A 72,089-nucleotide genomic window follows, 5' to 3' on the forward strand; every position below is an offset into this window, starting at 1 on the left:
GATTTATCACTAGATTCATCACCTCTATCTGATCTTATACTATGCATCTTTTTTTCTAGTTGATTTCTACTTTTGCTTTATATTTCAAAAGCATAGGACCTGCAAAAACATACTACCTACTTTATTTTTGATTTTGAATTTGTGTATTTTGAATTTCTTACCTTGAAAGATAAAACAAAAACACATAAATCTAACATTCTATCCACATGTCTTTAGAACATATCCCTTTAACAATGGTTTCTTCTACATATAATCAACTTCAGCCATATTCAATCGTTAAAAGCCAACTTTAGTGACTTGTGATGGCGACCACTCCACTAACTTGAACAAACAATATTTAGAATTATTGCTACTACAAATTTGAGCTTTGTTGATGTACGAATTTTTTGTTTTGTTGATGTTCGTGATATAAAATCGTAAAAAAAACCCCCTTAATTTAGAGTTTTAAAATAACTATTAATTTGAAAATACATATTTTGATTCTTATAAAATGTCAATAAATGTTTATATTATAGTTGACGCACAAAAACATCAATAAAAACACATATGTAGACATAAAAGTACACAAGTTTTGTTAAAACAGTGAGTTCTAGGTTTATTGATTAGTTCAAATTATTTTATAGTTCTTTTTTTAAAGGTAATTTGACATTAATAATAACAGTTTTAGCATATAACAAATCACATTAACTTGTATATAAAAACACTTTTGAGAAATAGTTGTCAAATACATGAGTGTTTTTATTTTAAACACATTTTTTTATTTTATTAGAACTGTTTAAATGAAAATGACTTTTTGAAAAATATTTTTTTCCAAATTAATCCAAATATATGCTTGTAACATGACAATAGGATAAGTATGAATTGGAGAGTGGGAGGCAGACGTAAGTTGTTGAATATATCCATCAGATAATGAATTTTTGGATGGGTGTTTATGTATTTTTTTGTAAGTGGACTTGGCCAATTGTTATTATATATATATATTTATTGTATCATATAACTGGGTTGGAGAATGTGATCTTTGTTACATATTTTTCAACCATGTAAAGCATGACCATTAATATAAATCCAAATTTGTTTTTTCCTAATGAATCCAATATAATTATGTCCAAGTGAACTAGAAACGTCACACACACAAATTTGTGAAATGATTGTTTAAATTAAAAAATATTGAAATTTATGATCCAAAAGTAAACCCTAAACCCTAGAAACTCTTAATAATACATGTGTACTTAAAAAAAATAAAAAACAATAAAACCAAGTGCAATATATATTTTTTGTGCCAACCATGTAACATGATAGTAATAGGGTCATTATCGCATAATTACATTTTAGGGATATATATTGGTTGTTCTGAATGTCTTCCAGCAAATTTCAACGTTGAAAAACGACTGAGGACCAGGAAAATAGCAAATGTGGACGATCGAGTACTATTATGAAAATTAGCTAGGGTTTTGATACGAGTGCATCATGTTTTGGCAATGTGGGTGCATTGTCAACAAAATCTGCAAAATAGTTAAAAAAAAAAAAATCCTTGTAAAAGTTCGTAAAAATCAACTTAAACTAGTACAAAAATACTTTAGATAGCTAACTAATCTTTGATTACTTTATCAATTTAGGACCACATATTGGGGTATATAACATGAAATTCACTATTTTCAATTAGGGAAAGTATCAAAATAAAGACAAAAAACATGCATTTCATGACATGTATCAAAGTTACAATTATTGAATGAAAAAGCTCTATATAAAAATAATCACTATAAAAACAAATTATTTATGTAAAGAAAACTGCTCTGATATATGAACTAAACTCAGTACCCTAAACACTCTAAACACAAACATTATAAAAACAGTTTGTTTCCTTCCCTCTCCCATTTTCGTTTCCCAATTAAATTTTATTTCCCACCATCCTGAATTATCAATTTTTTTCTTCCATTCAATTTAATTTTTGGTTTGGACTTTAATTTATCCATAATGTTTGGATGCTAGATTTGAGAGATTTGAAGTTTTAGATACTGTCTAGCAGTGCTAAGGTTTGTCCTAGTTATTTCGGTAAGTTTTTGTGGGATTTTCTTGTAGTTGTTGAAAATCTATTGAGAGTTTGGTAAAAGTTTTGAATTAACCATAATGCGTTGATGCTAGATTTGAATTTTGCAGACTTTTAAAATATCGTACAATAGGATTAAAGGTCTTTTGGTGAATTTTTGGGGAGTATTAAGGCTCCAAAACCATTTTTGGATCATTGTATTCACTTGTAGTCTTGAAGATTTGGGATTGCTAACTTTAGTTGTGGTTTTTGTGCTAGGTTGGGATCTTCGCGTGAGGATTGGAATCGATTTTGGGGCAAAACACTTATTAGGTAAGTAGTTTTTCTCTGTTTTTAACTTGTGCCCTTTCGGAGCTTCTTCAATTGTCAATTTCTCATTGAGTATCATTTTGTTAAACTAAATACAAAGTTTCAGAACACGTTTTTTCTTAGTTCCATTCCAAGTATGAACTGGGATTGTATAACAATGCTAATTTCTTCAACCTCTTCAACACTTTGAATTAGCTTGCCTATTCCATATGGCTCATTAGCTTAACCTATTATTATCCGAAGTTAATTTGAATTTAAATTGATTGATTTCTTACATTGTTTTTCTATAAGCACTACATATATTACTTTATATTCACACTTTGTGATTGTGTCTTGGACTGGATGGGTTTTAGTTCTTTATGGGGCGTATAAGTTCTTCACTGAAGGCAAGAAGGAAGAAGTATGGCTTTTTTAGAACTTTATTGAACAGAAATATGGTTAATATGATTAGTTTTAATGTGAAGTTTTTGTAGGGCTTTTTTCTATACTACTAGTGTGTTAATGCTCTCTCCAAAGTTTGCCTTCGATTGCTTCAGCTTTGCCTTCTCTTATTTGGTAAAGGTGAGAAAATTGTATATTGGTTGTTTTGTGTTACCATTAACATGTTGCTCTCAAAATCCTCACTTCTTGTGTGTTTCGGGTTTGGTGTTTTGGGTTTGGTCAATCAAACAACCGTTAAAATTCAACACGGAGGCAAAGATCAATCCATTTTGCTTACAACAACTAAGAGCAAGAAATAGAACAAACCTTCTTCTTTGCTTCAATCTTAGATGAAGAAAGAGTTTTGTAGGATGAAAAAAGTTGCAACAAACCAGGTATTTTAAGGTTCAGCCGTTATGTATGTATTTTTTTCTCATTGAAACAACACAGTGTTATGATCTTATCCCTAGGCGTGATGACATAACATCAAGATTACTCATTGTTATTCCATATCATTATATGTTGCCCCAGATAAGTATGATACTCTCGTTTGCAGTCACAAACTACTCAAAATTAATGGTTAAGTACACTTCAAGACTCAGGGAAGGTTGTATGCTTCAAGCTTCAAAACTCTTCAATCGTTTACCTGAAGGTAGCTCAATCTTGTAGACGAAGCTCCAAAGAACTAGATGATAGTTCAATTATGTAAACGATAGTAAGAATCACTAGACGATTGTGTAGACGATAGTTGTGAAGAACTAAACGGTCATATAGACGATATTTGTGAAGAATTAAACGATCGTATAGACGACAGCTGAGGAACTAGATGATCGTATAGACGATGTGATGCAGAGCTCAACGATTGTGTACACGATACTTAAGTAAATGCTAGATGTTTGTAGAGAAAGAAAGAAAAAACACAAGTATTTAAGTGGTTCGACTAAAGGCCTATGTTCACTGTGCAAATCGGGAGGGTCTATTTTATTACTTCTTCTTCAAAGTTATTATAGAATGAATGCCTTGCTCTCTCTATCGTTATTATCACATTCGTTTTCTTTTTATACAGACGCTCAATGTCAACGAAAAAGCTCAGGTGGTTACAACAAACATAACAGAAAGAAAACGACAACATTCAACTACCTGCAACTCCATTTATTGTCTTCAGTTCTTTCTGTAACAATCTCCACCTTTGTAAGCATTCAGAGTACCTTTCCCTCTTTGCTTGTTGAGCTGAATTGAGCTAACCTTTTTCAGGTAACTTGAACCCGAGGAGGTCCAAGCATCGACCAAGCTTGCTTAGTGGAACTATTTTGGTCAGTATATCAGCAACATTATCTGAGGTATGTATCTTTACTACCTCAATATCCCCTTTCTCAATCTCCTGTTTGATAAAATGGTACTTGATGTCAATGTACTTGGTTCTACTGTGAAACTGTTGGTTTTTAGATAGGTAGATTGTGCTCTGGTTGCCACAATATATTCTCACATTTGTTTGTGTAATGCCGAAATCGTTTAATAAACTTTGCAGCCACAAACCTTCTTTCACAACCTTAAACAGTGCTATAAACTCAACCTCTATTGTAAAAAGAGCCACAATAGACTGCAAACTAGCCTTCCAACTTATCAGATTGTTTCCCCATAGGAAAAATAATCAGATAGTGAGTGCCTCCTTTCCAAATCCCCTGCATAATCAGCATCCACATAGCCATACATTTCATCATTGGAAGGCTCATTCTATCTATAAAAGATCTTTGCTTCCTTTGATGAATAGAGATACCTCAGTATCCATTTGTCTGCTTCCCAATGTCGTTTACCAAGATTTGCCATGTACCTACTGACCAAACTTGTAGCATAGGACAGATCTAGTCTGGTTGAAGTCATTAGGTACATAAAAGATCCCACTACTTGGGAATAGGAACAACCTTCATATGGTTTATGTGATCTTCATTTGTGCTTTTAGGACTGTTTGCATTTGAGAGCTTAAAATGAGGAGCAAGTGGAATGCCAACTGATTTAACATCTTCCATTTTGAACCTCTACAGTATTTTTCCACAATATTCTGAATGATTCACATACAATCTGTCATGTCGTCTATCTCTTTCAATCTCAATGCCTAGAATCCTTCTAGATTCCTTTAGGTCTTTTATGTCAAACTCTTTCTTTAGGAGCATCTTGACTTGCCCTAACTCTTCTTTGGAACTTCTGGTCAGCAGCATATCATCTACATAATGGAGTAGATAAATTGGTTCCTTGAAGCTTTTAGAGTTTGTATAGACACACCAATCATAGGAACTTCTCTTGATCCCATTTTGGAGATTACTTCATCAAATCTCTCATACCAACACCTAGGTGACTGTTTGAGCCCATAGATAGACTTGTTTAGTAAACATACCAAGTCTTCTCCTTTCTTCACATATCCTTGAGGTTGCTTTATGTAAATAGTCTCATTCAATAATCTATGTTAAAAGGCTGTCTTCACATCCAATTGGTCTAACTCCAAGTCCTTTTGAACAACTAAGGAGAGGAGTAGCTTAATGGATGTATGTTTCACCATTGGACAGAAGACCTCAGTGTAATCAATCCCTTCCTTTTGTGTGAACCTTTAGCAACTAGTCTTGCCTTGAATCTAGACTTTTGAACCCTTGGAATTTCCTCTTTGAACTTGTAAATCCACTTACATGAAATAGGTTTGTACTCTTTAGGCAAAGGTACTAGTTTTCAGGTATCATTTTGGTTGAGGAACTTCATTTCATCATTCATTAGCTCAATCCACTGTCTAGCATCAGGGCTGTTAGTTGCTTCCTCAAAACTGGTGGGTTCATTGTTGCTTAATGAAATGGCAACACTTAAAGCAACACTAGCAAAATCAGATTCTTGATATCTTGAAGGAGGTACAATGGTTCTTCTAGTTCTATCTCTTGCTAAGGAATAATTCTATAAATCTCCATGTGTCTCTACTTGTTCACTTGACATAAGTTCATTAGTCTCAGTAGTGTCATCACCTTCAACATCTAGATTTTGAGAACTCCTCGATCATTTTGAGGCTCCACCTCAAACCTTGTGCTACTAGTCTTTAACATAGATGTTGATGGTTGCTCGGACATCATAAACATTTCATTTTCTTTGAACACAACAACTCTACTATTAACACATCTCTTCTCAACAGGATGTCATAGTCTATAACCCTTCACTCCCGGTGTAAAGCCTAAAAACATTCATTTGACAGCCCTAGGTTTCAACTTACCTTGGCTTTGATGCACATAGCCTATACATCCAAACACCTTCAAGTGTTTCAGCTTGGAAGGCTGTCCTGTCCACCTTTCTTTTGGAGTTTTCAGCTCAATTGACTAATGTGGGCACCTATTTAGAGTGTAAATCGTGTAAGAAACAACTTCGGCCCAATATTTCTTAGGCAAAAGAGCATTGGATAGAAAGTAAACACAACTCTTCCTTGAGTAATCATCAATAAAGGAAAGAAAGTACCTTGCTCCACTTAGATATGAAGAGTGAGCTGGCCCCCATAAGTCAGAATGCACATATTCAAGTATCTCCTTGGAGGTGTGTTGTCCTTTAGGGAAGCCTTGCCTTGTTACCTTGCCATGTATGCAATGTTCACAAAATTTCAAGCTGTCTCCAACACTTTTAGAAAGAATTCCCTATTTTGAGAGAACTTGCAACCCTCTGGTGACGTAAATTTGTGAATGCAATTATGCGATGCATATCTTAGGTTATACATTGGTTCTCATGTGTCGGTGGTCATGTGTTGGGATGGAATGTATGCGTTGATCTCTTATGCAACGACCATGCGATCCTGTCACAAGTTTTCTTGCGCTCTCGCCAAGTATAACGAGAACACAAGTTTCTCGGGTGATCCAAGGTCGAACTTAGGGACTTGTAGCTAAATGTATGCGGTGATATGTTTGCAGCGAATAAATAAAAGAATGATGAGGGTGATAAGCTATGAACTACTCCTACTCCTAACTAACAGATTAAGCGGTGAAGTATGATTGAGAGGTAGAGGTACGAGAACTGTTAACGTGTAGTAAATGCATGGAAAAATAGATGAAAAGGTAAGGATGTCTTCACTGCAACACTAAGCTTGACCGCAAGGGCAACCCTAACCAACACAAGCTATGCGATCATTCTATACACACTTGACGTAGATGCATGCGATGTATATGCGATAGGGTCGAGAAGCCTATTTCTAAGCCTCTATATGACCGCATACCACCATATCCTACTTAAAGGGTGCATACGCTGTGTAGTAGCAAATGAAGTTTATTCCTAAGTTCCCCATTCTTGCTTATGCGATCTAATCCGCTCTTTCGAGTCTTAGATTTGGTTTTTAGACTACTCTCCCAAGTCTGCCTAAATGATGAATGATGCGCTCATAAGACAAGGTAATCGCATAAACCTGGCTGACGTAAGATTATTCCTATCTCTAGTGAACACTTGCTTACATTGCTTAATGCGACCAACTACTGTCTCTTATACACATCTAGATGTGTATAAGAGACAGTACTTACATTGCTTAATGCAACCAACCACTTACCCTCCCGGGCAGTTAGTTGCTACTGATTATACTCATAGACTAGCATTGCGTCCATTTATAGACAAGCGTTGCTACAACTTCACACTAAGCAAATAAGTTTTTCCCACAACACTCGCACAACACACACCTCCCGATGGTTTGCTACATACTTCATATCTCTATGCCGCATGATTACGTATGCAATACTCTAGCAATCTTACTCAGTGATGCAATAAAAAAAAAGGATACTAAGCAAATGAAGATGGAGATGGAATAGAAGAAAATATAGAAATGCATTGATCACAAAATGTATTAATTCCTTAAGCCAAAATGTAACACGGTACAAAGAAAGAAGAGAAATGGAGGGCCAACTGGGAGCAATGTCTTGTTTCCAGCAGATGTATGTCAAGGCTACCAGTGGTGCCATGGATGAGCGGTGGAGTAGACTCTTCGAGCTCTATCTTCGGCAAAGGCTTCGGTCGTCACTCGGAATGATTGAAGGGGATGAAGAACTCTCAAGCTATCTTCTCACGCTTTGGTTTGGATCATAAAGATCCGCCCTGAGGTAGGGAGCCTCAGGCAAAAAACCTTAGATGACTTGAAATTCTTCTCAACGCCTTCTATTTATAGAGCTTGATCGCCGACAACAGTTATGGACCTGCTCTAAATCTGACACTCGCGGCGCGATGGTCCTTTTCTGAATCTCTGCTGCTAACGGCGTAGTAGGTGAAATGTCAACATCATCTTTTGATACTCCCGAGGTATGCGTTCATGTTGCATTCTATCAACCTTGTGGTCATCCTTCTATTATGGTTATTATTCTGTAGCCGCAATCTCTCTGCGATGACCGCATTCACTTGACGGCCGAAACTTCTATGCAATGGACGCATGCGGTTAATGGCCGCAACATCCATGCATCGAACGTATGCGTTCTCCTTTGCGATGGAGAGATTCCCACATGCGGTCGTCTTTGCGATAGCCTGGCTTCCGCGCATGTGATCCTTTATGCGGTTTCTACAAAAATAAACAATTGAACGCATAATAACGCATAAAAGTAGGTTAACCGAGATTCTTAATGCCGATTGACGCAAACTCATTTTCTCATGAATTCCTAACATAATCGCCACATATTCTACTTAACAACCTTCATAATTCTAAATAAAAGACCGCCCGTCATCACACCCCCAAATTTAGAATCATGCTTGTCCTCAAGCATGCCTTATACTCAAGAAATTAACAATTCACCCCCAGGCTTTCCTTTGCGATGACCAGCCTCCCAAAATATAATTTACTCCTACCTCTAACCATAGTAGCAACGCTCTCCTCTACTTTGGCTGCTTCTTCAAAAAGATTTTTTCTAAGCTTAAATTTAGCAAGCCTCTGCTAAAAAACTTTTTATTCATTCCCCGCAATTTTTCATTTAGCTTTTAAGAATGCATTCGTTGAGACAATTCAAAGCTTTGCGATTTCTTATTCAAATGCGGCGTTTAACCTAGTTACGCCCTTCGTTTTAGCTTGCTCCTACGTGTGTCATGCAGACAGCCAACTTCGGTTACGTGCCATATTCAACTCAACTCTTGTCTTGCTTGATTTGGCTTGCGCCAGACAGAGGAGTTGCACTTATGCATTGATCCTGTAGACTTACTTTCGTTTTGGCTTGCCCCCATGTGTGTCATGCGGACATGTAACTATGGGTAAGTGCCTTTCATAACTTAACTCTTATCAGCATGGGTTTCCTCATTGCGCTGGAAGTCGAGTTGTTATGCCCAATTTTTTTTTTATTAAATAGCATCAAAATGTAGTGAACGCAATTCTTCGGGATCGCTGCCACCCCCAAACTTAGAGGTTGGCAGTGCTCTCACCGCAAAGCTAAAGAAAAACTCAACAGGAATGCGGTAACAAATGTTTGAACAGATGTTTACACATAATAAAAATTAGACTGTCAAATTTTGAAGAAGCTATTAAAAGTAAGGAGAGCCTTATGATACTTAGTTGGCAGATGTAGAGAATTATACGTACCATCATAGAGACATCACAAAGGAAAGAAATCAGACAAAGAGAATTTCAAAAGGATAATGCATAAAAGATAACAAGAAAAAAACCTTAAGTAGAACACACTTGCGACCATGCTTTGAAATTCATGCGGTCGAAGCCATGCATTGAATGATGGGGAGGATTCTTCCGTTGTACTGCGCACTAAGGAGAATTATTGTTACATCTACAAGGAGCAAATGCACCACAACTAAGGAAGCAGCCGCATATCCAAAATAACAATAAAAATAAAATAACTAGGAAAGCAAGGTAAAGATAGAGTAGAAGACGTCCCTAGAGAAATTGGAGTGATGTCACTACAAGGAGTCTTCCATGCAGGAGATTTCTCTCAACTACTTAGGTCAAGAGGCTCACCCTGACCATTAGAACTTCTGACAATTGTTGGGCGCATATTAGTCGTCATGCACTTATAACTACCTTATGCTCATGAGACTGATTGCCCTTCTATCTTGGGGTCAATACTGGCTTTCGGCGCATTGCCTACACTTCAATACTGTTTGCAACTTGGTCGCACAAGCTACAATACTCCCAAGGTAAAAAGGTTGCCTGCAAAAACATAAAACTCAACAAACTATTAGCTGCCAAGTCCCCAGCAACGACACCAAAAACTTGGTGGCATAAATTTGTGAACGTAATTATGCAATGCATATCTTAGGTTATGCGTTGGTTCTCATGCGTCGGTGGTCATGTGTTAGGATGAAATGTATGCATTGATCTCTTATGCAATGACCATGCAATCCTGTCACAAGTTTTCTTGCACTCTCGCCAAGTATAACGAGAACGCAAGTTTCTCGGGTGATCCGAGGTCGAACTCAGGGACTTGTAGTTAAATGTATGCGGTGATGTGTTTGCGGCGAATAAATAAAAGAATGATGAGGGTGATAAGCTATGAACTACTCCTACTTCTAACTAACAGATTAAGCGGTGAAGTATGATTGAGAGGTAGAGACACGACAACTATTAACGCGTAGTAAATGCATGGAAAAATAGATGAAAAGGTGAGGATATCTTCATTACAACACTAAGCTTGACCGCAAGGGCAACCTCAACAAACGCAAGCTATGTGATCATGCTATACACACTTGACGTAGATGCATGTGATGTATATGCGATAGTGTCGAGAAGCTTATTTCTAAGCCTCTATATGACCGCATACCACCATATCCTATTTAAAGGGTGCATACGCTGTGTAGTAGAAAACGGAGCTTATTCCTAAGTTTCCCATTCTTGCTTATGCGATCTAATCCGCTCTCTCGAGTCTTAGATTTGGTTTTTAGACTACTCTCCCAAGTCTGCCTAAATGATGAATGATGCGCTCATAAGACAAGGTAATCGCATAAACCTGGCTGACGTAAGATTATTCCTATCTCTAGTAAACACTTGCTTACATTGCTTAATGCAACCAACCATTTACCTCCCCGAGCAAGTTAGTTGCTACTGATTATACTCATAGACTAGCATTGCGTCCGTTTATAGACAAGCGTTGCTACAACTTCACACTAAGCAAATAAGTTTCCCACAACACTCGCACACACACACACTCCCGATGGTTTGCTACATCTTCATATCTCTAATGCCACATGATTAAGTATACGATACTCTACAATCTCTCCAGTGATGCAATGAAAGTAAAGGATACTAAGTAAATGAAGATGGAGATGGAATCGAAGGAAATATAGAAATGCATTGATCACAAAATGTATTAATTCATTAAGCCAAAATGTAACACAATACAAAGAAAGAAAAGAAATGGAGGGCCAGTTAGGAGTAATGTCTTGCTTCCAGCAGATGTGTGTCAAGGCTGCGGTAGTGCCATGGATGAGTGGTGGAGTAGACTCTCTCGAGCTCTATCTCCGGCAAAGGCTTCGGTCGTCACTCGGAATGATTGAAGGGGATGAAGAACTCTCAAGCTATTTTCTCACGCTTTGGTTTGGATCAAAAGGATCCGCCCTGAGGTAGGGAGCCTCAGGCGAAAAACCTTAGATGATTTGAAATTCTTCTCAACGGCTTCTATTTATAGAGCTTGATCGCCGACAATAGTTATGGACCTGCTCTAAATCTGACACTCGCGGCGCGATGGTCCTTTTCTGAATCTCTGCTGCTAACGGCGTGGTAGGTGAAATGTCAACATCATCTTTTAATACTCCTAAGGTATGTGTTCATGTTGCATTCCACCAACCTTGCGGTCATCCTTCTATTATGATTATTATTCTTTAGCCGCAATTTCTCTGTGATGACCGCATTCGCTTGACTTCCGCAACTTCTATGCGATGGACGCACGTGGTTAATGGTTGCAACATCCATGCGTCGTACGTATGCGTTCGTCTCTTCGATGGGGAGATCCCCTCATGCGGTCGTCTTTGCGATAGCCTGGCTTCCACGCATGCGATCGCTTTCTACGGTTGCTATAAAAATAAACAATTGAACGCATAATAACGCATAAAAGTAGGTTAACCGAGATTCTTAATGTCGATTGATGCAAACTCATTTTCTCATGAATTCCTAACATAATCGCCATATATTCTACTTAACAACCTTCATAATTGTAAATAAAAGGCCTATAATGACGTGCATTCCTGCCCTTCATCACCCTCTCACACTAATATGAGATAGCCTCTTGTGCCATAGCTCATCTTCTGTATGTTCTTCATCATTTGCCATCAAGGCTGAATGTTCCATTTGCACATCTTTAATGACATACAAGCCATTAACTTTTGTTGCCACCAATACTACTTTTGAGTCTATAATTATTTCAAAAGTACCTCCAACTCCTCTGTTTTCATAGCCAATGGAGTCAAACATCCCTAATGATAGGAGATTCCTCTTCAATATAGGAACATGCCTCATATTCTTAATCAACTTTACTGAACCATCTTGCATCTTCAAGGAAACAGACCCTATTCCAACAGCCATGCAAGTATTATTATTTTCCATGTAGATCAGCCCTCCATCCCACTTCTTGTAGGTACAAAACTACCTTTTAGATGGTGTCATATGGACTGAACAACCAGAATTTATCACCCAGTCTTGAGTCTCCATAGAATTCTGCTCTCCACTATCTTCAGTTGCAACCAAGACATCTGAATACACAAGGGAATTTCCCCCCACAATAGCCTCAGTCTATTTTCCTCCCTTGTTTTGTTGGTTCAACTTCCTCTTCAAGGCATAACAGTCTTTCTTCATGTGTCCAAGCTTATGGCAAAAATGAAACTTGATCTTAGACTTGTCACCACCATTCTGCTTGCCCTTCCTATTATTATTTGTTTTCCCCTTTGAAAACAAGCCTTCTCTTCCTTGCTGATCTTTCTTGCTCATTTGTAACTCTATTTCTTTGATTCTTATTGCTGAAATGATTGTTTCTGTAGTTATTCTTTCTCTACCGTACTTCATGGCTATCTTGACATCTTTAAATAATTCTGGTAGAGAGTTAAGTGATATAAAAGCCTCATTTTCTTCCCCAATATTATCTCCTATTTATCTAAATTCTGTTGACAATCTCTTGAACTTGTTCAAATTATCAGTGAGGGACTTTGCAACATCCATCTTGTATGTGAAAAATCTTTCCCTCAAGAAAGCTTTATTAGGCAAGTCTTTGTTGAGATGAATCACGTTCAATTTGTTCCAAAGGGCATAAACAATAGGCTGGTCAACAATCGGCCTTAAAACATTATATGTGACATTTTGAGACAATGGTTCCATAAGCATTCACCTCTATTGTCTCTTTCTCTGCATCGATGACTATTTCAGGGTATTTTGCAGGGTCTATAATGGCCAAAAGTGCCTTCTGCTGTCCCAGAACTGCCTTGATCTTCGCTTTCCATAATTCAAAGTTTGTCTTTCCATCAAACTTCTCGATTTCATACCTGGTTGTAGCCATTTTTGAACTTCAAGATTGACTTATCTGATTCGAAGTATGCAAAAATTTGTATCTTGGATCTGTCTTGAATTGTTCTCTGATCTCTGATACCACTTGTTGTCTTAGATAAGTATGATACTCTTGTTTGCAGTCACAAACTACTCAGAATTAACAGTTAAGTACACTTCAAGACTCAGGGAAGGCTATATGCTTCGAGCTTCAAAACTCTTCAATCATTTACTTGAAGGCAGCTCAATCGTATAGACAAAGCTCCAAAGAACTAGACGATAGTTCAATTATGTAAGCGATAGTAAGAATCACTAGACAATCGTGTAGACGATAGTTGTGAAGAACTAAATGATCGTATAGACAACAACTATGGTACTAGACGATCGTATAGACGATGTGATGCGGAGCTAAACGATCGTGTACACGATACTTAAGTAAATGCTAGACGATCGTAGAGAAAGAAAGAAAGAACACAAGTATTTAAGTGGTTCGGCCAAAGGCCTACGTTTGTGCAAATTGAAAGGGTTTCTTTTATTACTTCTTCTTCAAATTTATTACAGAATAAATGCCTTGCTCTCTCTATCGTTCTTCTCACATTCGTTTTCTTTTTATACAGACACTCAATGTCAACGAAGAAGCTCTAGTAGTTATAACAAACATAACAGAAAGAAGACGACAACATTCAACTGCCTGCAACTTTATTTCTTGTCTTCGGTTCTTTCTGTAACACTATACTTCTATTTTTATATGTTAATTGTCATTTTTTGTTTATTGTATTTTTCTCTTGCTTATTGTCAGGTGTACTGTCAGTTTAACATCCAAGTATTAATTGGTAAGCAACAATGTGAGATGGGTTCGTTCTTTTTAGTACTATGTGTGTTGTTTCACAGGGGTAATATAATCCTTTTGATCTTTGTTGTATGATGTATTTATTCATTTAATTATTCATATAGTGCAAGACAGATTGTATTGGAATATTGAGTTCATTCAACACAAAGGAACTACGTATCTTTCTTTTTTGACCACTAACTTTGGTAACATGAGAAACAAGATCCTGTGTGTGGACATTTTATGAACCTCTTGCTCAAGTATGTAAGAAAATATTACTACTTACTACTTAAAACTATCAACATAATTTGATTTTTTCTATGTGCAAGAATCTCTTGAGTCATTTACTAATCAATTATTTCACTTAATTCGATTTCCTTGTACATAGTTCATTAGTCTTCCATAAGTTAATTTACTAACTAACCTTTCATGAGTTTGTTTCTCAATGAGTTTATGTTCATGAGTTTTGTTACTTTATTCTCATGTACTTAGTTTACGTATAGTTTTAAGTAAAATGTCTCCAATATTAACCGGACTTTTAACTCTTCCTTATTCAACTGTTAAAAACACTCCCCAATATAGCAAAGTTTCTTAAAAGTAAGTTTTTGTTCTTTTTTAATAGACCAATAAAAATTGTTTGTACCCCTATAATGGTTTGGGAATGGAAATCGTAGGTCTAACCTTAAATTGTTTTGTTTGTTTGTTGCATGTGTAATTGTACTTAAAGTTTTGTAAGTTTGGGATTGGTATATAGATAAAAGCACAATTATGTTTAAATTTTATATTAATGTTACCATTGGTATAGGAGCAAATGCATAATTATGTTTAATTTTGAGTTAAATTTTAATGTTAATATTTGTATAGGAGTAAAAGCAAAATTGAAGTGATGTTTACTTTTTAATTGTGGTTTTTGATATATTAAGAAAATGTATATTCTTTTTATAGGGAAAACCTCCAGAATTGGTAAAATTTTATTGGTATAAACTCAATTCGGCGTATCAAAGCAGTCCCTCATTCACACAATAAGGTCTTCATGAGTAGAAGTTGTACAAAAATAGTAAAATGGTGGTTCAAAATAAAAATATAGACCATGTTGGAACAATATAATGTGATTACTAACACAAACACTATAGACAATACATTAGCAAAACAAAAGTACATGGTACCTTCTTTGATTAACAAACAATCTTCGTCATATAATAATCTAGTCCATAAATTTCATTAAGCAATGAATTAAGTATGTACTTTCAAACTTATAACAATTTAGTCATGGGTGTATGTAACATTAATATAATTCCTATAATTTTAAACGAAAAAATATTTTTGACGTCAAAATTGGTAGATTGTATCACTTTTAACCCTAACTTTTAAATTTTATCACTTTAAAACTTCAAATGTAAACAAATGTAACAATTTACACTATCGGTAAAATTTCTGTTTCAATCACCACTATAAACAATTTCGACACCTAAAAGACACATGTTGCTCAATATTATAGGTATTTTTTGTTATTTTATTGAAAAAATATTAAAAATAAGTAAATCATTTTTTTTATTGCGCGACCACCATCGGGAAAACCACGAACTCGGCTCCTGAAAATTCCCAAACAAAAACAAACTCTTTTGTTTCCTCTTGCCTTCGATGTCGTTACCAATGATGACAAGTGTATGGAAGTTCTAGGCGACGACTTCGTTGAAGGTGGTGGTGGCAACTATGGTTTAAAATTTTGATGAAAATCTCGAAATTTCGAGATTTCAATTTGAAGGCCTCAAAATTTTGTCAGGGAGGATTTTGTTTTCCCCCATTTCGAGAAAATTTCGACAAACTTCGAAATTTCAAGAAAAATTCAATTTTTTTTAGTAATTAGCTACATTAGCTTAGTTAAGTTTTTTTCGATTTTATGGTCCAATTACATATCAATTGTATAGTTTCACACACCATTGTTATTTCCAATGAATGATGAAAATATCGCGACATTTCGCTGAAATATCCATAAAATCGAGTAAACGACTGAGATATTGGGGGTAACATCATTTTTCTCAAAAATCCACAATGATATGAGAGAAATATTTTTAATTTCTATCAGAATTATCAAGATTTTGGATTAGACGCCCCAAGGTCATTTTTTTATATTAGACATGTAAATTTTATAATAAACAATTTATAATTATTTTAGAAGCAAATATTTTGTCTCCTTTAATTTTGTAACTAATTACCAATATTTGATATTGTTTTGTGATTATTTTTCTTTTTTTTTTTTTCTAAATTTCCGCTCTCGTATAAACATTTACACATACATTTACAAAATACATCTAAAAGTCATCTTACTTTATAAAAATAATAATTAAAAATGGTCAATTAATAGTCTAATTAAGTCACAATAATTAAATTTTCATTAACTAATTATAAGGACTATTTTCAAATATAGGAAAATGAATCAAAATATTTACAAATATAACAAAATATCACAGTTTATCTGCGATAGACCGCGATAGATAACGATGTTGGAGTTTATGTCCTAAATATCATGTATCTTGTGGTTTGTAAAGACAAATTATATATCTAATAAAATGAGAGGTATTTTATTGACGTTTAAACTGTATTAATTAAATCCAATAAACTAAGATCTAAGGTTATTCTGATGTTACTTAAACATGCATGTGGAGACATACAAGTGGATCATGTTTAAATGATAACCTAAATGGTATAAAATATATGGATAAGACTGGGTACCTTATCTTAGTGACACTACGAATATGACCCGCTTTCTAGATGTTACAATTATTGTAAAGTGCTACAAATGATCTGATCGTGATTATTCTCTACATGCAAACGGAGGTATTCCATACAAAAAGTTTATATAAGACCTGACCACGAAATGAATAGACTCTCTATATAACACTGTTGATAGAAGAGACTTACATTTCACTAGGATGACCGTAGGTGACTTGACCATCTTGAGTGAGTTGTGAACTCCTGTTTATGAGGGCGATCCTTTGATTTGTATGGGTGAAAGTGGCCAGATTAGTCGACTCAACTAACCTATCATTTTGGGAATTTTTCTGAGTGGGAAGCTGGGAACACAACTACACAAGATGGAATTCACTCCTTCTCGTCTTTAGGGGAAGTAGATAAATTACACCTTTAATAACTGATTCTGAGTCTTGAACATTAAATTGTTAACCTCTCACTACCCGAGAGGTGTTAGTTTATAGTTGGACTATAAACTATTTGTTCATCAAAGGGATCAATGGTACTTAAGGAGTTAGATGTAACTATAAGAGTAAAACGGTAATTTAACCCAACTGTAGTTATGAGCGATTTGTGAAAGGTTGACTTACCATTGATTGGTTATATCCGTGGACACAAAAATATATCTACAATGCGAAGAGTTCAACTATTAGTCTTTAATGGAGTGTCCGGTAGTTAATGAATATGGATTAATTTAATTAAAAAGTTTAATTAATTAATCTTATATCATTGGAGCTTCAAATTTGTATGTCCATAAGGTCCCCTTGTTAGCTTATGAAAGGAAAAGATGAATGATTTGAATTATTCAAATCAATTGATGGAATAACATATTAATGGGATTAATATGATATGGTTAATTATAGATCTGATCTATAATTAAGAGAGAAATATTTGAATAGGATTCTAGTATTAAATTCTTATGAATTTGATTCATAAAGAATTAATTAATTAATTAATTTTGAGAGGTGGAGGAAAATAAAAATATGATATTTATTAAATATATATTAAATTAGATTTTTCCGAAATTATTAAATAATGGTTATTTAGTTAAATTAGCCATAAGGGTAATTTTGGAAAGTTATGGAGGAAGTCTCCATATAAATTCATCATTTTGCCGAAATTAGGGTAAGTGAATTCATTTTGTGAAATCCCACCTTAGGATAAACATGTTCATACATCATATCTAAATATAATTGTTACGTTTTTGGATCATGATTAAATTAACATGCTCATGCATCTTAATATAAATGCCATATTATTTAGATTTCATGCATCATGTAATATATGGTTAATGATGGTTAATGATTGTTTAATATAAAACTTATATTTTATAATGGAAAAGGATTATACATTGAGCATGACATTACTTAGATTAATATAAGCGTTATATTTAATAAATATCACAAATGCAAATTTATACATTTTTTTTTTCATTACTTTAAAATGGTTATAATCATAATGAAATTGGAATTAAAATATATAATCAAGAGTTGCATGTAAACTAGGTCCAAATTAATTTTAAACGATTTAAAATTAATTCACCTAAACTTATGTTAAACGCATTTCTAATGAGATTTAAAATAGGTTAATCGTTTAATTCATTTTAACAGGATTAAAATGAACTCCATTTAAAAGATTAAATTCAAATGATTGCTTACAAGGGACCTTTGTCTAAGAAATGTTCTGTCTAGACTGACTTTTTAAGTGGCGGAAATGGAACATCTCTACTCGAGAACCGATCTGGAAGGTGAATTGGCAAATATTTTATAAGCATGCAGTAGGTGATTAATTTATTTAAAGATTTTGATGAATAAAATAACATATTGTTAAACTATTCAATATAAGTGTTATATATTGAGAAAATTCAACAAGGACTTAGATAATATGAATTAACTGAATTTACCTAATTATGAAACCTTAAAATTTTAAAATACTTAGTGGGAGGAAAAAAATGTATACGATATGTCAATTTTTTCACTCACGTTCTCCCTATAAGTTCACACAGTAAGACTCATGCTTGGCCTCGTAGGTCCTGGGAGTGTCCCTCTTCGAATGGTGTTTGAATGGGTCAATATCAAGGTGAATGGAGAGAGTGTTTATAGTAAGTCGGAGAGAGATGTGTGTTAACATGTCCTATGTTCTCCTTCATTGGTTTCTATCGTGAGACCTTATACGGCCTTGTGACACCCCAGAGCATCCACCTTCGAATGGTTTGTGCATTAAGTCGATATTAAGGCGAACTCTAGAAATGGTTTCTGGATAGGATTGCTTTAGTTTTTTTTCCAATTGGCTTTTCCCTTCGATTGGCTCATTGGGATGGAACACTAGAGTTTAAAATGAAGGGTCTCACTTACAAGAAATTGTTAAGCAAGTTAGTGATTTCTTGATTAAATCAATGGTGATTAATCGTCATAGGAATAAGAGTTATTTTGGTGTGATGATTGATTGAGAAATGTCTCAATTCAGTATTGGGGTGACTGACCATCCTTCGGTGGCTTTTTTCCTAAACCATTGAAGTATTATTGCAAAATGGAGATTGGGGTTCATTATTAAGGTTTTGTTAAAATTGATTTGACTAAAATGAACTTTTGCATAAGTGTCTAAAACGAGTAATCTGTTTTGTATCAGCAAACATGTCTAGCGTTTTTATGAACCTTCCTAAAGTTAAAATGTTGAATGAATTTGATTACACAACTTGGAAAGAATCAATTAAAACAATATTTGTGGTAAATGATCTTAACTTCGTCTTGAGTGAGGAATGTCCTCCAGTCCTAACCTTTCATGCAAAACGAAGTGTTTGTGACGCATACGAAGGGTGGATGAAGGCCAATCTTGAAGCACAAGTTCACATTTTGGCAAGCATACCCGATTTCTTGGCTAAGAGATTTGATAGCATGGTCACTGCATTTTAGATCATGCAATCAATGCGAGAATTATTTGAGCGAATGTCCTCAAAACTCAAACAGGATGGGGCTGATATAGATGAAACCAATAATGTTAGCTCCTTATTTGAACTAGGGTCCATATTGAATGTCAATGGACTAACAGAGAAGGCAAAATTTGTTAACTCTAATGAAGTTTATCAAAGAGGTATGACCTTGGAAGAAAAATTTTGAATTCATAATAAGAGTGTTCAAGCTGATCCCACTATTCTTCAGCATAAGAAGAGATCGAATGACAACAAATCTGATTTAGTTGTCCTGGAGTCGTGCTTAGTAGAGAATAATGATTATGACTAGATAATTGATTCAAGGGTTACTAATCATGTGTGTTCTTCCCACTAGGGATTTGATTCTTGGAGAAAATTGGAAGCTGGAGAGATGACTCTTTGAGTCGGTACTGGTGAGATCGTTCTAGCTGCTACCATAGGCAGTCTTAAGTTACTCATGGACAATAAACGATATATGTTATTAAATGACGAATATGTAGTTCCTAATATATAAAGGATTTTTTTTCTATGTTTCTTGTTTGATTGAGAAAAATCATTCTCTTTCCTTTTTTGGAAGTAAATTATTTATTTTTAAGAATGGAATGGAGATAAAATTCGCTTCAAAAGAAAGTAACTTATATATACTAAGGTCGTTAGTTACAAAGTTTGTTCTAAATACTGAAATGTTCATAATGGCAACAATTGCGAAGAGACCAAATATTTCTCCTAAAGAAAATGTCCACCTTTGACATCTAAGGTTAGGTCACATTAATCTTAATAAGATTATGAGATGGGAGAAAAGTCAACTTCTAAATCGTTTAGAAGAAAACTCTTTACCTATATGTGAGCCATGCCTCGAAGGCAAGATGAGGAAAGGACCTTTGAATGGAAAAGGTTATAAAGCCAAAGAGACCTTGAAGCTTATACATTCAGATCTCTGTAGTCCGATGAATATAAAAGCAAGAGGAGAGTATGAATATTTCATCTCTTTCATTGACGATTATTCAAGATATAGGTATCTTTACCTAATTCAACACAAGTTTGAAGCACTTGAAAAGTTCAAAGAATATAAGACTGAGGTTGAAATATTGTTAGGTAAAAAAGTAAAAATACTACGATCTGATCATGGTAGAGAGTATATGAACTTAAGGTTCCAGAATTATATGATAGAACATAGAATAATGTCCCAAATCTCAACTCCTGGTAGACCTCAGCAGAATGGTATATCGAAAAGGAGAAATAAACTCTGTTGAACATGGTTCGGTCTCTGATGAGTTATGCTTAACTTCCTGACTCGTTTTGGGGATTTGCAGTGGAGACTGCTGTTTACATTTTGAACAACGTTTCATCTAGAAGTGTTTTTGAAACGCTTTTGGAGTTATGGAGAGGTCGTAAAGGTAGTTTACGCCACTTCAGGATGTGGAGATGTTCAACCCATGTGCTTGTGACAAATCCTGAAAAGTTGGAACCTCATTTGAAAGTATGCCTATTTGTAGGCTACTCTAAGGAAACGAGAGATGGGTACTTCTGTGATCCAAAGGAAAATAATATTTTTGTATCGATAAATGCTACTTTCTTGGAGGAAGACCATATAAGGGACCACAAACTACGAAGCAAAATAGTTTTAAGAACAATGTCTGATGATAATACTGAGACTTTCTCACCTTTTGTCATGAAGTCTATTCAAATTCTCTTATGCATAACCACATATTATGACTATGAGATTTGGCAAATGGACGTCAAGATTGGTTTTTTGAATGATAATTTTGAAGAGGCTATCTAACTCAACCAGAGGGATTCATTGAACAAGGTCTAGAGCAAAAGGTTTGCAAGCTTAATCGGTCCATTTATGAATTGGAATAAACATCTCAATCTTTCAATATAATATTTGATACTGCGATCAATTCTTATGGCTTTAATCATAATGTTGATGATCCTTGTGTCAACAAGAGAATAATCAACAATTCGGTAGCTTTCTTTGTATTGTATGTGGATGATATCCTACTCATTGGGAATGATGTATGCTTACTGACAGATGTAAATGAATGTGTAGCCGCCTAGTTCCAAATGAAATATTTGGATAAGGCGTAATTTGTTTTAAGGATCCAAATCATCAAGGATCGTAAGAACAAAATATTGGCTTTGTCTTAGGCATCGTATATTGACAAGATGTTTGTCAGATATTTGACGCACAATTCCAATAAGGATTTATTACCTTTCAGGCATTAAATTGTTTCGTTTAAGGAATAGTGTCCTAAGACCCTCTAGAGGTTGAGGAAATGAGACTGGTTCCTGTTGGGGAAATAATTGGTTTGCGTTGATGATCATGCGATGATCATGCGTAGATTTAACGAATATACAGTATGCATCAATCGTTTATGTGATGATCATGCATTCCTGTCACAAGTTTTCTTACTCTCTCGCCAAGTATAATGAGATCACAAGTTTCTCGAGATGATCTGAGGTCGAACACAGGGACTTGCAACTAAAAGATGATTGTAAAGTAATGTGTTTGAGGTAGAGAATAAAAATGAAAGAAAGAAGCTGATTAACTATGCGCTACTCCTACTCCTAGCTAAACAGACTGAAGAATTGAAGTTTGGCTATGAGAAGCGATAGAGATGTGGCAACTTTTAACGTGTAATAAGATGCATGGAGAATTATGGTTGGGAAGGAGAGGTCACAAGTTCTTAAGTTTGGTTGCAAGGGTAATCCCAGCTCGCCACACTCGTATATCGCACACTTCTCGATGGTCAGCCACATGCTTTATATCTCTATAACGCATGGTTGCATTGAGTATAAGGTTATTCCTATCTCTAGGAATACTGCTTACTTTGCTTAGTGAGTTCCACTACTTACCCTCTCGGACACTTGGTTATAGTTACTACGCATAGACAAACATTGTGATAGCTTTACACTAAGCAAGCAGGATTGACTCACTATACTGGCACAACACAAACCTCTCGGTGATTTACTACATGCGTCATATCTCTATGTCGCATGATTGAGTATGCGATATCTTGCAATCTGTACTTAACTCATAACAGTGAAAGTAAAAGATGGAGTAGAAGAAGATGATGTAAATGATATTGAAGGAATTAAAGAGATGCATTGATTACAAAATGTATTAATGTCTTAAGCCAAAATATAATACAATACAGAGGTGAGAAGAGAGGTGGTTGGCTAGATGTAGGCAATCTTTTGCTTCCATCAGATGTGTGTCAAGGCTGCCGGTGGTGCAATAGATGGACGGTGGAGTACTCCCTCTCGAGACTATCTCCAATGAAGTTCTGGTAGTCAATTGAATGAAGTTGTGGAAGTGAAGAACTCTCAAAGAATTTCTTGCTCATGCTTTCGTCTGTGATCACAGGAATCTGCCCAAGTCAAAAGTCTTGGATACCTTGATCTTGAGCTCTAAGGCTCTATTTATAGAGCCAAATACTGACAACTTTAATAGTCCCGCTCTGAATCATTGCCATTACTGACGCAGTAGGTGAGAATGTTAGCGCTGCATCATGGTCTGACCGCTTTTCAGAAGGTCTACTGAAGAGCTCAGACATCTCGAGGTATGCGTTCACATTCACTTCTTCATGAAGGATCAACACATTCCACCCACTCTTTGCGATCGTACTCCTATCATGGCTATCACTCTGTAGTTGCGACGTTTCATGTTACCAACTTTTCTTCATTGAGATCAACGCATGCGATCGACTCTTGCGACAACTACAAAATAGGCATTTTGACGCAAGATAACACATGATATAGGGTTAGTGGGGATTTTTAATTCTAATCAACGCAATTTCATTATTCCACATGATTTTTTAGAAATATTGACACATGTTATACTCATCAACATTCATAATTCTAAGTAAAAGGTTGCAATTACTTGCATTTCTACAAGCTATTAGTTCTCTATGTGTCAGTTGTTGTAGCTTTATGTATGCAATGTTATGTACCAGACCTGACATTTGTTATGCAGTAGGGATTGTAAGTAGATATCAATCCAATCCAGGATTAGATCACTGGACAACGATCAAAACGATCCTCAAGTATCTATGGAGAACGAGGGGTTATATGCTCATGTGTGAGGCTAAGGATTTAATCCTTACAGAATACACTGACTCTGATTTTTAGATTGATAAGGATTCTAAAAAATTCACATTAGGATTAGTGTTCACTCTAAATAGAGGGGCAATAGTATGGTGTATCATTAAACAAGGTTGCATTGCGGATTCCACTATGGAGTCGTCTAGCTCAGGAATTTTCTGATGAATTTAGAAGTCGTTCCAAATATTACTCTGCCTATCACCCTTTATTGTGAAAATAGTGGTGCAGTGGAGAATTCCAAGATGTCTCACAGCCATAAATGAGGATAACATATTCATCGCAAGTATCTTCTCATTAGAAAGATTGTGCAACGGGGAGATGTGACTGTCACACAGATGGCCTCTGAGCACAATGTTGTTGATCTATTTACAAAGGCTCTCATGACTAAAATGTTTGAGGGACCTAGAGAGTATGAGTCTTCGAGATATGAATCACCTAATCTAGGGCAAGTGGGAAATTTTGTTGGGTGTATTGTATGCCCTAGTTTATTGTATTGTATTTGATACTGTACATCCCACTCATGGTATTTAATACTAGTTATACTCCATTTTTTTGTAATGTATTTGATACTGTACAACCCACTCGTTTTAGGACAAGTGGGAGATTGTTGGAATTTATGTCTTAAATCTCATGTATCTTGTGGTTTGTAAAGACAAATTATGTATCTAATAAAATAAGAGGTCTTTTATTGATGTTTAAACTACGTTAATTAAATCCAATAAACTAAGATCCAAGGTTATCTGATAAAACTTAGACATGTATGTGGAGACATATAGGTGGATCATATTTAAGTGATAACCTAAATGGTCTGTAGGATATGGATAAGGCTGGATAAATTATCTTGATGACACTACAAATAATGCCCTCTTTGTAGATGTTACAATTGTTGTAAAGTGCTACAAACGATTTGATCCTGATTATTCATGTAGAGACATGCAAATGGGGGTATTCTATACAAAGAGTTTATATAAGACTGAACCACGAAATGAATAGACTCTTTATATAACACCGTTGATAGAAGAGACTTATATTTCACTAGGATGACCATAGTTGACTTTACCTTAATCCTAAATGAGTTGTGAACTCCTGTCTATGAGAGCGATTCTTCGATTTGTATGGATGAGAGTGGCTAAATTAGCCAACTCAATAAGCCTACCATTTTGGGGATTTGTCCGAGTACGGAGCTAGGTGAAGGGATGGGACCGAATCCCACAGCAGAAGCATTTTGTTAGAACGTCTTCCATCACGCAATACGATTTTTACATAAACATAACCATTGAATTTAAACAAAATATAAACATGTAAAATTAGCTTGCTTTAGGGAAAAGATTAGAACGATTTTTATCTTTGTAGATTCCCAAGTGCCACGAACAATCCTCTTCTAGTTCCAACGAACAGATTTCCATCGATCTTGATCACGAACAATTTCTTTAACAATCTCAAAGACTACCACAAGAGTAACCTCGTTATTCTTTGGGATTCCAATAGAGGGATAGGTTATATCCAACTATTGGGAGAGCGAGAGGAGGAAATATTTTCTGAAGAGTAAAGAGGATTTTCTTTATGGCTTAGAGAAAATTCTGCACAATAACACTATGGTATTGTGTATTGTGTTGTGTGTTTCACTGTCTTCCCAAAGGGCCATAAGGAGGTCTTTATATAGAGAAGGGTCAAACCTACCTTTTTCCTAATATTTTCCTTTTCTATAATTAATTAAATATCATTTATTTAATTAATTAACCCATTTAATTAAACAACACTAATTTGATTAATTAGCCCAATGAAATAATACTTATTTAATTTTAATTTGCACAATAATTAAATAACTATTTATACATTAGACACAATTTAATGTATATATTTAATTAGTATATACATCCCCTGTATATGTGCAAGATTTCTTTATTAATTAATTATTTGTGAATCTAATACACTTGTGTTAATTAATTCGAATCTTATTCAAATATTATTTTCTAATTTAATTATAGATCATATCCATAATTAATTATATATTAATCACATTAATATATAGTTTCCTCAAATTAATTTGAAAAATTCAAATTATCCCTCTTACGTATCCTTTGGTGAGCTAACGAGGGGACCTGGTGGATCTGTAGATTAGAAACTCCAACAATATGAGATTAATTGGCTAAACTTATTAACCAAATTAATCAGTATTCGTTAACTTTGGGTACACTTCACTAAAGACCCATAATTGCACTCTTCTCACTACAGATATATTTCTGTGTCCGCGAATATAGACCAATACTAGGAAGTTAGTCTTTCACGAGTGTTCGTAACTCCATCAGGGTTAAATTACCGTTTAACCCTTGGGTTACCTCTAACTTCTTAAGTACCAGTGCTCCTCTAATCAACAACATATTTATGATCCAACCAATAAACAGAAAACCCTCTCAGGCTAATGAGAGGGTTGGGCCATTTGTTCAAGCCCTGAAGACACCGTTTAAGGGAACACTCATCTATTTACCCTTAAAGGGTGAAGGAATCAATTCCATTTTGTATTATTATGTTCCCAGCTCTACACTCGGTCTTTTCAACAAAATGGTAGGTATATTAGGTCGGTGATCTACCCACCCTCACCAAGACAAATAAAAGTAAAATCCCTCGTGAACAAGAGTTCATAATATACTCAAGATTACGACTAAGTCACCTTGATCATCCTATTGAAATAGGAATCTAACTAGTCAATGATGTTACATCTAATGGTTACTATTTTGCGGTCCAGCCTCATGCAAACTCATTGCATAGGATACCTATACTTGCGTGTCACCTACACGAACGTGTTGGATCATTACATTTGTACCAAATACAAAGTGGGCCATATTCATAGTGTTACCAAAATAAGGTACCTAGCCTTATCCCTATACTATAGAACCTTTAGGTTGTATCTTGAATTTTGATCCCTGTATGTCTCTACATATAGTTCAAGACTTATAAGATAGTCTTGGATGTTAGTTTATTAGATTTAGGGTTATTAAGACAAAATAGGCAACAATAAAAACAATAACATTTATTGATTTAACATCTATAACTCTTTCTTGATGACAATCATTTAATAATATTTATTATCTATGAGTTTTAGGGCATAAAATCTAACAATCTCCTACTTGAACTAAAACTGTAGTCAGTGGGTTGTAAACAATCCAAAAGGCGGGATAATACTAAATACAATAAACTAAGGCATCCATATATCCATTACACATCTCTCATTTTTCGTAGATTATATAATGTACATGTCTCGTAGACCTAGACACTCTAGATGACCCTCAAACACTTTAGCCATGAGGGCCTTCGTAAATGGATCAGTAATGGCTACTGCCCACTGTTGTCACAATATAAGCTCTTAGAACAACTCGAGAGAGAACCTTGCGGCGTAGGAATAGAGAGTGGGCCGATGCCACCACTCTTCTCTTGCTCCACCTTAAAATGAAAAGGAAAACTATGGACAACAGCGTGAATTTGTGGAACAAAAGATTGTAAGAACGATGAACTCCTTCTCTGGAGAATACCCTTGGTATTTATAGAGCATCCACGCTGAAAGGCGGCTTCTCTCTCATGGTTGTACAGATGGGACAACTTTAATTCTTGACTGATGCGCCGAATAATTGTCACCGAAAAGTTGAATGTACTTTGTGACCGTTATCGGCTGTCAACTTAATTTGGACAGCTTTAGTTTCTGACTGATGCGTCATCAACTTTCTGCCCCATCACGGTTAATTGGCCTTTCACCTAGATGCGCCCACCATGTTGCACTGACCAAGTTGCGACGATCCTTCTTGGGCAAATGTTTGCGAGCATGATCATCGCAAAGCCTTGCGGTGAAGTTGCACTAGACCAATGATTTTCTATGGTCGCAATTCTTGCATTGCGTCAACGCATATTCTGCACAAAAATACAAAAATCAACTGTTCTAATGCTCTAAACGCATGCGACCGCAATATTATGAAATTGATGCTTAATGGACGCAAATTAACATATTTCATCAACACAATCCAACATTGTTTAAGAACTTAGTACTATGATAACGTGCATTTCTGCCCGTTATCAGCCATGAGGGCCTTTGTAAATGGATCAGTAATGGCTACTGCCCACTGTTGTCACAATATAAGGTGATGGGCAAGTCCATATTTGGAACCACTTCCAAATTGCTTAGGAACTTCCTGAGCCAAACTGCTTCCTTTGCTACTTTATGTACAACTACATACTCAACTTCCATAGTGGAATCTATAATGCATATCCTTACATGATGCTACGCCATACTACACCTCCCTCGTTTAGGGTAAATAATGATCCTCTAAAATCATTGTCAGTTTAGGAATTAGAGTCTAATGTTACTTAAGATAGAGCTAGCGTTCTGTTCTTACGATCAGTGATGATTTGAATCATAAGTACATACTGCGTCTCTACCAAATCTTTCATTTGGAATTGGGTTGCCAACCATTCTTTAATGTTAATAAGGTACCCTATATCATTCCCAATAAGTAGGATATCGTCCACATAAAGTATTAGAAAAGCTACTTTATCTTTGATGATTTTCTTGTAGATATAAGGTTCATCAACATTTTGATTGAAATCAAAAGATTTGATCACTGTATAAAATCTAATGTTCTAAGATTTGGATGCCTGTTTCAACCCATAAATGGATCAATTTAGCTTGCAAACCCCTCGAGCTGAGACATAAAGATATTCTCGTCAAGATTGTCATTCAGAAAAGCCGTCTTGACATCTATTTCCCATATCTCATAGTCATTATATGTCGTTATGGACGAGTAAATTTTTATAGACTTAAGCATAGCAACAAGGAAAAAAGTTTTATCATAGTCAACCCATTCCCTTTGTGTATAACCCTTACCACAAGTTGAGCTTTGAAAGTTTATACCTTTCCAACTACATCTCTCTTTCTTTTGTAGATCCACTTACATCCTATGGGTTTGACCCCTACAGGTAAATCTATAAGCTCCCATATCGAATTGGAGTACATGGACTCCATTTTATGGTCCATGGCTTTGACCTATTGGTCCTTGTCTATGTCATTCATCGCTTGTTTATAGGATAATAGATCCTCAATACCATCATCTGGTATGACAACCTGAGTTTCAGTTAAACCCAAGTAACGGTCAGGTTGTATCAAAACCCTCCCACTGCGTCGAGGCACTCTCAATAATTGAGAAGGACTAGACAGACTTGAAGTGCTGGCTCCTTCATTAACTCTTAATGAAGGACCAACTTCATCAACAACCCTTGTTGATATGTCAGTAGCTTCACTTAATACTACTTTGCTATGTAGTTTGTGATCTCTCACATGGTCTTCCTCTAAAAATGTATTGTTTTCGATACAAACACTTTATATTCTTGAGGGTTATTGAATAGACCACCTCTCGTCTCCTTATGGTAACCAACAAATTGCCACAATTTTGAACGAGGTTCCAACTTCTTAGGATTTATCACTAACACATGTGTAGGACAACCTATGATTCTAAAGTAACATAAACTCGGTTTGCGTCCTCTCCATAACTCGAAAGGTGTTTTAGAAACACTCTTTGAGGGGACATTGTTCAAAATTTGAACTGCATACCCCAAAAACGAGTTAGGCAATTGAACATAACTCATCATAGAACGAACTATATCTAATAAGGTTCTATTTCTCTTTTCTGATACACTGTTTTGCTGAGGTGTATGAGGTATTGAGAGTTGGGATTGACTTCCATGTTCTATCAAATAATCTACTTACCCTTAAGGCAGGAAAGAGTGAATTTCATCTTGTATTATTATGTTTTTAGCTCCACATGCGGTCTTGTCCCCAAAATGGTAGGTATATTGGTTAGTGATCTGGCCTCTCTCACTCATGCAAATCAAAGGATAGTCCCTCGTGAACAAGAGTTCATAATATACTCAAGATTAAGATAAATCGCCTAGGTCATCCTATTGAAATAGGAATCTAACTTGCCAACGGTGTTGCATCTAGCGATTACTATTTCGCGGTCCAGTCTAATGCAAACTCATTTCCTAGGATACCCCCACTCCTGTGTTACCTACACGAATACGTTGGATCATTATGTTTGTATCAAATACAAAGTAGGTCGTATCCATAGTGTTACCAGGATAAAGTACCTAGTCTTATCACTATACCATAGACCCTTTAGGCTGTATATTGAACATTGATCCCTATATGTCTCCACATACAGTTCAAGACTCATAAGACAACCTTGGATGCTAATTTATTGGATTTAGGGTTATTAAGATAAAATAGACAACAATACAAACAATAACATTTAGTGGTTTAATATCTATAACTCTTTATTGATGATGGTCAATTAATAACATTTACTATCTACGAGTTGTAGGGCGTAAAACCCAACAAACTCCCACTTGAACTGAAACTTTAGTAAGTGGGTTGTGCACAATCCAAAAGGTGAGATAATGATAAATAGAATAAACTAGGGCATCTATGTTGGAGTTGATGCCCTAAATCTCGTAGGGTTCTGTAGTTTGTAAACACATGTATGAACAAATATTTTGTGATTTATAATATGGGATATTTTATTCATTTCAATCTATGAAATATGAGATATTTTAGTTTCATTAACCACAAACCAATAAACTAAGATCCATGGTTATCGTTGTAATTTATGCATGTATGTGGAGACATACAAGTGGATCATGCTTTAAGTGATAACCTAAATGGTCTGTAGTATATAGATAAAAGAGGAATACCTTATCATTGTGACACTACGAGTGTGACCTGCTTTCTAGGTGTTACAAATGGTGTAAAGTGCTACAAATGGTCTGATCCTGATCATTCATGTGGAGATATGCGAGTGGAGATATCTTATACAAAGGAGTTTGTATAAGACAGGACCACAGAATATTTAGTCTCGTTATATAACGTCGTTCATGACAGAGACTTTCATTTCACTAGGATGACCATAGATAACATGACCTTAATCCTGAATGAGTTGTGAACTCTTACCTATGAGGGTGGACATTTGATTTGCATAGATGCGAGTGGCTAGATCGCCGACTCAATCCTACCACTTTGGGGATTCGTCTGATTGGGGAGCTGGGAACTCAGGTACACAAGATGGAATTCACTCCTTCCCCAAAGCAGGGGTAAGTAGATAAATTGCTCCCTTAAGGACTGATTTTGGGGCTTGAACAATATGGCACCACATCTTCTCTTGGCCCGAGAAGAGTTTAGTCATAGTGGGACTATGATCTATTGTTCATTAAAGGGATCAGTGGTAATTAAAGAGTTAGATATAACTACAGGGGTAAAACGGTAAAATCGATCTAGCGATTTGTGAAGGGTCATCGTACTATTGATTGGTTATATCCAATGGACATAGAAATATATATATAGTGCGAAAAGTGCAGATGTTGGTCTTTAGTGGAGTGCCCGAAAGTTAACGGATGGTGGATATCATAATTAAAGAGTTTAGTCTATTATTCACGTACCGTTGGAGCTTCAAACTACTGGTCCATAAGGTCCCCTTGGTAGCTCAATGGATTCAAGTTTAGAATCAGTTTTTGGGTTAGTTTGAAATGTTCAAATTAACAAAAGAGAATTTGATTATATATGATATAATTGATTTAATGTATTTGATATATTATTATTTGATTGGAGGAATTAATATAAATATGATTTATATTAAATGCCATAAAAAGAGAAAAAGAACCATGCTTTATATGTTGCATATGATGCAATATTAAAACTCTATGTTATAAATATAATATGATCAGTTAGTTATTATATTTATTTATAATTTATTAATTATGAAATAATTAGTTTCTTTTTCTTCGATAACCAACCTTAGTGGGTGGTTTTAGACGGTTTATAGCTAAATGGGATAAGGATGAAAAATAGTTTTTCATTACACATCAAGTAATTATATTGCTTGTTGAGACGCTAGACGATAGAGATCGAGTTCACTATACGATAGTGCCTAATTCAACAAGATCAAGGATCGAGTCTATGCGACAGACTGATATCTTCTACACAATTGTTCTTTCCTTTACTCGATCGCTTACTCCTTCTACTTCCTCCATCCCTCTATCCAAATTCATACAGAGCCTACAACTCTTGGATTCTCACACCTAAAATACCAAGGTAACCTTATAGTGGTGTCGAGTTCTATTCGAGGATCGAGGATCGATTTGTACTCGCTGGTGATCGAGGATTTTCCAGAGGCTCGTTGCCTTCGTGCTTATTTTCTGAGTTGCTAAACGATCGAGGGAAATACATGAAAAAAGAGTTCTTTAAAGGTATTGTTTACTCGATCCCTTGTTTTTAATTAAAAAGCATGTTGTAATTTGACTTTAATGCATAACTGTTTCTCTATAATTGTAAATTTTTATGTTTTTTCACAATGGAGTTTGGAATGATCTACTTCCGCTCACTGGTTCTCTAGTTTTAGAGTTCATTCAATCTGTATACCCATTACACATCTCTTACTTACCCTAGATTATCCCATGTACATGTCTCGTAGACCTAGATTCTTTAGATGATCCTCAAACACTTTAGCCGTGAGAGTCTTTCCAAATAGATCAGCAATGGCTACTACCAAAACTATTGTCAAAGTATAATGTGATGGGCAAGATCATGTTTGGAACCACATCCAAATCGCTTAGGAACTTCCTAAGCCAAATTGCTTATTTTGCTGCTTCACAAGCAACTACATACTAAGCTTTTATAGCGGACTATGCAATGCATCCTTGCTTGATGCTACGCCATATTATAACTCCCTCGTTCAGGGTAAACACTGATGCTGGCGTGGATTTCCTAAAATCCTTGTGAGTTTGGGAATCAGAGTCTCTGTATCCTGTAAGGATAAAATCATTTGCTTCATACACTAACTTGTAGTCCCTTTTTCTCCTAAGATACTTGAGGATTCTTTACCACTATCCAGTAGTCTTACCTTGGATTGGAGTAGTACCTACTGAAAATTTCCACTGTATAACAAATGTCTAGCCTAATGTAGAGCATAGCATATATTAAGCTACCCACAGTCATGGCATAGAGAATACGTCTCATATACTTAACTTCTTGAAGTGTCAGACACTGTTCCTTAGACAAGTGAACCCCGTGCCTGAAAGGTAACAAACCCTTCTTAGAGTTCTGCATCGAATATCGAGTCAATATTTTTTTTTTTTTTCGATATAAGTTGCTTGAGACAGAGCTAGCATTTTTTTCTTGTGATCCTTGATGATTTAGATCCCAAGTATATACTGCGCCTCTTCCAAAACTTTCATTTGGAATTAGGTTGCCAGCCATTTCTTAATGTTAATAAGGTACCTTACATCATTCCCAATGTGTAAAATATCATCCACATAAAGTATTAGAAAATCTATGAAGAAAGTCTCCATATAAATTCATCATTTTGCCCAAATTAGGGCAAGGGAATTCATTTTGTGAAATGAAATCCTAGCCTAAAAAATTATTCTCCTCTCAAAATTTCTCTTCTCCATATTCCCTATTATTCTTCTTCAACCAAGGTGTGAGAGACCACTATTCTCTCATTGGTTCCTAGAGAATAACAAGGTCTCACTTGTGGTGGTGTCTATTGTTCGTTGCAAAATCGTTTCGGAGAAGACGATGAAGAAATCGTGAAGAGTTCGGGATTCGATCCCTTCAAGCGACAAAGGTATGTGATATTCTTCTTCCCCTTTTCTTTAATAACATGTTGGTTTACTGAATGTTTATCCCCTGTTTGCTTCTATTTTTGTGCTGATTTTGTTTCGTTTAAATTAAAAGAACGAAATGCAAGGCACTCATACGCTTTCCCTCGGGATTCGATCCCTTCAAGCAATAGAATACCATATGTAGACACAGATGATATTCTATCATTGTCTATCATGATCTATCGCATATAGATTGTGATACTTTGTTATTATTTGTAAATATTTGTCATTTAAAATTTTTTCCTAATTATAACCATTCTCATCAATTTTTGTAAAGTTTTATGACATTTACATCGATATTTCCATAAAATCATGGTCTCAATATTTCTATTTACATCAATATTTTGAACCATGGACTAATGACAATGGCAGTTTCGATGACTTGGATTGTGAGGAGTTTGACCTCGACTAAAATGTAGGTGAGAACAAGGAAAAACATTGATGGATAGAGCGATGCGCATGAATACAATGAATTTGTTGTGTCGACCCTGTCGATGGTCTTATGAATGATGAAGGCGACATTTATTCCAGAGACGATGAAGGTGAAAGATGGCAACTAAGGCAATTTTGAAAGTATTGGGCTTCCTGTTGGTGATGGAGGAAAAATTGAGCTTGAGGCTGATGAAAAATAAAAAGAACAACAAACCAATTGTTAACCATGGAGTTGAAAATGAGAGTACTTCATTAAAGGAAAGTCTTTTGCATATAATATTTGTTTGAACTAAAAGCCAATGGATAGAGAGTATAATCTTGATATGAATTTGAAAACTTATCCATTACCAAAATGGAAAAAGAAGCATAATCATATAACATATAGGAGGAAGTGAATAAAAGCCATGTCCTAAAATTGAAAAACACTTCGGTGAGTCCACTATAATTTTTTAGCTTTTGTTTTTCTTAAGTAACAAAGAAGTACAAATCATAGATCAACACATGACTTTGGGCATATGTGGAAAACTTTTGTAATTGCGATTGAAATGAAAATTTAAGTAATGGTGTAAATTGCTTCGGTTATTCAAGTTTGATGTTCTTAACTGCAATTGCAAGTTTAGGGTTACACTGATACAATCTACCAAATTTGATGGATGAAATTTATAATTTAGATTAAAAAAGGTTGATTCAACCCTACCAAGTGTAGGATCAACAATTATTTCTTTTATCCTTTTAAATTTGTAGAAGTTTAATAGTCCCGTACCATGAACTTTATCATGGTGAAGTACTGATTTTTTTTATACAATGGTTTAGTTTTTGTTAGTTTGTAAATATATTTGATCCCGATATGGACAACAGACCTTCACATATGGCTTTGCTTTTGGTACCACCCAAAAAGATTCATACAAATGGAGATAATTATTCTTATCTATATACCCATGATTATTTCCTTCTCTAAACAATGTGAGATTTTGTTCACACTCCTAAGAAAAACCTCGTTTCATCTTAGCAATATTATATATGTTATGGATGAAGTTTGTATAGCAACTAAATTTGTTATACTAATAAAGTTCAAAGATTAAAACTTTACAAAACATAAGCTATCAAAACTAAATTATTATACACACATATCAATTTTCCAGAGTTGTATGAATAAAAATTTATCATTGCTTTCAACAACACCCAGCATAAAATATATTCAAATCCATTGTTAGCTTGTTGAAAAAAGATATATTAAAAATAAAATGGGACCAATTAAAAAGTGAAAGAAAGATGCATCCCCAAGTCTTGTGTTTGTAATAAAGTGAAAAAAGAACTCTTTCTAAGTGGCTATAACTTTTGCTACCAAATCCCACAAATCAATATAATTCTTATAAATATTTATATGAAAAAAGGCTTCTCAAAAAATTATTTGGCTTTCATGGCAAGACAAAATCATAAATTGCATAATTTCTCCCCCTCCTTTGCTTATTCCTCAAAGCACCCAACCACAACACTTAAATGTCCTTATGAGATTCAAAAAGAAAACAAGAGAGAGAAGAGAGATAATAACTTATGTTTGTTCCTATATACTTTGAGAAAGTTTTCATTTATGCTTCTTAAACAAGAATATTGGAATGAAAGCTAGGGTAAGGTGGCCTCACACTTCAACTGAAACTTAATCATTTTGTTGCATTATTTCTAAACCCTATCTTTCCATTCTGGTCCTTAGCTTCACATGTACAAATAAAACATAACAAGAACTTCTCTTACACTCATACTCACAATCCAATATTTCAATTTTTCCAAGCCATTTTCTTGGTGGTGAAGAGGTCATGGGGTTCACGTCACCGGTTAAGATACTCGTCGGGATTCCTTCCGACGACATTGACGAGAGCAAGAAGCTTCTTTCTTGGGCAATCACAGTTCTAGCTCATCAACATGATTGCATTGTTGCTACTCATGTTCTTGGTTAGATTAACTTCACCCAACTTTCTTCAATTCAAAAATTTGTTTTGTTCCAATTTCGATATGTTTTCTTTGAATTGAATGATAGTCAGCGACGATACAAAGAAGCGTGGATCGACAAACATGACAATGAAAATTCAATCGCAGCTTCGTCGAGCAAAAGCCTACGTCATATCGATTCTCGGAGAGTTCGCCAATATTAGCCAATCCAAGCAGGTAAATCAACTATGTTAAAAACAAAGTACTTAATATAATAGTCTACTTTGAACCTAAACCTGCATACCTGAAAAATGTCATTTTCAGGTAAATTTGGAAGCCAGAGTCGGTTTTAACTCGAGCATTGGCAGAGGTTTGACTGAAGAAGCGAAGTCGATTTCAGCCGACCTCCTCGTTCTTCGTGGTGCGAGAAACAAGTCAAACAGGTAAGGAAGCTAAAAGTATGAGTTTTAGAATGTAAATTAGTAATTTGGGTTGATCAGGGATGATTTTGTTTCTTATATTATTATAATTTTTGAATTAGAACCCCCAGCATCGCAAGGTATTGTTTTGAGAATGTTCCTGAGAAATGTACTCTGGTCTTCTTGGGAAAGCAAGAACAGTTGAAGCAAAATTTGGATTCTGATTCTGATTCTCTTCCATCTAAAGGTACAAGGAAGATTAAGAATAAAATAAAATAAGACAAGTTGATGTTTGATAATTATTTTGTTTTTTAGTAGGCTGTTTTTATTTTATTTTTGTTTTTAAAATGTTTCTAATAATTTTTTTTTAATTTTTTTTTAATAATTGTAACTATCTCATTTTTGCACTTTAAAAAGTTTCTATCCATGGTTTAAATTTTGAGTTTTGTATTTAATAGTTGTTTTGTCATTATTATTAAATTAATTTATGAATTTATCAATGGAATTTAATTTTGACTATTATTTAAGGATTACATGGTTAACATATCGTCCGTTACGGTTAAACTAAACTAAAATTTAAAGTTGAGTAAAAAAAGAAATAGATGTAAGTTGCTCTAGGTAAATTATAATAAAAAGATAATCTTTAGGGTTTAACTAAATTAGAAAAATTAGATCGAAACTATAAAAATAATAGTAACTAAATTTAAGGATAAAGTTAAAACTTTTAAAACTATAGGATGCCCAAATCATAACTACAAATTTTTAATTGAATTGTGAACCCGAACATAGGTCCATTGATAAGTAATCAATTATATATCTAAAAAATGGATGATTTGATCCATACTTCTTAAATGGTTGAATTCAAAAAATACATTGTAAAACCTAAAATCAATGATCAGGTAACAGCCTTCATAAACACGATTTCTTTGGAACAAAGGGTCTCAAACTTCTCAACTTATAAATAAAACAAAATCATTTTCAAATGGCAGGAGAAGAAAAATGCGAGGGAGATGTTTTCAGAGCTCAAAAGGCAGAGAACAATAGGGTTCCGCCACTCGTGGTGGCAGACGATGAGGTCGAAGCTTCCGGTGACTCCATTTCAAACACCACCACGGAGGACGACTCCTCCACGTCAGGCGACTGCAGCACCATCGGCTCTCCTCCGCCACTCATTTCCCCTTTCAAATCCCAATCCGGTGACCGACGACAGCGACTGTCGCCATGTAAATTGATATCATCGTTTATTGGGTCGCCTTTTCGGAAGAGAAATTGTAGCTTTTCTGAGAAGCAATCGGCTCAGCCTCTGTTGAGATGTTTCAGCTATGAGGAGATTTTGAATGCTACAAATAATTTCCATCCAGGTTTCTTTTTCACAAGCTCTGTTATCCTTTTTGATGAAATTTGACAATTTTTTTTTTGGTTTCGTTTGGAGTTTATTATTCATTTTTTCTGTTTAGAAGTAATTTAAAAGGGTAGTCGTAATGTGGCTGCCTCTCATCTTTTGAACGTGGATTTACAAATTTGCATGCTTAAACATACAAATTCGAAGTTATGAAAATCGAAATTTCACAGAAAAAATGTCAAACTATTTATCGAAATAGAAGAAAAAATATTGATAAACACCGATAAACTTCTATTAGCGATAGAAACGGATAAAAGACTAAAATAATTAAATTTTGTTATTTTCTATAAATATTTTTCCTAATTTTTTTATTTTTGAAAATCCCCTTATGAGAAACCCAGATTGAAATTTAGATGAACCTTATCACTTTTTTTTTTTTCCTTAGAGAAGTATAAAGTGTATTTATGCATACAGAGACTTTTTTTATATGATTGAGCACAAACATAGTAAAATATTCTAGCAACATGAAAGGAACAAAACTTAACTAGCTTCCCCATACTATCAAAAAATAAATTATGATGTTTTTTTTTTTATTTTATCGAGACAATAAAAAGTATGCACATATATTTTCTAGATTAATTATTAGAAAAATTATTTTTTAATTCTCAAGTTTTGAAAAATAGTTACATTTAATACTTTGATTTTCAGAATATATCTTTTTAGTCTCTAAACTTTTAAAGATAAGTGTATTTCACACCTAAGTTTTCAAAATATACCTTTTAATGTTCGTGTTTTTAAGAATAGCTCTAAAAGGCCATTAAAGTAATTTTTATTATTTTAAATAATTATATGACATTTTAAATTAAAATTTTAATTTTTATAAATAAGTTTAGAGAGAATACATTATTGAAAATTTATTTTTCTAATTGAAAATAATAAAAAAAATATTTACGAATTTTTTAAACTCATTCTTATAGTTTTGGAGATTAAGAAGTTACATTTTAAAACATTTATAGACAAAATGCACCTATATTTTAAAAACTCAAGAGAGAAGTAGATATCATACATTAAATTTGAGAGATAAAAGCGTAATTTTCCCTTTTACCTCTTTCTTGTTGCTTTTTTTTTTTTTTTTTTTTTTAAAAAAAATAATATGCATTTAAAGACGTTTAGTAAGGACACTTCCACAAGATAGGGGAAAAACTCGAATCTTATGAAAAATTTTAAAATGTTCCATTTATCTCTAAACTCCTAATGTTTATATTTTGATTTCTGAACTTTTAAAATATCATAGTTTATCAGTAATAGATCGTCATAGATATTTATTACGGATAGATAATAAAATTTTTCTATATTAATAAATAAGTTGGCTTGTTTTTCTTTATTTGAAAATAGTCCATTTTAAAAATAAAAACAAAAATAAAAGGTAGGATTTTTGTGCTAATATTTGAAGGGTTTTTTTTTTTGGTTTTGGTTTAAATCAGATAACATGGTAGGGCAAGGGGGGTATTCAGAAGTTTACAAAGGAGAACTATGTGATGGAAAGATGATTGCTGTGAAGAGACTAACAAAAGACAACAAAGATGGTAACAAGGAGAAGGAATTTCTTATGGAACTTGGAATAATTGGTCATGTCTTTCATCCAAACACAGCTTCTTTGGTTGGTTGTTGCATTGAAAATGGCCTTTATCTCATCTTCAACTTCTCTCAAAATGGAAACCTTTCTTCTGCATTGCATGGTAATTATTTAACCAACTTTATTTCTTTCTCTGACCTCTACTTACTTTCATTTCTCATACATCCTATCATTAAACTATACAATATTTTACCCAATTCACTTACCTATTTTAGGTAGGAGTGAAATTGAGTTGAGTCGGGTCGGATTTCCTTAGAAACAACTCGATCTAACCCAGGTCAATTTTGTACAAACACATGACGTAACCCAACCTGTTTGGTTTCATACTTCCCTAGTTTTGGGCTATGTGTGTGTTTGTCTATCTCATAGGATGGGACTATAAAAATATGGGCCATAAAAAAAAAGATGGGACTATAAGGAAAGCAGCCCAGAAAAAGAGGCCGAAAAATTGACCTAAACTAAACAAGATCCAAGTGACAAGTGCAAATATAACAATCTTGTTCAAAGTATTAGAAAATATAACACAATGCATGCAACAAAGTTTAGATCCAACTTTTAGAGTTTATTAGTAATAGACCATATCATTAAGAGGACTCTATAAGCGACATGGTCTATCACTAATAGATGCTTATCAGTAATAGAGTCTATCACTGATAGATTTTATTATATTTTCTATTCTTTATAAATTTCGTGTTACATTTAACTATTAGTCCCAAAAGTACTATCAATTATAATTACTCAGAAGATTCAAAAGGCTAGCTCCAATTAAAAAAGACAAGACCTAATAGATAATTTCGACGTACTTATGAAACAAACACTCAAATCGAAAGACATTTAAACCCTATTGCGGAGCAAACCTTCTTCTAAGGTCTCTCCATGTCTGTAAACATTTGGACGATTTCTCTCAATCCAAATGTTCCTATAAATGAAAGAAGAAAAGAAAAAAAAAAGTTAGGCAACTCTAGATTTTATTTATGTGATTGGGCTAAGAATGACATGTAATGTAGTATAGAAGATGAGTTTCATGTACGTGAAATTACATAAGAAGTGCTTAATTACATGGTTGCTAATTTTTTTTTTATTTTTTATTTTAGTATATTTAGGTGTAAGGGATTCGAACCACAGACCTCGTAATTTCTAGAACATTCGAATGCCAATAAATTATGTTCGATTTGACATGAATTTTTATATTCAATTCATCCTTTTAACTAAATATATGTTATGTTGATATGGAATTGAGAAAGAATAACATTAAAAAATAAAGCATTTTTAAGTGGTGAAATAATTTTGATAGGGAAAACAAGCAAAATTTTGGAATGGTCAGTGAGATACAAGATTGCTGTGGGAATTGCAAGAGGTTTGCACTATCTTCATGAATGTTGCAAACATCGCATAATCCATAGAGATATCAAAGCGTCTAATGTTCTTCTTAGCCCTGATTATGAACCCCAGGTAATATATAATATATCTATAAATTCTAATATTTATTTGCTTTTTATAGTGTAATAAGATTTATTGAAAATGTATTTTCTAAGTTCATATGAATCTATTTTTTTTTTTTCTTTTACCCTTTTAGATTATGTAAATAAATATAGGATTTTATCTCAAAATCAATTGACAATGAAATGAGTAACTCATTTATCTTAGAAAAATCATTTTGACATGTAAAAGATTGTTAGTCGGTTTAACGATTAAATGCAGGAACTATTTAGATCAATTTAATTAACTCCAGGGCTTTAAGCAATATGAATTTTGTTTTATATTTTATGATTCATTGAGCCGGATGGATTCAACAAATATTTGTTTGTTTTTGAATTCTTATTTAAATAGTGAAAATTTGAGAAACAATATTTTTATTGCTTCAATGTATCCAAAAATATTTGAATTTAAAATCTTCAAATATAAAATTGTATTTAAAACAAAAAAAATAAAAGTTCCGAAAAACATATAGTTACATTTTATAAACTTATTTTACTTTTGTTAAATTAAAATAAAGTATAATATGTTGAGAATGTGATAAAAGTCTCACATTAATCTAAAATAGAAAAAAAAATCATAAGTTTATAAAGGAAGACAAGCATCTTCAACGGTATGAAGTTTTTTGGGTAAAACTAAAAGCAAAACAATAAGTGTTTATGACCAAAATAAACAACATCATATAACATATCTGAAGGTTCGTTATCCCTAACATAATATATGATAAAATTTATAACATAAAATATGTATATAAATTAATTAATAACAATTGAGATTAAACTTAATATTTAGTCGCAATTAGAACTATTTCCATAGTTTATAAACCTATTGTGAGCCACATTTTGAACAAATTGTTTAAATTGTGATTCGGATTCCGAATTTGAAAATATGAAATACAATTTCTTCTTTTCAATCGAATCTCTTATTTCCATCACTTATGTTTTTCGATCACTAATTAACACATCAATCTTAAGAACTAAATAGACATTAAGTTGAAATGGTCGATATATATATATATATATATATATTTAGTTTTGACTTGGTTATATATGCATTACTGTTGGTGGGTGAGGCAGATAACAGACTTTGGGCTAGCAAAATGGCTTCCAAACAAATGGACACACCATGCAGGCACATTTGGGTACTTAGCACCAGAATATTTCATGCATGGTTTAGTTGATGAAAAAACTGATGTTTTTGCATTTGGAGTTCTTCTTTTGGAGATTGTCACTGGTAGAAGGCCTGTTGATTCATCCAAACAAAGCCTTCTCTTGTGGGTAATAATTAATTAATTAATTAATAATCTATGCCATCTTCTTCAATCTTCACTAATTAAAAAAAAGGGGTTTAATTTTGAATTTTTGAACAGGCAAAGCCTCTTATGGAGTCAGGCGAGATCGGGCAGCTGGCCGACCCGAGGCTCAAATGCTACGATGCCAAGGAGTTGCAAAGAGTCGTGTTGGCTGCTTCTTGCTGCGTTCGACAGTCCTCGGTTGAGCGACCGTCGATGAGCGAGGTATGCTACGACAATATGATAGGTCATAGGTCATTATATAATGTTGTGTGTGTGTGGGGATATTAATTGAATTATGAATTTGAAGGGACCCAATTAGTAGTTAGAAAAGTGTTACACTGTTCTTGTTGTCTTCTCTCCATCCCATGTTTTAAAGTTGACATTTTATATGCCTTTAAATGAAGAGAGAGAATGCCATAATTTTCAAGTCATAAAAAGATCCATCATTTCAACTTTGAGTTCTGAGTAAGCAAACTTTTTTCTTTTTTAATTCAAACACAACATTTGAAGTTGGAGGAACTCCTCAAAGTGTGTTGATATAAATAAATTTATCATAATTTATGAATTTGTCAATTGGTAATTAAACAAGATAATGAATCAAATCTTTTACCTGATCTTGATGAAAAATATATCTTAATTAGTTGACGAACGTTTTAATTAATTTTGAATAAGTAAACTAGTATGGTAAAAATCGATTCCAATCTATCACGTTGGATTATATATATTTGTCTCATAATTAAGTCGAGATATGCTGGAAATAATATGGTTAAAATTGATTTAGGAATGGTTTTGTTGTTAGTACAAAATAAGAAAGAATTTCACAGGTGAAGATTTTCTTTGTAATTAAGTTTGTAACATGTTTTTTCCCTCTATTTCTTCTGTTCTAGTTTTCTGAAAAAAGGAAAAAGCAAAACATACCATGTGTTTTACTGCTTATTTGGAAATTATTTTTTATTAAATAAAAGAGAAGAAAATCTGTTGTTAATTACTTTAATGCATGTTTCAACCTTTTTTGTCATTTGGATCTCTTTTTTATATTATTATAAATTTTATATGTGGTTGTAAATATTCAAAATAAGAAACAGTAATCAATAATTTGGCTTATATATATATATACACACATAATGACTAGGATTAGAGATTTAAAACGATTACCTCTTTTAAAGCTCAAAACTCTAAGGTTTGATGATAATTATATCTTCGATTTTTTGTTTTTGAAAACTGTATTGGTTTTTTTAGACTAAAATTTCAGAAATATTTAATCCTTTTTAAACAAACATATACAAGATCATTTTAGCCAAATTCGGAAAACATCAAAGTCTTTTTTAAAAACCAAGTTATTATCTAACAATTGGAGATTTAAATCAGTGGAATTTAAAAATAAAAAAGTAAGAGAAATTATTTTTAAAAAGCATAATTCTAATCTTATTTAATAGGTGCTCATAGAAGTCTATCAGTATCTATCAATGATAGAAAATGTTAGAAGTCTATCAATGATAGACGTAGATAGAAATCTATTAGTGATAGACGTTGATGAAAATCTATCAACGTCTATCGGTATTCTTTTTTACTATTTTTGTAAATAGTTTCACATTTTTTTTTATTTTATGTGTGAAAGTTTCCTTTAAATTATTCTTAACTAATTCCAAATGTTTTTTTTGTTTTGGTTTTTAATTGGAATAAATTATAGGTATTGGATGTGCTAAATAAAGGCCATGATTCAGAGATTGCAAAGAGCTTGAGAGCCCCAAAGTTCACCTCTGATGATGATAATGAACTGGATGATTATTCCATGATATTTGGATATGAAGTTCCAATAGACATACTTCTTGAGGATTATTTATGAGATTATTTAATATATATATATATATATATATTATTGGAAGTGAGAGTTTAAAATTTTAGCATTTCAGAATCTTGTATTATTTTATTCCTCCAAATTAAGCCTTTATTTATGAAGCTTATTTTTGTTAAAAGTTATTAAATATTAGCCACTTTGTTAATATTTTTTCATATGTTCACATAGAATTATAACTGAGGTTGATGTTGATATATTTATTATACAATAAAGATACCAATATAAGATTAATAGACATAATGTATAATGGGACTAAATTTATAATTAATAATAAAATACTTTAATATTAAAAACATAGACCAAGAAAATAAATAGAGTCCTAGAAAATTTGAAATTAACACAATATTTTCTTATGGGTAAGGCAATACATTCAGGAATTAATAAATTTAAGCAATTGTATTTGATAATACATTTATAAATTATATAACTACGTATAAACAAACCTAATATTAGGTTAAACATAAGGTCAATTATTTTAAATGATAAAACTATCAGAAATATTTATAAATATAATAAAATGTCACTTTTATTACTAATAGACAGTGATAAACATTGATAAACATTTATCAATGTCAGTGATAGACAATAATAGATATCTATTAGTTTTTATCATTCATAGACAATCACATTTTGTTATATTTATAAATAAGTTGACTCATTTTTCCATATTCAATAACAATCCTAACTATAAACTACTATGAATTAGTTTATCGGTATGTTTTATATATGTTAATTTTATGTATAATTACTATTTGGTAATATCATATTATTAATTATACATTATATAATACATATTTTAATTAAAAATTTTGAGATGATAAATTAAATATTTTAATTAGGGTTGTTTTTAAATATAGAAAAATGAATAAAAATATTTACAAAACATGGAAAAATTTTAGAACTATCAATGATAAACTGATGGACACTGATAGATATCATTGATAGTTTTAAAATTTTGTTATATCTTATAAATATTTTCAACAGTTTTATCGTTTGAAATAATTTTTCTTTAATTTTTTAATTTTTTAAATATAACTATACATTCTAAATTAGAAATTCAAAATCTGATAAAATGAAATACTATAGTTTTAATTTTTTTAAAAAAACATTTTAATATAATTATACATTTGAAATTAAAAATTCAAAATCTGAATAGAGAAAAACATAAAAATATTGTTTTTTTTTTTTTTTTTTTTTCAAAATCTACACTATTTGAATAACAAAATTAAAAATAAGATGAAAATGTTTACCGAACATATTTGTTGATGGATCTAAAAATATAAAACTTAATCTAGATTACCTACCAAATCTGAACTAACTTTCCTTTGAATTTCCAACCACAAAAAACTAAAAATAATAGTCCATATGTAATCATTAGAAGAAAACAGCAAAGCATAAAAGTGGCTAACATTGAGTTGAAGTGGAATAAGTAAAGAAAATGTACAGAAAATCCCACCCAATGTCATATATTGAGTGTTTTTAATATAAAAACAACTTTTTCAATAGCTATTTTGTATTCCCATTACAACATTCTACTTATGAAGACATGTTTGATAATCATTTTAGAATGGTGTTACTCATTTTTTTTAGGTCTATAAAATTAGATCCATTTAAAAATGGAGATAGGACGTTTTTCTATTTTCAAATGAATATTATTTCAAATTAAAAATGATGTTATCCTATTTCACTTTATTTTTTCTTTAGATTATGTATATTCATTCTCTAATTTTTCTCTCTAATCTCTATTTCCAACTTTATTTAATCTCTCTACTTTAGCATGCTATCTCTTTTCCTCACTTTTTTTTCTCTCTATAACTTCCTTTTTTAAATATCTCTTACTTTTTTCTCCCTCTTTTTATATGTACTCCTTTGATCACTTTTTTTCTCTCAAAATTTTGTCTCTAATTTGTTCTCTTTAAAGTATGTATTCCTGAAGTTTCTCAATATGTATCTCACTAACTTTGTTTATTTATCTAATTTGAATTTTTGCTTCTTTGACTAAAATTTTGTCTCCTTAGCTTTTAAATTTTGTTCCACTCTAACCATTTTGCCCCTCCCTGCCTCACATTCTTCTAAAAACTTTTCTTTAGCTCTAAATTTTTTCACTCTTAAATTTCTGTAATGATAGAATGTGGTTTCTCATACAAAACATAGATGTCCTATAAGACATCCTAACAAAATCAGAAATAACAAAATCAACAAGATAATATAATTCGAGACAAAAATGACACTTAGGACAAAAATTGGCCTAAAGAAAGGGAGTTGTCTTGGACCTAGCCTAAGCCAGCATGCTTGGCCTCGACCAAGGCCGAAGCTGAGCTTCACAAAACCCCTACGACCTAAGGGATCATCCTAAGCTTGAAAAATGGCTAAAGAAAGTGTTCAGCCTCAACTAAGGTCGAGGTTGACTATAGAAAACTATTAAATAGAGCATGCCCCTCAACAACACTCTAGCCTAGAAAGCCAAAAGACAATCCTAATGCAACTTCGAAACCTTAAAGGGAAAGTCTTAGGCCAACTACACCTATGGATATATCATAATAGCTCCAGAGAGGGGTAATTCCCCTCACATACATAAAGTTCCTACTTGCTACATAGATCTCTTTGCTAACTTAATCATTAGAGCCTGTGTGGCAAACACCACATTGATGTGCATATTTTTCTTGTCTTGTAGGTAATGATCTTACCTGAATTACAAATTCATGGTTGTTGCCATAAGAGGATTAGGTACATATTTACCTTGTCTAATACTTGGCATCAACAACCACAACTAATAAAACCTCAAGATCGTGTGAAAGGTCAATAGATCATCAAGACATGTTTAGAAAGCATTGCTTTAAAGATGATTATTCACTCAACATATGTCGGTTGGAAGCATACTAAATCGAAAATCTCTATAGGATTCAACAACTAATTCTGGTAGGTCAACAATCTCAAACGACTCAAATCTAACAGAGTTTTTGAATAGTTACTCTGAACTCAACTCAATATCAAAAAGAAAGAAAAAAAGAGGACAAGATAACTCTTCAAATTGGAATGAGATACTTAAAAAGAAGAAACTGATTGCTATTTGTAGACTAACAATTTCGTAACTCTTCAAAATATAAAATAAAAATAACTATTGAATAATATGTCAAACATAACTCAATTTAATAGTTATTTGACCAAATATATAGACAATGATTAATTTTCAATATTAACAAATTGAATATAACAATGATTATTTTAGTACTATAAATGATAGGGAGATTCAATTCATAGTCCTCTTGATCACTAACACATCTGTAATCAGTTGAACTATGTCCGTTTTTAATAATATAAGAATGAATTTAATAGATTAAATTCATTTATTTTTCACTTGTTTCAAAAAATCGCAATAACACCTGATAGGAACAACATGAATTATCAGTCAGAGGTGTAATAGAAACAAATTTGTCATTAATGAATAAAAAGAAGTATTTTGTCGGTACATACCCCAATGAGAAATTTATGTATATATTGCTATCCCTAGATATACTTTAATTTTTGTCACTAATGAAACTCTTGGAGAGAAATTTCCCTTGTTTGCACGTAACAATTATGGTGATAATGAAAGTTTTTTTCATTGTCTATCTCCATGAAAATGTATTAGAGCTCTCATTAATTTGCACACGGCAATTCTTAACAATTCTCTCTATCCTACTTTAGTACCTTTCATCTTTCGAATGACACTTTTTTTTTCTATTTTTTTTTCAACAAAATTTGAATAATTTCTAGTTCAATGAAATATATTATAAAGATTGTGCATTGGAGAATTATATTTTCTTAAGTTTCTTGTTACTGTTCCATCATTTTTAGATAAACATAGGTTACATCTCAATGCCAACTCATGTTCTTAGAAAAAAAATATCTATATAAATATATATGGTATATCAAAGTTCATGAACTCAAATGTGTTCGGTTCAAGAATATTAAACTTAAAGTGAGACATCATCTTAATGACACATGTTGAGGATATCCCCACATCAAAAAGATGAGAGATTTGACAACTTTTATAAGATATACGAGTTATTCTCTTCTTATTGTCAATTAGTTTGAGATCGAATCTTGGATTGAATGCAGCTTACTTGTATTTCTTCTTTTACTAAGTCTCATATAATGTTAAATCTTAATTTAATATTTTATGAAACTTTCATGTATGTATATGTTAAGATTTGATTAAATCACTAGAAGAAATTCGGGCTTTAATATCAGTTGACAACCAACATTAAAGATAGTGTTATTAAAGCCCTTTATTGTCGATTGCCTTTAATGTCAGTTTTAAACCGAAATTAAAGGGCTTCAATAACACAACCTTCAATATCAGTTGCAACCGACATTAAAGACCTTCAATGAAATTTTCAACCGACATTAAAGCCTGTGTTTTTTTTAATTCTTAACCGACATTAAAGCCCGAATCTGTCCGTTTTTTTTTAAACTTCGTTGTCGAATCCATTTTTTTGGTCAAAAAGTATAACATGACACATCATCATCGAACGCTGTGGCTATGATATATTATTCATGTATGGATTGTAAATATATTACATTTAATCCACAAATTCTGCTATAACATTATAATTTAAAAGGCCGTACAATAATTCAGGCCTTAAAAACACAAATTACAAGTAATACAAACATTATGATTTTACAAACACTATAAGTTTACTGTCCCTCTCCACTTGGTAAGTATGGATCCTTTCATAATTCTTCTTGAACAGACCCCTCCAGCTTCAGCAGTGTCTAGTTATAGGCATCTTTGTCTGACCACTATTGTTCAAAGGATCACAAACAGAAAAGATTTAAAATAAAGGATTGAAAGTGAAAATATGATCAGAATTTATATTCAACTAACCGTGTTTATTAGGAATGTGCATAAATGGTACATTCAAGGCAAAATTCTTGTAGTGAATGTGTTGGATCTAGAGTTCCCCAAGAAAAAGCATAAAGAGGTTGCGATACCAAATCTTAACTTCTTTGTTGTACCTGCAAAACAAGAAAACTCAATAGTTGAATAAATGAGAGAATCTTCTTTTTCAAAATCTTTAATCCTTTTTCAAGAATCTTCTTTTTCAAAATTTTTGACAGCATAACGATTCTACCACAACAAAACCAAAAATTTACCTTGAACCTGTTCAAAGAAACACACTCCCAAAAATATTTCACAATCACTTGTTCTCAACAGAACTATCAGAATTCCCAAAAAATGAATATTCAAGAACACATACATCAATAAGCAAATTTAGCTCACAATGTACTTCAAATCTCAAAAGTTGTAATAAAAACTATCATAGTGCATGAATAACCTGCAAACTACCATAATGCAATCCACAAAATCAAGCACCTTGAATCAAATCTAAACTACAAATAAATAGTACCCATGAATCATAAATGGGTGTTACATTCTAATCCAATATGGTCCAAAGAGAAATAAGCACACCATAACTTATCAAACAGGAATTTCCATATCATTAGAGTCACTTGAAAATACTTAGAAACTGTGCTTAAAACTGCAAGTATTAAAAAATGCACTTACCTTGGACAATTTTTACGTGAATTCCTTGCTGTTGCAAGAAATCCATCTCCTCCCCACCCCTTCCAAACACCTAAAAAACACACAAACAATACCATTAAAAGTATATGGTAGAGGAAGAGATTGAGAGAATACAAATGTGAGGAAACTTCAATCAACATGAAGGCTTGAATTGTTATTGCATGTTATCCATTAGAATCTTTTATTAAAGTTGGCCCCCTTCCATAAACGGAAATGTAACCATGAGAAAAAACAAAAACTTGTAAATCTTGATCCAAACAAGAGTGAGAATTTACTTTTAAAGTATAGAATACAAACAAAAACTTGTAAACTATAAAATACAAACAGAATTGCACACACACTAGTCATTATATAGTGTTTTCCAAATAGTCTTTCAATTACTCCTTCGTTATGTTCTCTCCACCATCCACCATAGATTTGATCCAAATTGAAAGCATGACTTCCTACAAGCAGAGAAAAATGGGCAAACAACATATAATAAGAATTCAACATATAATAGGAAAGGAGGAAATTAGCATCTCCAACTAAAAAGTTTTACATTATCCATATAACTAAAAAGTAAAAAAACCCCTAAAGCAACACCAAAACTTCAAGCAACTAAAAAGCACACCAAACAGATTCATTTAGACAAATAATGCATAAATATAAATTACCAAATGATGCCTAAAAAGTTTCACTACCATAAACCACTCAATGGAAGTCATAAACAACTAAGCTATGACTACCATAACTGCAGGATAGTCATAGCATTCCAACACTGAATCTAATCCAACACTTTTGAACAAATAGACTTTTAAGATAAGCATATTATAAATATTACCTTATACCTATTATTAATGTTGTTATGAAGTCCTTTTTGTGTTGGGTGCACCTTCTCCACTTGTTAACCTTCTTAAAACATGTCCATTCACTACAAGAATTTGCGGAGGAATCGGTCCAGTCAACTTGTTATTGTGAAAATCCCTTCTTAAAACACGTTTCCTGACTAAGTGTATATTTCATTCTATGCAGCCTACCCCCATGTAATTTGGGTATATAATCAAAGTAATTATTTTTTTTTTTAAGAAAATGGTATCACCAAAGTCCCTCATAGACACCAATTGAGGCTGCTTACTTGAGTGTAGACCAAGAAATATCAAACTTTAGATGAGTACAAGAACGATCAGATGCAGGTGTATGGAGCTCCTTCCTCACAACCACATTAGATCTTCAAGCAATAAAACAATAAGTTAGATTCTTTCTACTTCTTTTCCATATTTTTAAATTTTGCAGATGGAGCAAGGTGGTGCAAGTTAAACTCAAAACTCAATATATCAAATTCTCAGAACCTGAATGGAAGTTAAGCATCATGTACAACATGACCATTTGCATTCATCCAGTTCTTGTTGTCATCAGTCACATCTACAGGATCATAGAATACCACTCGATATTCTGATATGGCAGCCGTGTAAGGTGTGGTCACTATTGTTACATCATCCTCATTTCGAAGCAATTGATCCAACTCAGGCCACAAAGATTCTCACCTAAAAAAATAGTAAACCATGAAAGTATGAGTGGACAATCTTCTTGAATATACTTATTCTTATAAAAGCTTATATAGTTCAAATAGGGAAACAACAAAATCCCATTTTAATGTATAAATCATTAGTTGGAAACTAAAATCAACCTCACCAAGTAAACAGCCAATAAGTGAATGCTTAAAGTAGATATAGCATTTAGAATTTAGTCTCTCCATGAGTGCTTAAAGTTGTTGCTATTAACACAACAATTTGGAAAATGTAGATCGGAACATTAAGTGGCTAAAAGAACAAATAAAATTATTGAGTAGATATAGCATTGTAGTAAGCATCACTCTTCAAATAAAAAGATGCAAAAATCTAAGTAATTGTACTCCACAGACGGCGAGAAGATTTACGGACGGCGAGTCGTATATACGGATGGCGAGAAGATCTACAGACGGCGAGAAGATATACCAAGGATCTACGAACGACTGGACAGATCTACGGATGGAACACCAGATCTACGGACGCTGTGTAAGGTGTGGTCACTGTTTTTGCAAGTCGTATATATGGACAGCTGGACAGATCTACGGATGGAATGCCACGAACGCCGGATCCACTAGATCTATAGACCCATCGAATGTATAGATCTATGGACGGTTGGATGGAACGCCATGAACGCTGGACCCATTGAATCGGAAAAGAAAGAATGCCCACAAAGCTGTATGGCCGGACGGAAAGAGACGCCAGACGGAACGCCGGACGAGAAGAGACGTTGGACGCTGGACAGAGACCCACGACAATGACAACGCCCACGAAATCAAAGATCCGTTGTTGAAGATCGGACTCTACATTGTTGAAGAAGAGAGGGTTTGGTAAGAAAGAGTGAAAGGAAAAGAGAAGATTTGGAGAAGAGAGGGTTTGGTAAGAGAGAGTGAAAGGGAGGGAGAATATTTGTTTAAAATGAAAGAAATTTTTTTAATAAAGTAAGAAAAAAAATTGAGACCTAAACCGACATTAAAACTGATCTTCAATGTTGTTTTAAAGCCGACATTAAAGATCCGTTTTTTTTAACCGACATTATACATCAAGTTTCACTTTTTCCAACTGACATTAAAGTCCAAAACTCTTGTAGTGAATCCTAAGTAGTAAAATGTTCTATGATTACAATTATTCTTTTTTTTTTTTCCCTCTCTTTTTTTAGGTGATTACAATTCTTCTTGTTGTCTGTCATTTTGTACCTATGAGAAAGACCAAGAGAAGAAAATACAATTTGAAGATAAAGCCAGTATGATTGAGTCATTCAGCTCAAAAGGCTTGTCCGAGCTTCTGAAGACGAGGTCAAGGCTAGTTTGCCCCAACTGGTTCCCCCTGCTTAAGTTTGATCCAGCCTTCCAAAATCTTTTTGGTAAAATGATAGAGAATACTGTAGGTTTAGCTCCACTAAATATTGAACATGTTGACTCTATATCATGTAAGTCTATCTTTCTTCCCTAAAAATTTGTTCTTTACCTTGTGCAAACAACTAAGTTAAACTTTAGAGTGTCTTTGGTAAGGACCACATTAATATGTTATTGTTATTATTTCTCATGTGATCTTTTCTCTAAAATATAAATTTATTATAGTAGCACGTGAATATCAAGTGAGTTTTCTATATTAAATTTTACCATCAACCCTTCTAACTTTTTAAATACCTTTGATAATTTATATCTCACGGTTTGATTATTGAATATACTTGGAATTTAAGCGTTAAAAGTTCTATAGATTAGTTTTCACATACAAGTTCAAATAGTGTTAAATATGATTAGTCTCCTAAAATATCTATGCACCATCTCACATCTATGTGTAGATCGATGTGTATATAAAAAATTAATATTATAAAATTAAAGTAGATATTATTTGTAAGCAAGTCATTAGTCAATGACAATTCATTGAATTTTTTTAGTCAAGGTAGTCGGCCTCATAGAGTGCCAAAGATCTAACCTACACGAGGCAATAACGAGGCTCCACCTATATTGATTCATTGTCTCTTTGTGCCTATATAACTCTTCTTATGTGGACATTCAAAAGTAAATTCAAGTTTTCTTGTTGAATGTAATTAATTATAGAGGCAACAATTATGAACATAAAACACAAAATTGTGTCTTAAATGCATGTGGTTAGAGGATACTTACTATGTGTAGGATATATGTTTGTTGTTAAGATTGTTTTTGTTTTATGTTGCTAGAGAAGAGATTAAGATCATCATTGTAATTGTGATAGAGATGACTACTGATCAGTTATAGTCTGATTGACATTAAAATCAATATCGAATCGACCTAATTGAAATTGATGGTTTGGTTTAGAAGGTTGGTAGGATGGACACCAATGAATTTTTAATTGGTTGCTTCGAAACAAACCATCAATCTCTTATTTTCTTTCTCTCATTTTTTCTTTTCATTTTTCTTTTCACCTTTTAAAACATATATTTTAAAATATTAAATTTTATACATTTATTTCAAAGAATTTTTTAAGTTATTAAATTATACCATATAGTTTTCTCTTTAATTTTTATTTTTATTTTACCCTATTTCAGTAGTATCTCTTTATTTTAGTTTAAAAAATTTATTACACGTTTGACATCAATTGAATATAATTAAGTATCTATTTATTTTAATTTTAAAATTAAATTTGATTAATTAGATTTGATCTTTCTAGGTTCGTTGACTAATGACTTTGGATTGATCGATTTCAGTTGATTAGATTTGTTTTATCAGCTCTTAAGTCGCCATACAAAGCTAACACCAATCCTAGAGTATTCTACACATTTATCTAATTTTTATTTAAGTTAAAACTACAAATTGAGCTCCTTTTAGCTTTAATAGTTATATCTATTTAGTATTCCTTAAGTCCTTATAAGAATTTGTTACATCGGTCCTAAACCTAATTATAATTATATGCATATCCTTCTCTTTTTAATTAATATTATTAACTAAACGATACGATATATAATATATCATGTCATCAAACAAATGTTGGCAAACATTATATATTATATGGTATACAATGTAGCTTCTTTTTCAACCACCATACAATCTCTTTTATAGATTACACGTCACTCAATTTTATTTTATTTTCATAGAGTTACATCCAAACTTAAGTAATGGATATGAGAAATATATTAATTATATTATATGGTTGGAATTCGATCAAGAGTATATATTATATATAGATATATATAGTTGGTAGATAAAATGAGATATGAGAGTTTACTATCATGGGGTGTGAGTGGACCAATAAGAGTAGGGAAGTTCACGTGAAGAGGACATGGTGAGGTCCTCCCCTTCACGTGCATATGCTACCCAACAATTTTACATTTTTCTCAATCTTATGTCTCTTTCGTCTTTGGTCCCACCCACGTGGATTAAGGGGAAAAAATATCTCTCCCATTTTCAATATCATTAATTAAGATTTTATCCTAAACTATTAAATGTCGATATCGATAAAAATTTGAGGGGTCTCATCTTTATGAAAATGTCAATGAAAATATATCAATAAGATATCAATGTCGAGTTATGAATATTTTCTTGTAATAATTCAATTTTTAAGTTCATGTTTCATTCAACGTTGAGAGAATAACAAAGAATGATTGTTTGGTTTTAAAGTTTTCTGGTAATGAATGGAAACAAAGTAGCAACAAATATCAGAATCCGAAAGGGTTAGATTATGTGAAGATATTATATTTAATTTAAATTTAATATTATCATTAATGTGGTACCGGTCCTTATATATATTCTCTTCTTTAATTTTTTAGACTCATTATTTTATTGGACTAATTAAGTAGAAGGTAAATTTCTTAGTTAAACACCATGATGAGAAGTGTCTATATAAAGATTAGACTCTCGAGATTGGTCCTCTCTCTATCCACTAGATCAAGAAACCTAATAAAGTTCTAAAGGTAGGCTAATTGAGAGAAACACAACCACTTACAAAAGGAGAACCGTCAAAAGTAGTCCTCTAAAATTTCCATCTTTCACAACTAGCACAATTTTTAAAAACTAATTGAAATAGTTTTTCCTCATCCTTCCTAACCGAGATTCTCTTAATCTCCAAGTTTTTCTTGCATCAACTCACTTGATTTCAACTTGCTACAGTTGTGGTATTTTGCAATTCCCTTAGTTGTTGGTTTAATTAAAGGTTGCATTTTTAAGTTAGGGTAGAAACTATATGACAATTTGAAACAACATGTTGTATTTTCTGACTTTTACATGTTTTTAGCTGTGTTGTATTTTCATTACTTTGTTGGGGGATGTCTCAGTTCTCCTAGCAACAGGTTGAATCTCGCCCGCACATGATTTATTCAATCTCTCTCGAGATATGGTTTGGATGTTGAGCATTTTGAGGCATTCTATTTTTTGTCTCGCTGTCGATCTCGTTTGAGATGAGAACCGAGACCAAACACATAATGCTCGAAAACCCTCAAGCTCGAGGCATACTATTGTTGTAGGCCCGAGATTCATGCTTATTTCAAACAACATTTTCAATCTTGATCCTCGATCTTGCACAGTGATACCACCTAAAATGTGTTATTTTGCTCAGTTTAATGTGGGATCGTTGTGCTATTGAATGTGATTAAATTGGCTATTTTAAAGGTATCGAACACCTAAAAGGTAGAATTGAACATTAGAAAGAAAGTGGAGCTAAAAGGGAAAAAAACGGAGCCTTGATGAAGCAACGAGGTCATGAGGATGAGAAAAGATGAAATACCCCGACGATACATGCCGCGCAGGGCTCTGCCACTAAAAACAATGGCTGGCATAGGGCTCCGCCAATAAACTCGATGCACGATCGTGTAGAAACGACTACTAACGCATAATGAACTCGATACGCTCATTCAGTCTCTCGATTAGTAATCTGATTACTTGTGAAATTCATTATCCTGAGAACTTTGAAATCATATTTCTTTTTATCTCACAGTTAGTCATAAAAGCGACTAACACCACCTACTAAGGTAGTTATGGAAGAAAAATAAATATCAATTAAATTAATAAATTATAAATAAATACAATAACTAATTTATCATATTATATTTATAACCATAGTTTTAATATTACATCATATGCAACATATAAACTATAGTTCTTTTTCTATTTTATGGAATTTAATATAAATTACATTTATATTAATTTCTCCAATCAAATAATAATGTATCAAATACATTATATCACTTATATCATATATAATTTAATTAATTTAATTATATCATGTATAATAAAATTCACTCTTATTAATTTGAATATTTTAAACTTAACCAAAAACTGATTCTCAACTTGAATGCATTGAGCTACCAAGAAGACCTTATGGACCTATAGCTTGAAGCTCCAACGATACGTGAATAACTGACTAAACTCTTTAATCACGATATCCACCATCCGTTAACTGTCGGACACTCCACTAAAGACAAACAGCTGCACTCTTCGCACTATAGATATATTTCTGTGTCTATTGGATATAACCAATCAATAGTTTGATGACCCTTCACAAATTGCTCGTAAGTATAGCTGGGCCAAATTACCGTTTTACCCCTGTAGTTACATCTAACTCTTTGACTACCACTGATTCCTCTAATGAACAATAAGTCATAGTCCCACTATAACTGAGTCCTCTCTTCCCAAGAGAGGGTGTGGCCACTATGTTAAAGACCCGAAATAAGTCCTTGAGGGAACAATTTATCTACTTACACTTGCATCGCGGAAGGAGTGAATTCCATCTTGTGAAGCTGAGTTTCCAGCTCCCCAATCAGACGAATTTCCAAAATGGTAGGCTTGTTGAGTTGGCAATCTGGCCACTCTCACCCATACAAATCAAAGGATCACCTTCATGAGTAGGAGTTCACAACTCACTCAGGATTCAGATCATGTCACCTATGGTCATCCTAGTGAAATGTAAGTCTTTATTATCAATGATTTTATATAGAGAGACTAATAATTTCATGGTCCGATCTTATACAAACTCTTTGCATAGGATAACCCCGCTTGCATGTCTCCACATGAATGATCAGGATCAGATCGTTTGTAGCACTTTACAACACTTGTAACACCTACAAAGCAGGTCGGATCTGTAGTGTCACAAGGATAAGGTACCCAACCTTATCCATCTACTACAAACCATTTAGGTTATTATTTAAAAAAGATCTACATGTATGTATCTACATACTTGTTTAAATTTACATAAAAGAACCTCAAATAGTAGTTTATTGGATTAAGTAAATGCTTATAAAATAACACTTATTTTATTAAACAATATGTTTATACAGACTTTACAAACTACGAGATTCTAAGGAGATTTAGGACACCATTCTATAAAATCTCCCACTTTTCCTAAACCCTAGGGAGATTAATGTACAATACAAAGATAGTACAAAATACAATAAACTAAGGCATACACTATAACCCAGTAACATCTCCCACTTGCCTTAGAAAAGTTGTTGCATAGTCCATCGTTCTCCGATGATACTTGAGGATTGTTTTGACCGTCGTCTAGTGATCTAATCCTGGATCGGACTGATGTCGATCGATAATCCCTCCTCCATAGTAAATGTCAGGTCTAGCACATAACATTGAATAGATAAGGCTACCAACAGCCAATGCATAGGGAATCCGTCTCATTTCCTCAACCTCTTGAGGTCTTTTAGGACATTGTTCCTTAGACAAAACAATTCTATGCCTAAAAGGTAATAAACCGTTCTCAGAATTGTGCATCGAATATCGGACAAGCATCTTGTAAATATATGATGCATGAGACAAAACCAACCTTTTGTTCACGATCCCTTATGATTTAGATCCCTAGAAAAAACTACGCCTCTCCTAAATCTTTCATTTGGAATTAGGCAGCTAAACATTTCTTAACGTCGGTCAAAAAATCTACATCATTCTCAATGAGTAGGATATCATCCACATACAGCACAAGGAAAGCTACTGAGCTGTTGATGATTTTCTTGTAAAGACAAGGCTCATCAACATTCTGATCGAAGCCATAAGATTTTATCGCAGTATCAAATCTTATATTCCCAGATTTAGATGCTTGTTTCAATCCATAAATGGACCGATTAAGCTTGCAAACTTTTTACTTTTGATCTTGTTTAATGTATCCTTCTGGTTGAACTATGTAGATGGTCTCGTTAAGATTACCATTCAAAAAGGCAGTCTTGACGTCCATTTTCCATTTCTCATAGTCATAATATGTGGCTATGGATAGGAGAATCCTGATAGACTTTAACATAACAACAGATAAAAAAGTTTCTTCATAGTCCACTCCCTGAACCTGGCCTGATACCAAGCGAACGAACTCTAAATTATAGAGGACCTTTCACTGGAAGCAAATCGTTCCAAACTCCATTGTGAAAGAACTTAAACATTTACAATCATACAGAAATGATTATGTATTAATGATAAATTACAGCATGGTTTTTAAATAAATACAACGGATCGAGTATACCTTTGAAGAACACTTTCTTCACGCATTTCCCTCGACCGTCAGTAACACAGCAAACAAGAACTCGAACGCAACGATAAAAAACTCGAACTCGATCTTCTTCGAACCCCAACAACGAGTATAACTTGATCCTCGATCAATTGAACACAACCACACGATTACCTTGGTATTCTCGGTGTGAGAATCCAGGAGTTATGGGCTCTAGATGACTTTGAATAGAGGAAAAGCTTAGAGTAAATGATCGAGTATGCGATCACACAATCGTATAGAAGATGAAATCTATCGTATAGACTTGACGCTCGATCGTTTAGTAAATGAGTACGATCATATAGTAAACTCAATGCACGATCGTGTAAAAACGAGTACTATCACATAGTGAACTCGATACGATCGTTCGGTCTCTCAATTAGTAATCTGATTACTTGTGAGATTTGTTATCTTGAGAATTTTGAAATCATATTTCTTTTTATCTCACAGTTATCCATAAAACTATGTAAAACACTATTTATTAAATGACGGCTGAGCGAGCTAAACGATCGTGTAGTGTTTACTAAACGATCGCATAGCTTTTCTAGACCATCGCTGGCCCAAGGTACACGATCATGTAGAGTCTATAGGCGATAGACCGAGCTAAACGATCACATATCTTTTGCTAAAAGATCGCATAGTTTTATCTAAACGATTGGGCATCGACCTATACAATAGGTCTCCACCATCTCCCACTTGCCCAGTCGTATACGCGATCGTTATTTCCTCTCTTCGTCTGCCTCACACCAAGTCCAAACGAGCCCACCCTCTGAATTCTCACATCGAAAATACCAAGGTCGCCTTGTTGGTGGTGTCAGACTCAACTCGACACCGTTGAGGTTTTCTGGAGGCCGTTCGTGGTGCTGTAGAGGTCATTCGCTATTGCGGAGGAGTTCGTGACCGAGGAGATCATTGAGGACGAGTGCAAAGTGTTCGTGCAGTGTTTGTTGCTGCGGTGTTGCGGTCGTGTAGATCGAGCACTTGTGGTGCTATTGTTCGGTCAGAGTGGGAGACGCTACTGCATTTGTGCATAAAGTTTGTCTTTCTATGCATTTTGAGTTTATACATGCTGTAATTTCTCTGTATAATTGTATAACAATTTGTATTGAAGTTGACTGTAAATGTATTGTTAATTCATGATTGTAATTTGGAATAGTCTTGCTTCCGCTACTCACGGAAATCCCGTTTCCGATTTCCTTTAGGTAACACCTTCGTCAGTAAGCCTCCCAAGTCAGCTTTTGAAGAAACTCGTTGAATAGTGATGTCAATACTATATGTTTATCGTCTTCATATAAAAAGACTATTGGCTAGCCTTGTGCATCATCAATATTTTAACATGATTTAAAGTAGTTGTTAGGATCTTCTTCATAAGCTGCCATGATATAAAAAATAGTTGGACTATATTATATTGTTCATTAGAGGAATCAGTGATACTTAAGGAGCGAGATGTAACTACAGGGACAAAATGGTAAATTGGCCCAGCTGTACTTACGAGCATCTGTGAAGGGTCATCATACTCATGATTTATTATATTCGATGGACATAGAAATATATTTGTGGTAAAAAAAGTTTAACTGTTGATCTTTAGGGGAATGCCCGGAAATTAACAGATGGTGGATATCGTGGCTAAAAAGTTTAGTCAGCTATTCACGTACCATTGGAGCTTCAAGCCACAAGTTCATAATGTCCCTTATGTAGCTTGGATAAAGTCGAGAATCAGTTTTTGAGTCAGTTTGAAATGTTCAAATTAACAAGAGGGAGTTCGATTATATATGATATAATCGAACTCGTTAATTATATATGATATAATTGGCTAAATGTATGAGATACATTATTTTGGAGGAAATTAGATATAAATATGATTTATATCAAGTGGAGGATAAATTACTATAGTAGATATATTATATCAAACTATAGGGTAAGAATATAATATAATTATATTCATTTATTAATTAAATTAGTTAATTATGAGATAATTGGCTGAAATATTCTCCTCAATCGTGTGTTAGTGGGAGAATCGGTATTCGATTATTGTAACCGAAGAATAAAATGAAAATTTGTTTCTTTTTGTACAAGGTTCGTAAAAATTTGCAATCGATGTGAAAACATCTTGATCGCTTAACTGAGAGCCTATATGATAGAGCTTCATCGTTTAAATGACACACATCAACGTCTAAACGATCACACGCCTTTCCCTAAACGATTACTTAGCTTTCCTAAAAGATCGCCTAGCGTGCCGCGTTTTCTAAATGGTCGTTTACCTATTACTAGATGATCACTTAATAAAACCTACATGATCGTGTAGCTTTCTTTAAACGATAAACATCCTCGCTATACGATAGCTTTCTCTCCAACTTACTTATCGTCTACATGATCAGCTCGTTTCTCTGACCTCTACCAAATTCACTCAAGACTACACTTTGGATTCTCACTCTGAGAATACAAAGGGTTCTAAGTGGTGGTGTCGTCCCCGCTCCTGCTTGCTCGTGCTTATTCGTGTTGTTGTCGTTCGTATAGACGATCGTGATGCCGTAGCCTACTGTTTTGCTGGGCAATAGAGAACATAGAGGTTCTTCCACTACGTTGAGTTTGAAATTGAAGAGAGCTTCAACTGGTATGTGATCTCAATCCCTTATATTTTATTTATTAAAACATGTTGTTAATTAGTGTTAATTTTCATAACTATTGATTAGAATGTGTGTGTGGTATTTTGGTCACAATGAAAACGGAAAGATCCGAACGTGCTCATGGATGCTCTTCATTAAGAGATCCTTCAATTGGTATCAGAGCTAGGTGATGATATTCCAATTTCATTGTTGCAACGAATTGCATATACATTTTTTGTGGGTGCATACCTGCTCTATTTAAGTGTTAAATTGTTGTGGAAGTGTGGATTAATGGAGTTTTCTGGGATGTTGGCCTCGGTTTTATTTATTTCTTTTACATTTTTGCTTGATTGTAAAGGCCCCTACGTTATTGGGCATTATTAATCTTTATCGAGTCTGTAATTCAATGTCAGATTGAGTCTTAAGTCGTTCATGAAGAAGATTGGAGAAAAGGTTATTGTTCTTCGAGGAAGAAGACGATCAAGGGTTGATGGGGTCGTGTAGACGATGGGGTAAGCGATCGCTGACGGGTTATGTAGACGATAGGATGCTTGTGTATCGTTTAACGTGTGGGCACTAAGCAATCGTTTAGCTCAGCAAGCTTCATCGCCTAGTAACTAACTAAACAATCGCTTAGCAACGCATGGTAAATCATACCTTTCACCGCGTTAAGCGATTGCCTAGACGATCAGGCTTCGCAGCCTCGTTGTCGTCTAAGTGATCGTTTAGCTTTTTTGTCTATCGTCTAATGTGCGCTGGGTGGTTGTTTACCTTTGGCGTTTACTAAACGATGGAGTTCTTCTAGTTGTTCAAGACCCAGTTCGCTTGTGAACCGATTTTCTTGAAGGAAAATGTAATAGATAGGGTTATTTCATTCCGATTTTTTGTAAAGACTCATCCCAGTACATTAATCCTTAATTTATTACATGCGATGTATGGTTTTTATATGTCATGTGGTATGCACATATAGTAAATGCCACCTTAGGTTATGCATTAGTCATGCATCATCTCTTTATTGTAAATGTTATAATTTAGAGAAGCATAATTTAATTATGTAAGAGCATGCTCATGCATCATATAATATACGAGTTATACTTATGCATGTATAAAAAGCATCGACATGCATCATCTTTATATTATAATTGTTATAGTATAAGGGTGAATGGAAAACATGTTTTTTTTGTTATTATGCGTATATAAAAGTTATGTATAATAATGACTGGACATTGCATGAAGCATGACACATAGGTTACTTTATAAGTGTTATAAACACCTAGTTGTGTGCAATATTTTTTTTTAGTTGTATCTTTAAAGATTAAAGAGAAAATATAACTAAAAGCAATAAGAAAGACATGCAGCTTACTTAGGCTTAATTCATGTTTTAAAATGTTTAAAACTTGGATCACATAGACCTAAGAGCACTGTTCTAATATGATTAGCAATCCTAAGGCTTTAATCTTTTAATTAGTTTAATGGGATTAAATTGACTAATAAAAGGTTAAAGTATAGCAAATCTATCTATAAGGGACTTGGAAACTTATCTGGAAAGGTGAATTAGATAGATTTGATGCATGCAAGTTAAGGACAGTCCATTAAAGTGTTTAAATGTGACTACTTGAACTTGTTCATATTTCATAGACAAAAGTTGTTTATGAGCGGACTTAAAAAGACGACTTAGACTAAAATCAGTAGCCAGATTGTCTATGTTAATGAACCCCTAGGTAGAACCTTCAGTGGGAGGTACCTGGGGCATAAGATGCTTCACTTAAACCTTTCACATTTCTCTTAAATAGTCTACACCGTGAGATCTACCCTCGGCCTCGAGGCACCTTTGGTGTGTTCCCCTAACGTTGATGCCCTACAGTCTCGTGTCCTGTACTTTGTAAACTGTTTGTACGAACACTTGTGTTGTATAATATATGATATTTAATTCACATCTTGATTTTGCTCGGTTGTATGTTTTATATGCTTTACCACAAACCAATAAACATAAAATCCTTTGTTATCTATATGTAACTTAAGCATGTATGTGGTGACATATAAGTGAATCATGTCTTGAGTGATAACAAAAATGGTCTATAGTATATGGATATAGGAAAGAAACTTTATCCTGGTAACGCTACAGATGCGGCCTACTTTGTGGAATGGTCACAAGTGTTGTGACTTGTCACAGATGGTATGATCCTAATCATTCGTGTAGGGACATGCGAGCGGGGGCGTCCTATACAAAGAGTTTGAATAAGACCTGACCATGAAGTATTAACGTCTCATTATATAACACCATTCATGACAGATACTTCACTTCACTAGGATGACCATAGGTAACATGATCTAAATCCGGAGTGAGTTAGAAACTCTTGCCATTGAGGATGGTCCTTTGATTTGTTTAGGTGCGAGTGGCAAGTTGCTGATTCAAACCTACCATTTTGAGGATTCGTCTAATTTGGGAGTTGGGAACTCAGTTACACAAGATGGAATTCACTCCTTCTCCGAAGCAGGGGCAAGCAGATAGATAGCTCTCTTAAGGGATAAGTGAGTTAAACTCATTATTTTTTGCATTTTACAATCCCCATTTTATTTTTGGACTTTTCATTCTCAACCACACCAAATCCCTTCTCATTTACCGCTTTATCTAGAAATTTAACTTGCTTGAAACTAATCTTCGCACTTCTCTATAGTTCGACTCAATCTTGCTACTAAGACTATTAGTTAGGTTAAATTATTGATCAAAGATTATAAATTCTATCTGATTGATTGAAGGCCTAAAAAATCTTCGATCCATTAAATTGGCATCATTGCCAGGGAAGCCAATTAGTTTCAACTTGTTTTTTTCTAGTTAAAGCTTTCTTTTGCTTTGATTTTATTTACTTTGTATCTTTTTTCTAGCATCACGGAAGAGGTTTTATGTCAATATGATGCGTTGAATGCAAGACGTGCTGCTCAATGGGACGAGGAGGAGGTAAGAGAGCTCAATGACCTTAAAGGTTGTATTTTTGAACTAACCTCTATTATCCAGGATTTGGTTGTGTTGCATGAAAGTCCTTATCCCGTCGTGCCTAATATGTTAATGCATGATCCCTCTGCTGACTTAGGTATGTTCTTAGATGAAATCATATTTAACGCTACTAATTTCTCTTTTAAGTATTTGTAGGAAAACCTTCGTTGGCAGCAAGAGTTCTCGAGCTTTCAATAGGAGAGTCTCTATTCCAGAGTGGAGGCTAGAACTCACCTTCAGATCTTGAGTGAATTGGTCACTCGATGCATTGAATTATTTAGGTAGCAAAAAGAGTCGTTGTTACAACCATCCTTTGAGACTACCAAGGCATGTGGTTGTGAGGTATCGTACATCGACAGCCAAGTGGAGGAACAAATTCCTCTAACTCTAAGCCAAGGTATGACAGTAGAACAAATTGTTAATGAACTTGCTAACAACTCTTCTCAGTTACAACAGGAAGTCTAAGTTGGATTGCAATGCTTGGCTGATCGTGTCACCGAGTTGACCAATCAATGTTGAGAATGGAGAGAGAACAAGAACAGAGAAGTGCTTATACCATTGAGGCTGAGTTCCTGGAGGAGTTATACTCTTTCATCGATGATGATGTTGATTTCTTCCCACCATGCCCGAAATAGTATGAGGTTAAGGTTGGGCTCAACCTTTATCTCGAAGAGCCTTATGTGATAGAGTTAAAGACTACAAAGTCTCATTCTGTTCTTCCCTCTAGCATTTCCCTTATCTTTGGGCTTTCCTCTCTTTATCCTTCTGTTTCTTTATTTTCTGCTGAGTTAATCCAGTCTTTTGAGTCTTTATTTTTATTTCCTTTTTCTTTTATTTATATTAATAAAAAAATCCAAAAAGATCTATCTAGTGTCTTACAAATGCATGAGCACCTGATAGGCTTAGGCTATATTGACTCAGCAAGAAGGTGAAAGGAGTAGTTGAATACTCTCAACGGAAAAGATCGTGCCTCAATTTTAATTTTATAGAACATCAATATTTCATAAGACGGAAAATAAGATAAACTACAATCTATTATGCACGTTTTCCACACAATTGGAGAGGAAGAAAGGATCAAAAGATCACTTATCCTTGAAGTCCTAGTTCTTCACAAATCCTCTCCAATCACGAACCATTCGAATCTTTCCCTTAAACGTGCAAACACAGCAACGAAACTTCAAAATCTACGACACTACCATCAGTTCTCAAGTTATTCTCAAGTTAAAGAATCACTGAGAGGTGTAGGCTTTAGTGATTAATTTTGGGTGAGGGAAAGTAATTTTCTTTTGAAAGAGAAAAATCTGCAGAAAACTTCACTAAGAGAAATCGAATGAATCTAAGGTAAGAAGAAGAGATTTGTCCTCTTCTTAGAATCGTGAAAAAAAAAAAAAAAAAACTTCACGTTAATTATGAGAGATTAAAGGGGGAGATAAAGTGAGTTAAAAAAAAAATAACTCCTCTGAATTATTTGAATTCAAAATTCAATAATAATTAATCACTTATTAATTAGTATATATATATATATATAGATAATTATATTAAACCAATTTTAATATAATTAGAATATACTATATGTTATATCTCATATAGTTTATTATATCACATATAATATAACCTATTGTTTATTAATTTCTCAAATAAGCTATAGAATTAATATGAATCATATTATATTAACTTTAACCAATAGTTATTGTATGAATCACGTTCAAATAATTAACATTTGAATCATATCATATATTTATTTCTCTAAAAAAAAACTTTATATTATAATGCATCATATACATTATATTAATTATATCTCATATAATTAATTTTATATTATAATATATCACATACATTATATTAATTATATCCTATATAATTAATTCTCTTCAATTAATTTGAACAATTCAAATAAATCCAAAATTAATTTTATTCTCATTAATCCTAACTGAGCTAACGAATGGACCTTATGAACCTATAAATTGAAGCTCCAATGGTACTTGATTAATTAATTAAACTCTTTAATAAAATTAATTAACTTTAATTAACTGTCGGTCATTCACTAAATACAAACATCTGCATTCTTCGCACTACAGATATATATTTTTTCCATTGAATTTAATCAATCAACAAAACCTTGACCCTTCATACATTCCTCGTAAATATAGTTGGGTCAAAATTAGCATTTTGCCCCGGTAGTTTCATCTAACTTTCCACTGATCCGTCAAATGATCAATTAGTTATAGAAATTATAACCAAACCCCTTTCGGGCCAGGAGAGGGTGCGACTCCATATTGTTCAAGCCCCAAAATCTGTCCTTAAGGAAGTAATTTATCTACTCACTCTAATATTAGGGGATGAGTGAATTCAACTCCCGAATCAGATGAATCCCCAAAATGGTAGGCTTATTGAGTCGGTGAAACTGGTCACTCTAATTCATGTAGATCAAAGGACCACCTTCATAGACAAGACTTCATAACTCATTCATGTAGATCAAAGGATCATCTATGGTCGTCCTGGTGAAATGTAAATTTATTCTAGTAATGGAGTTATATAGAGAGACTATTCATTTCATGGCCCTATCTTATATGAACACTTTGTATAGAATATCCCCTCTCACATATCTCCACATTATGATAAGAATCAGACCATTCATAGCACTTTACAACAAATATAACAACTATAAAACAGATTGTATTCATAGTATCACTAGAATAAGGTACCTAGCCTTATCCATCTATTACAGATTGTTTAGGTTACTGCTTAAACATGATCCATCTATATTTCTCCACATACATGTTAAAGTTATAGAAAATAACCTTGGATCTTAGTTTATTGGTTTTTGTAGGTTAATGCAACTAAATGTCAAATAAAATACCTCTTATTTTATAAGATAAATAAAATGTTTGTATAATACAATTACAAACTAAAAGACCGCAGGATTTAGGGCATCAACCCCAACAAAAGAGATTAGAGAAGCACGATAATTTCTACATACCCTGCTAGGAAAATCGCATCGAGCATAACGACATTAAATATGTTGTGCTTCTTGGAGGCAGACAAAAATTTAAATTTATTTTCCTTCTAGTTTAGCGGTTTTTACTTTCATAGTTTAATTAGCCTTTTCTTTTCTCTTTCTTATGTTTAGAGGAAAAGGAAAAAGTTGGGGAGAAACATACTGCCACCATCCTATGTGCTTCAAATGTTTTGGGAAGGTGTTCTGTATCCCTATTATCTTTGTCCTTACTTTTCATTGTTTTGAATACATTGGGGACAATGTATGCGTCAAAAGTTGGGGGTGGTTGGTCATGTTAGGGTTGAATGATGTTGTGACTTGGTTGAGTCCTTGAACATCTAAACTCAGATTATATACGCATGAATTGTTTGTTCGTTTTGTTGTTTGATTCATGATTAGGACAGTTGATGACATGATGCTTTTTGTTTTGATAATGTTTACCCTTAAGGAAGATGGCAGCATATGGGATGATTTTGAGCTCTCTTTATTTTCTTTAAAAAAAAAAAATTCTTGCCTCCTATGCATGTTTCAATCCTTTACCTTTCTGTCTTAATCTCTTTGGATGTTACAATCGAGTTATCCAACCTATAATTTTGTTATCATTCAAAAAGGCCTCATTGATTAGAGAGTGTCTTACATGATAAGTTGTAATATAATACTAAGGGAGAAAATTAGTGATTACATGCCTGCTAAAAAATATTGGAGCTCAAAAGAAAAGAAAAATGTTGATGAATAAAAATGATAATGAAAAATATAAACTTGTAATGTTATACTTGACTAAGGGTAAACAAAGCTATTTTTATTGTGATCAGTTAGGCCACTTATGAGAAAAGGTGGGTACAGTTCCCTGCAATGAATGTGTAGTGGCTCCAAGGTAAAAAAAAATGCAGATTAGGGCCCTTAGAATTTTATTTTAGACACATTAGTTGATATATTACTGTCTTGATTGTTTTGGTGCTTGATGGTTAGTGCTTAGGCCAAAGTAGGGAGAAAACAAATTGAGGGTGATATAGACCTTTTTCAATTTTATCATGGTCTAAGAAGAAGGCTTTGCATTTTCTCATTACATGAGTGGATTAAGAGAATTTTTAAAATTGTCTACTTGATTGAATATGCTCGTGTGATTTTATTGCTTGCAAACATTGTTCTAAAAATGCATTGAGACTTAAGTCATGAATCATGCAATTGAGCAAACATTTTATCTTGTTGTTTGTTTTTGCCTTGCTCAAGGGTGATCAAGACATGCAGAATTCTACACTATCCTAGGCCTACTCTAGTGAGATCATGTTTTAACTTGATGAAGTGTGAAAAAGTTTACTGATCTCGGTGCTACTACAGCCAAAGACCAGAGAGATGTCAAATTCTTCAAGCATCTTAGTGTCGATCTCCAAGATCTATGAATAAATTTTTAATATCAATTTCGAGCTCCCTCGAGATGACGCTAGTATAAAATCTATATCTGATCTTGAAGTTAAGCTCCTCTGAGGTCAGCTCGAGATAGGCTTAAGATTAAAAGATAGACATTCTGATTTCCATCTCAGGGGTCAATTTGCTCAAGATATGCCTGAGATCATAACTTATAGACCTTTGTCCTTCATCTCAGGATCAATTTGACCGCCCAAGATCAAAAAATATAGAAACATATATTTTTTATGTTAGTGACATCTTTGTGATAGAACTGAAAATATGCTATCTTGCTCCACTGAATTCGAGGTTGTTCCTAAATTTTATATATTTATTTGATTATTTTATAAGTTTCGAGCATTTGAGAGGTAGATTTCGGCATTAGTGAGAAAACGGTTCTAAGACGGGCCAAAATGAAACTCAAATGCATTAATCGACAAAAGAGGTGAAAATGACCAAATTACCTCAGAAGCCATGGTTTAGTGGCGCTGCTATGCACCATGCTTAACCCTTCACGAAAAGGCCAAAGTCTTGCAAAACTCACAGTGACATGACACTCTGAAGTTTGTCTGCATGTAATTCCCATCAACGTCGCGACGCTACACTTTAGCATTGCAGCGCTGTGACGACTTTTAGCCACTTACAGCTGTTATATCTACATTTGAGTCGATTTCCAGCATTATTCTCTATATTTTCTTAGGAATTTTGGAATGATATGTACATTTCCAAAAAAAATATAGGGTACATATAAATATTAAAATTGTGTAAGAGTTGTGGGTAAGTGGTTGTTGACATATCTTTCTATTATGACCAATATTGCAACTGGGTATATTTGCTTATTGGCATTAAACGAAACAGATACAAGCATAATACCCCTGTACTTTCCTCTCATGTAGGCTGCATCGACTATAATCACCGGCCAAATGCAATTCAAAAAATAGAAGCCCCAACTGTCATATACACATACTTGATGTGTCCTTCTGAGTCCAGCTCCAACTCATCTATGTATTGGGGTTAGAAATTTTCAGAGCCTACTCAAACCGTGTTACAGAGTGACTTTGTGGAAAACCTTCTGGCTAGGGTTACCGTATCTTCTTTGGCCCTCTACACCCTTTCGTAACTAATGTTCACATCATACTCCTATCGAATTTCTTGAATAATATCCTTTGGTTTATAATTACTACCGACATCCTGATATTTCAACTTTATCCATTTAACAATAACTCAACTTCTTACTTGTTTATTATCGTGTTTTCTAAGAGTTTGTGAGCAAGTGCAAAAACTAACATATTGGTGATCTTAAACCCATCAGAGTCCTTTATTTTAATTATCCTAACTTTTTATTTGCATGCATCCTGTACAAATTTTACAATATATTGTTTCATTATAGATATATTGACCCGAAATTCAAAATTTTTCCTCATGGCCATGACAGACAATTTATTACACAAATCTTTCTTGCATAAAATAGGTCACCAACTTGGACATCCTCTACAATGGACTCTGATGAGAAGACATTGAGGCTAATCAATCTTTGTGACGTAAGTTTCCTCTTCCTACGGATGGTGACCGGTTCACCACTTGTTATCGAATCCGCAGAAAATTTATCATTAATTGTTCGATTACTCTCTCTTTGGGGTCCTCTATCAATTCGTGATTAATTCTATGTGCACTATCGACTTTACCTCTTCGGTCATAGAATATTGATCGTTGAGTGAGTCACCATGAATGACATAAACATTTGCCTCAGGTATATCTACATTCTCCACATTCACATTCACATTGGAATCCATTGACATATCTACATCGAAGACCGACTCCCTATTCAATAATCCATCTGTATTATATCCCACTTTGAACGGGACTACATTATCATTTAATAGACCCAATGATCGCTCATAATTCAAACTCATGTGGTATTCAAGAATAAAATCAAGGTGGGAGGAGATGAGACTATTTTCTTGGCCACCAGGATTGAAAATGATTGTATTATACTCCCAGTGTTTTGCACTACTATAGGTAACTTAGACACTATAAGAGTCATCTGAAACATGTCATCATCAGTTGAGAAACAATGGAGGTCTTCCTGATTACTAATTTTAAAGCAGATACATTCAACCTAATCTTATACAGATATCTTATAAACTCAGTATAATTTATCCCAATTATTCTATATATTTGGCATAAAAAATTAACATAGGTTATTCCAACATCTACAATCAAACCATTCAATTGGCCTCTTATATATTGGTTCTCATTCTCCTTTCATTCTCCACCAAAACAAACAAATATATGAGGCATCTTAGATAAAAGTAAATAGATATACAAACAAAAAACTACCAAAATCCCAAGGAGCATTATGCTTCTCAGTAAAAATAGTACTCCAATATAAGTAAAAATTTCAATTTATGCATTAAAATTTTGTTCTATATGAATGAAAATTAGTTATAATTATTATTTGAACTATCAATAATCTAGAGCAAATAGTGTAACTTGATGTACATTTTTGTTTATTATTTAGAATACTAGAGATCGCACGCATCGAAATGATGCATCAAATGCATGAAGCTAACCCAACCACTTTTATGATACTTTAGTATCTCAATTTAGTGGCAAAATAATTTTAGGGTAGGTTGCACAAATAACAATCAGATCCAAAATATAAATATGTAGCCTAAAACTAAACATATTAGGGATATGACATAAAATTAGCGACAGATGTCTCTGATAGCAGCTATCAGTGATAACCATATTGGTAAATGACTAAAAAGCCCATATGCAGTCCACCATTTTGCACTCCTTCTGGTTTTCTCAAATTGAAAGTGATCACTAATAGCTACTATCAGTGATCGCTTTCAATTTAAGAAATATTTATAAAACCTTGAAATAGTAATACTTGAAATATTAGCTTTCAAATTACTATCAGTTATTATTTGCTTTCATTAATACACTTTCATCAATTGGAATGAAACTTAAAATGTTAACACTTAAGGCCATAAGTGGCTAATAATGATAGAGTTTTATAAATAGTTACTGACTTTAGAAGGAAACTATCAACTTTCAATGAGAAATCTATAAGTGACTATCACTAATGTCTACCTAAGTAATCATCAATATCATCAATATCATTTAGTTAACTAATATATACTTGTCATATCACTGCTATACATATATTACTGTTGCTTCTATTAGTGGCTATCACTAATTGCCTCTATTAATGGCTGTCACTGATAGCTTTTTATATCATTTATACCATCAATATATGGATATCACCAAGTTTTATCACTGATATCACTGAACACTTATATCGTGATTACTGGTGATAGCTTCTATCATTGATAACATGTCCTCAGAGATAACTTTTGTCATTCCTTTTTACCATCAAATAACATACTATCGATGACGACTTCTATCACTAATAATATGCTATTGGTGGTAACTTCTAGGCATCCCACTTACACTTTAATTCAAGATTCAACTTTATTAATTAATTCAATACACTAAGTTGGCTATCAATGAAAAACTTCTATAAGTAATTTTTAACTATGAAAGAAAACCATCAAAGATTAAGCTATCAATGAGAGAAAATATTAGTGG

General features: G+C 33.5%; 1 protein-coding gene and 2 long non-coding RNA genes across 10 annotated transcripts; 2 read left to right on the forward strand and 1 right to left on the reverse strand.

Annotated features, from left to right (window-relative positions):
* The first annotated feature begins 2,852 nt into the window (after positions 1-2,852).
* LOC120080565 lies at positions 2,853-14,131 on the forward strand. Of its 2 annotated transcripts, XR_005482554.1 has the most exons (5): positions 2,853-3,428; positions 3,843-3,949; positions 4,031-4,116; positions 13,841-13,938; positions 14,023-14,131. It is a non-coding gene; the product is annotated as an uncharacterized LOC120080565 (long non-coding RNA). The 2 variants fall into 2 exon arrangements; XR_005482553.1 differs by having other exon boundaries at positions 2,853-3,949.
* A 21,581-nt stretch (positions 14,132-35,712) lies between these two features.
* LOC120080270 (probable receptor-like serine/threonine-protein kinase At5g57670) lies at positions 35,713-44,038 on the forward strand. 2 transcript variants are annotated; one of them, XM_039034890.1, is made up of 10 exons: positions 35,713-35,920; positions 36,006-36,133; positions 36,221-36,339; positions 36,438-36,562; positions 37,305-37,676; positions 39,142-39,396; positions 40,588-40,745; positions 41,846-42,046; positions 42,139-42,285; positions 43,754-44,038. In XM_039034890.1, the coding sequence occupies exons 1-10, from the start codon at positions 35,785-35,787 to the stop codon at positions 43,907-43,909; spliced, it is 1,797 nt and encodes a 598-aa protein (XP_038890818.1). In that variant the 5' UTR covers positions 35,713-35,784; the 3' UTR covers positions 43,910-44,038. The 2 variants fall into 2 exon arrangements, with proteins under 2 accessions (XP_038890818.1, XP_038890819.1); XM_039034891.1 differs by having other exon boundaries at positions 41,846-42,042; positions 43,754-43,881.
* A 4,821-nt stretch (positions 44,039-48,859) lies between these two features.
* On the reverse strand, positions 48,860-51,919 carry LOC120080312. Of its 6 annotated transcripts, XR_005482466.1 has the most exons (7): positions 51,464-51,919; positions 50,819-51,013; positions 50,605-50,697; positions 50,318-50,400; positions 49,830-49,933; positions 49,473-49,542; positions 48,881-48,922 (listed from the first exon to the last, which is right to left on the reverse strand). It is a non-coding gene; the product is annotated as an uncharacterized LOC120080312 (long non-coding RNA). The 6 variants fall into 6 exon arrangements; XR_005482463.1 differs by having other exon boundaries at positions 48,860-48,922; positions 49,473-49,933; XR_005482464.1 differs by having other exon boundaries at positions 49,830-50,400.
* Positions 51,920-72,089: the final 20,170 nt, after the last annotated feature.

Source organism: Benincasa hispida, chromosome 6, assembly GCF_009727055.1.
Source record: "Benincasa hispida cultivar B227 chromosome 6, ASM972705v1, whole genome shotgun sequence".
Classification (NCBI taxonomy): Eukaryota; Viridiplantae; Streptophyta; class Magnoliopsida; order Cucurbitales; family Cucurbitaceae; genus Benincasa; species Benincasa hispida.

Excerpts from the sequence above, each read along its gene's own strand:
- LOC120080270 (XM_039034890.1), top strand. The coding sequence starts at position 35,785 with ATGGGGTTCACGTCACCGGTTAAGATACTCGTCGGGATTCCTTCCGAC. Across the intron at positions 36,563-37,304 it reads TGATTCTCTTCCATCTAAAG|GAGAAGAAAAATGCGAGGGA; the intron begins GTACAAGGAAGA and ends TTCAAATGGCAG. Across the intron at positions 40,746-41,845 it reads GCCCTGATTATGAACCCCAG|ATAACAGACTTTGGGCTAGC; the intron begins GTAATATATAAT and ends TGGGTGAGGCAG.